This window comes from Thamnophis sirtalis, unplaced genomic scaffold (genome assembly GCF_051295495.1).
Source record: "Thamnophis sirtalis isolate CommonGarterSnake01/CBP01778 unplaced genomic scaffold, rThaSir2_p1.2 scaffold_7, whole genome shotgun sequence".
Taxonomy (NCBI): domain Eukaryota; kingdom Metazoa; phylum Chordata; class Lepidosauria; order Squamata; family Natricidae; genus Thamnophis; species Thamnophis sirtalis.
In genome coordinates, this window is record NW_028261387.1 from 95178453 (window position 1) to 95249713 (window position 71261).

The window sequence follows — 71261 nt, forward strand, 5'->3', positions numbered from 1 at the left end:
ATTTTAGACTGTGTTTGTTAAAAATCCATACCGGGTACGGGTTCTGGGAAGTCGGGGGGGGGGGAAGGAGGAGGGGGTTGGGGGGTGGAGGGAGGGAGGGGCATACAAAAAAATTGTACTTCGATGTTTTATTGATTGAGGAATGTTGAAATATGTGACCCGTCAAAACCGCGGAGGACAAAATCGCGCTCGACGAAAGCACGCATTTGACGTCATCACAGCGCGACGAAAAAAATTAAAAATTGAAATAAAATTAAAATTAAAGCAAGCCGATTCACATAAAGGTAAGGGTTAGGGTTAGGTTAAGGGTTAGGGTTAGGTTTAGCGCATTAGGGTTACGTTTAGCGTTAGGTTAAGGGTTAGCGTTAGGTTTAGCGTTAGGTTAAGGGTTACATTTAGGGTTAGATTTAGGGTTAGGTTAAGGGTTAGGTTTAGGGTTAGGTTTAGGGTTAGGTTTGGGGGGGTTAGGGTAAGGTTTTCGCTTTATTTTTACATTTTTCGATCACAGCGCAATGTTTTCGTCGCGCTGTGATGACGTCAAATGCGCGCTTTCGTTGAGCGCGATTTTGTCCTCCCCGGTTTTGTGGTGGAACCGTTGAAATATTTGTGTTTTAAAAGAAATAAAACTTTTCAAGGAAAGAGTAAAAAAAAAAAAGAGAATGTGGAAATGCTCAAGAAAAAAACAGTGAGCATATTATACTCTACTTCAGGATTGGCAATATAAAACATTTTTCACTAATCCCGCGAGCGAGGCCCTTGCAAGGCAATCTGACAACTCGCGAAGACCCCCTCGCCTGCTCACGAGTTGCCATAGGAAAGGAGGGGATGGGTGGGAAACCGGTGAAACGGCACGGCAGCAAACGACAGATGCACATCCCAGACTTCTCTCTTTCAAGGCTGTCTCCCAGGGTCGCTTACAACGGCTGGAGGGGAGTGATCTCCACAAACCCTGAAATTGCCCAGTTGGCGAATGTGATTGATGACACATCCTGGAGGGAGGGAGTAGGGGTGGGTTCTGGCTGCTGCTACTGCCGGTTCGCTTCACGCTCATGCGCAGAACTAAAAACAAGATGGCAGTGCCTACGGCGCCACCAAGAGAACTGGTTAGGGGGTGTGGCAGGCCGAGTTACTACCTACTTGGTTGAACCGGTCCGAACTGGTAGGAACCCACCTCTGGGAGGGTGGAAACAGGGTCCTGATTGGGGCCGTAAATTACGTGGGGTCAGAGCTGGCTTCACTGGGGAACTTGCCGACATGAAGCTCCTAATAAATAACTGGATTTCTTTTGAAGCTTGGCTCGAGGCTCATGATTTAATTAGGGCTTCCGTAGAAACCTTGACAAGAAGTCATAGGTGGAAACTAATCAAGGAGAGAAGCAACTTAGAAGTGAAGGGAAATTTCCTGACAGTGAGAACAATTAATCAGTGGAACAGAAGTTGCCTCCAGAAGTTGTGAATGCCCCAACACTGGAAGTCTTTAAGAAGATGTTGGATGGCCATTTGTCTGAAACGGTAGAGGGTTTCCTGCCTAGGCAGGGGGTTGGACTAGAAGACCTCCAAGGTCCCTTCCAACTCTGCTATTCTATTCTATTCTATTCTATTCTATTCCTTTATTATGATCACAAATAAGGTTTTATGGCCTGTCCATTAGAAAGATGGAATATAATCCTGAGTTGCATACACAGGTAGTCCTCGACTTACAACACTTCATTCAGTGACCATTCGAAGTTACAACAGCACTGTGAAAAAAAGTAACTTACTATGGTTTTTCACACTTACGACCGTTGCAGTATCCCCGTGGCCATGTGATTTACATTTGGATGTTTCACAACTGATTCACCTTGATGACGGTCACGGTGTCCTCTGTGTGTGTATGTGTGTGTGTGTGTGTGTGTGAGAGAGAGAGAGAGAGAGAGACAGACAGACAGACAGACAGACAGACAGACGTGTGGTCCTCTTTTGCGACCTTCTGACAAACAAAGTCAATGGGGAAGCTGGATTCACTTAACAACCTTGATGCTCACTTAACAACTGCGGTGAGAAAAGTCGCAAAATGGGGGAAAAATTCACTTCACAAACGTCTTGCTTAGCCACAGAAATTCTGGACTCAATTATGGTCGTAGGGCGAGGACTTACCAGCATTTTTGCCCTTCTTTCTTCCACTCCGTAAAATGTTAGTAGTTGTTAAATGTTACGTGTCAAATTAGATCAGTGTTTCTCAACCTTGGCAACTTGAAGATGTCCGGACTTCAATTCCCAGAATTCCCCAGCCAGCGAATGCTGGCTGGGGAATTCTGGGAATTGAAGTCCGGACATCTTCAAGTTGCCAAGGTTGAGAAACACTGAATTAGACGCATGTTATTGTATATGCATCCACTTTTGGTCCCCCGGATACCAAAAAGATGTGGAGACTCTGGAAAAGAGTGCAGAGAAGAGCAGCAAAGATGATTAAGGGGCTGGAGGCTGAAACATACAATGATTTGCAGGTGTATGGTCAGTTTAAGAAAAAGAAGGACTGTGGGGGGGGGACGACAGGATAGCAGCATTTCAATATTTGAGGGGTTTCCTCAAAGAAGAGGGAGTCAACTTATTTTCTGAGGCACCAGAAGGCAGGACAAGAATGGATGGAAAGCTTAGCAAGTGAGATCTAATCTAATCGATGTAGGAAGAAGGGGGAAAGCTGGGAAGAATTATGAAATCATCAGTTAGAAATGAGAAATATTTTTTTTAAAAAAATCTATCTAGTCTAAAGAAAAAGACAAACCTTGTTTGTGAAAACTTTTGATTTTATCAACACAAACTAATCTTGGATTCTGCCAGGCGTTCCCAGCTTGCATTTTCCTCCTAGTTTACTAGCTGAAAAAGCAGGGAACAGGCTTTAAGTGAAAAGGAAAACATCTTAACTCAAGAGCAACAGAGTTGGAAGGGACCTTGGAGGTCTTCTAGTCCAGCCCCATGCTCAGGCAGGAAACGACATACCATTTCGGACAAATGGTTGTCCAATCTCTTCTTGAAAACCTCCAGCGATGGGAGCGCCCACAACTTCTGGTGGCAAGCTGTTCCACTGGTGAATTGTCCTCGCTGTTAGGGAGTTTCTCCTTAATTCCAGGTGGCTTCTGTCCTAGATTAGCTTCCATCCGTTGCTTCGAGCTGAGGTGGCGCAGTGGTTAAATGCAGCACTGCAGGCTACTTCAGCGGACTGCAGTTCTGCAGTTCGGCTGTTCAAATCTCACCGGCTCAAGGTTGACTCAGCCTTCCATCCTTCCGAGGTGGGTAAAATGAGGACCCGGATTGTTGTTGGGGGCAATATGCTGACTCTGTAAACCACTTAGAGAGGGCTGAAAGCCCTATGAAGCGGTATATAAGTCTTAACTGCTATTGCTATCTATCTATCTATCTATCTATCTATCATCTATCTATCTATCTATCTATCTATCTATCTATCTATCTATCTAATCTTCTTATCCTATCTATCAGCCATCTGTCTTTCTCTGTCTCTCTACCTATCATCCATCATCTCTCTCTCTCTCTCTCTCTCTCTCTCTCTCTCTCTCTCTCTCTCTCTCTCTCTCTCTCTCTCTCTCTCTATCTATCTATCTATCTATCTATCTATCTATCTATCTATCTGGGTGAAATGAGGACCCAGACTGTGGGGGCGATATGCTGACTCTGTAAACCGCTTAGAGAGGGCTGAAAGCCCTATGAAGCGGTATATAAGTCTAACTGCTACTGCTACTGCTACTCTTCTTTTTCCTTTGGAGAATAGGTTAACTTCCTGTTCTTTGGGGCAGACCCTAAGATCAAAATGCAGGAATGGGCATCTGCTCCAGGAGAGAATGCAGGGGACAGTGTATGTAATTCAAGATGGGTTTTTTTCTGGATATCACGAACAGGATATCCCAAAGGTGCTTTTTCAGACAACTGGATTCCTTTGTTTTCCTTTTGGAAGAACGCTTCGCTTCTCATCCAAGGTGTAAGAGTAGGAATGGATTTCCAGAGGGGAATTTCTCATTTCTAACTGAAGAGCCAAGGTGGCGCAGTGGTTAAATGCAGCACTGCAGGCTACTGCTAGATCAGCAGGTCAGCGGTTCAAATCTCACCGGCTCAGGGTTGACTCAGCCTTCCATCCTTCCGAGGTGGGTAAAATGAGGACCCAGATTGTTGGGGGCAATATGCTGACTCTCTGTAAACCGCTTAGAGAGGGCTGAAAGGCCTATGAAGCGGTATATAAGTCTACTGCTATTGATGATTTCATAATTCTTCCCAGCTTTCCCCCTTCTTCCTACATCGATTAGATTAGATCTCCCTTGCTAAGTTTCCATCCATTCTTGTCCTGCCTTGGCTGTTCCGACAGGCCTGGGGCTAAAGAGCTGTTGCCCCCGTCTCGAATGGTATGACTGTTGTGAGTTTTAAATTATATATTGTTATGCTTTGTTTTTTTTTTAATTTTTTTGTCTGTATCCCCCTTCCCCGGTTCGAGTTGTGAGCCGCCCTGAGTCCCCTTCGGGGGGAAAAGGGCAGCATATAAATATAATAAACTGAACTAAACTGAACTGAAAAATGGCAGACGACAGGAACCATTTGCACCACTCGGGTGACCCTGAGGACGGAGATAAAACCTCTAAGGTGCCTCAACGACCCTCTAAAAGGGACGCAAACGTCCAGCTTTCTGCAAGGAGGGTCAATCCTTCCATTCCCCACTATATCCTGGCAGAGCTGAAGAAGCTTCTTGGATGGGAAGAGGAACGTCTCCAAAAAGAAAAACAAGGAAATCCAGTTGCCTCCCGAAAAAGCACTTTTGAGACAACTCTGATGACTGAGAATCTTTACAGACTTTTCAAAAACAGGACGGTCCATTTAATGGGGTTTTGCTACCCCCTGGAGGCTGAGCTACTTGCATGGACATTCGTTCCCTCCATGGGTCCCGCGCTCTTTTAAAAAAAAAAATATTTTATTTTATTTTATCAATTTCATATATACATTCACAATTATATGATCTCATAACTGTTAATAATATGTATTTATAACAATTTTCCCTACTGTTGACAATATACTTGAAGATTGCTTTTTTATCATTCCCATAGATCCATCTTATCTTACAACAGTCCTACTTCTTCTTCCCTCCCTCCCTCTTTCCTTCCCTCGTTTCTTCTCTCCTGCTCTCCTTCCTACCCTCCTTCCTTCCCTCCCTCCTTCCCCTTCCCTCCTTCCTTTTCTCCTTCTCTCCTTCCTTTCCCCCTTCCTTTCCTCCTTCCTTCCCCCTTCCTTCTCTCCTACATTCCCTCCCCCCTTCTCTCCTTCCCTCCCTCCTTTCTTTTCTCCTTCTCTCCTTCCTTTCCTCCTTCCTTCCCCCCTTCTCTCCTTCCCTCCTTCCTTCCCTCCTTTTCTCCTTCCTTTCCTCCTTCCTTCCCCCCTTCCTTCTCTCCTACATTCCCTCCTTCCTTCCCTCCTTCTCTCCTTCCTTCCCTCCTTGCTTCCCTCCCTCCTTCCTACCCCCTTTCTTCTTTCTTCTCTCCTTCCTTCCTTCCTCCTCTCCTTTCCCTTCTCTCCTTCCCCTTCCTCCCCTTTACCCTTCCCCTCTTCTTCCCGCGCTCTTGATGCATTCCTAATGTGGCTTGGTTTCCCGGTGGGATTGATTTCCTACAGTGGTTTCTTGGTAAGTCTACAGCCCAGCGTTCCCTGCCGTAATCTGGGTTCTTTGGTCCAGTTCTCACCAATCAAATATTCAACGTTTCCTCTTCGTCCAAAACAAGGGTCAGGCCCAAGAACTTGGCTTCTGCAGGCAGCTCACACCTTCACCCTGCTCTTCCGAGCTTTCCCTTCCTAGGGTGATTTTATGTGTAAATAAAATCTCCAAGAGAGATGGGTGGGTTTGTTAAGTTGAATAAATATATTTATTCAGGTTTATTTGGCAGCCCAATGGACTTCGGGGCGTTTCTGGCAGCAGTTCAGAGAAATAAAACCCCAAACGGAAACTCCAATGGGCCTCCGAGCTTCTGGTGACAATGATCAAACCAACCAGTTGATGGACTCCGTATCCCCCTGGGGGTCTCTCCAGGCCTGTTCACAAAACCAGGTCTTCAGGGACTTTTGAAAGAGTTATTAGGGTGTCTGTCTGCCTGTCTGTGTGTGATGTCTGTCTGTGTGTGAGTGTGTAAAAAGAAAGAAATACTTTTTCTCTATGGCTTCCCTTGCTTTTGGGGAACACATCACCACCTCCATCAATTGGTGAGACCAAGTTTGGTCTAACGGTTAAGACATCAGACTGGAAAGGAGGAGGACACGAATTCCAGTTGTAAGAAACTGATGGAGATAAGGTTGATTTTTGCAAAGAAAGCGATTTTTAGTCGTGGATCTAAAAGTTTAGTCGGACATTAAAGGTAAAAAATCAAAGACTGGGAAACGGGACGAAACTGTTATTCCGATGAGTGACTCAACTTTGCCAAGCACATTAGTTAATGGTTTTTAACCACACGGTCTATTGAATATAGCGGAGAAAGCAATTTACCGCTTGCCTCAATTTATTACGCTTATGCTACAGGGATTGTAAGGAAACAAGAAGTACAGGTTGAGAAATAAAAGAAGAGATAAACTGTGGACCTCACACATTTCCGAAGAGCTCCCTAAGGGAGCCTGCATAAGCGCACCAGCGTGCCTACCATCCCTGTCCTACTGTCCCCATTGATATATAGCAGGCCACTTCAGCTGACTGCTATCTGCAGTTCGGCGGTTCAAATCTCACCGGCTCAAGGTTGACTCAGCCTTCCATCCTTCCGAGGTGGGTAAAATGAGGACCCAGATTGTTGGGGGCGATATGCTGACTCTGTAAACCGCTTAGAGAGGGCTGAAAGCTCTATGAAGCGGTATATAAGTCTAACTGCTATTGCTATTGCTATATACTCATTTTTTGTCTTCATGGCCATGTTATACTTATTTATATCCATCTATTTATACCAATCTCATGCGATCATGTCCATGTCTATACTAATAGATGCTACCTTGTACATGTTGACAAAATAAAAAATGAATAAAATAAAAGATGGTATGGAAAAAGGGGAACTGGGCAAAAGATGGGGAAGGAAGCATGGAGGAAATTCATGGAGAAACAGGCGTTCCGGGAAGATTGCAACCTTGTGTTTTTTGTCAAAGGGGGCTGCAGGGAGGGATCTGTGGTTTGGTTGGAGGTGTTGAAAGAAACGTCCTTCTGGGTTCGGCTCCAAGTGGGGAAGAAGACACTGGAGACATGGAGGCTGCTTGGAAAGATGGTTTATTGTTGGACAGGACCACATGGCTTGAGCCCTGACCAGAAAAGGTGATCACATGTTTCAATGTTGATGGAGAAGAAGAGAAGGGCTGAAGGAGGGGCTTGCTAGGCTTTTTATACCCTGTTTAGTCCCACCTCTCTGTTTCCTGTTCCTGTGTAAGAAATGTATTCTGACTGGTTGTCAGACTCCCATGGAGCCATGCAGGGGGCTACTCTCTAGGCTGTGATGAGTTCTCAGTTGCCTTGTGGTCAGTTGAGTAATATCCCTTCCCCCTACAGCTGCAGTGAGGAGAAGTCTTTATTATGTAAAGTGGGCTGGCCTGGCCATCTTAATGGCCCATTAGTTGGGGATGGGCAGAAAGCTACAGGCATCTATTCTGTCTTTTGAAACATGTTTCTTTTCACATCCAGAGAAATATTCTGCCTTTTCAATATTTCCTAGGATATTTCATTTTTCTGGGAGAGGACTGGATGATAAACTTCCCACAGAGGGAAATAAAAAATTGGAGAAATGTATTCCTAGCTGCGCCTAGATAGCTGGCCACCGGTTCTTGCAAGAATGTTATTTTACACGTTATTTTAAACTGCTTGCTGCTTCGCTTCACGACTGTCAAATTTCTGAAGGATGAGTTTGTTTCTGACAGTCAATAATATGTAAATGAAGACTCAATCATCCAGGCCAAAAGTCTCTAAAATGGTTAAATCAAGGCAACTGGACCAATGATTATTTAAAGATTATTTTCCTTTTGATTGATGAAGTTACTTGGATGGGTAACGAAATGTCTCCGTTGAGTAAACTTTGGTCCAGTTGCCTTGATTTAACCTTTTTTAGATGAGTTCTAGTCCCATCTTATGCATGAAATCTGACTGGGTGACCTTGGGGGCCAATCCCCAGGCAAGGGTGAGTTCTAGTCCTGCCTTTGGCAAGAAAGCCGGGCAGGTAACTTTTCAATCATCAGGTGACTGGGAGTTCTAGTCCTGTCTTTGGCAAGAAAGCCAGCTGGGTGACCTTGGGCCAATCCCCAGGAGACAGTGAGTTCTAGTCCTGCCTTTGACAAGAAAGCTGGGCAGGTGACTTTTCAAACACCAGGTGACTGGGAGTTCTAGTCCTGCCTTTGGCAATAAAGCTGGGCAGGTGACTTTTCAAACACCAGGTGACTGGGAGTTCTAGTCCTGCCTTTGGCAATAAAGCTGGGCAGGTGACTTTTCAATCACCAGGTGACTGGGAGTTCTAGTCCTGCCTTTGGCAATAAAGCTGGGCAGGTGACTTTTCTATCACCAGGTGACTGGGAGTTCTAGTCCTGCTTTAAGCACAAAAGCCAGCTGGGTGCCGTTGGGCCAATCCCCAGAGGATAGCAATAATTGCAGCAATAATAGAAATAACTGCAACAATAGCAATAATAATCGCAGCAATAAAAATAATAACTGCACTAAAAGCAATAACAAAACGCAGCAGCCACCCCAATAATTGCAGCCATACGTGCCATCATAACCGCAGTTAACAGCAACAATAATCTCAGCAATTATAGAGATAGTAATTGCTGCCAAATAGCAGGAACGCAGCCATAAGCGCAACAAATATTCAGGGTCGTCTTCCCAGCATCAGCAGCTCCTGACACGTGTCTCGCCATCACGACGTGGGAATGCAGCGTCTGGGGGGAACGAGGGGTGGGGAGGAAGCGGGAGGAAAGGACCCCGTAGCTTCAGGTCCCGGCAGTCGAGGCCCGAGGTGTGGGTGGGGGGAGTCCCCCATTCTACTCCAGCCGAAGGCTCCCCATTTTACTCCCAAGTAGGCCCGGGCGGTGTCGGCTGCCTAGCAACGGGCCGGGCCGCCGTCGTTTCTAAGGGGCGTGCCGGAGCGGCGACGCCGGCGCATGCGTCGCGGCCCACTTCCGGCTGGCTAAGGGAACGTGTCCCTGGGCGCTTGCGGGGGCCGCCTCTGCCGGGTCGGAAGTGCGGGCTGCGAGATGGAGCAGGCCGAGGCGCACAACGGCAGCGGGGCGGCCGAAGCCCCCACGGCCGGCGCGCGGCCCCCGGCCACCCCGGAAGGCATGGCGCTGGCCTACGGCAGCCTGGTGGTCATGGCTCTGCTGCCCATCTTCTTCGGGGCGCTGCGCTCCGTCACCTGCGCCAAAGGGAAGGTAAGGAAGGGAGGAGGAGGGAGACGAGCCTCCGCAAGCAGAGGCAGTCTATCTCTGTGGGCATTTCAGTGGGGTTTTCCGCCTTAAAATCAAACTTGGCTCCTTTAAGAGGGGGGAGGACTTCAACTCCCAGAATTCCTCAGCCAGCTTTGCTGGCTGGGGAATTCTGGGAGTTGAAGTCCTCCCCCTCTTAAAGGGGCCACGTTTGATTTGCTAGCTGGGGATTTAATCCAATAATACAATAGCAGAGTTGGAAGGGACCTTGGAGGTCTTCTAGTCCAACCCCCTGCCTAGGCAGGAAACCCTACACCGTTTCAGACAAATGGCTATCCAACATCTTCTTAAAAACTTCCAGTGTTGGGGCATTCACAACTTCTGGAGGCAAGTAGTTCCACTGATTAATTGTTCTCACTGCCAGGAAATTTCTCCTCCGTTCTAAGTTGCTTCTCTCCTGGGTTGAAGTCCAACGTCCCTCTTAAAGGGGCCAAGTTTGAGAAACATCTCAACGCAGCTGATCCTCGACTTACAGCCATCCATTTAGTGACCGTTCGAAGTCTTCTTGAGAAAGGCACCCGGGATTGTTTTTCACACTTAACGACCGTCGCAGGCCCTCCCCGTGGTCATGTTGATCGGGCAAGTGACTCGTCTGTATGACGAGTCATGTGTCGGGGGAGTGGGGGGGGATGCGATCCCTCTTTTTGGCCACCTTTTTTAACCAGCGAAAGTCCATTGGGGGTGCGTGGGATATAGCCGGATTCACTTAGAGGCCGTAGCGACTCATTTAACGGCATACGGGATGGTTTTAAAACCGGGGGTGCGGGTTATGTATGATTCACACTTAAATGCCTCGCTTAGCAACAAGAATTGGGCTCCCTTGTCGTAAGTCGAGGACGGGCTATAACTTTGGAGGGTCACGAAGAGACCGGCTAGTCTAGGGAAGAAAAGGACCATAGCAGTGTTCCAATATTGGAGGGGCTGCCCCAGAGAGGAGGGGGTCAAGGTGTTTCCCAAAGCCCCCGAAGGCCAGAGAAGGATCAATGGATGGAAACTGACCAAGGAGAGATTCAACCTGGAAATAAGGAGGAATTTCCTGACGGTGAAAACAATCCACCCCATGGAACAGAAGTTGCCTTCGGAGGTTGTGGGAGCTTCATCCCTGGAGGCTTTCAAGAAGAGACTGGACTGCCATCTGTCAGAAAGGGTATAGAGAGTCTCCTGCTTGGCTGGGGGGTTGGGCTAGATGACCTATAAGGTCCCTTCCAACTCTGTTAATCTGAATCTATCTAAGATGATCAAAGGCCTGGATACTAAAACATACAATTAACGGTTGCAGGAACTGGGCCTGGCTAGTCTAGGGAAGAGAAGGACCAGGGGAGACAGGAGAGCATCTTCCAATATTGGAGGGGCTGCCACAGAGAGGAGGAGCGGGGGGTGGGGGGAACTATTCTCCAAAAAAGTCCAAGACAAGGAAGAATGGATGGAAACTGAACAAGGAGAGATTCAACCTAGAAACAAGGAGAAAGTCTCTGGCAGTGTGAACCATCAAACAATGGAGGTTTCCCCGAGAAGTTGTGGGAGCTTCATCGCTTGAGGTTTTCAACAAGAGACTGGACTGCCATCTGTCAGAAATGGTGTAGTAGGGTCTCCTGCTTGGGTGCGGGGGGGTTGGACTAGATGACCTACAAGGTCCCTTCCAACTCTGTTAATCTGTTAAAATCTCTCTATGTTCACATATTGGGGGGGGGCTTTCGTTTTCTCCCTCCTGGGCTCCAACCTTGGCTGGTTCTGACCGTCTATCACATCAGTCTTGACTGCTGCCTGGGATCCAATAAGGCGTGTGTGTGTGTGTGTGTGTGTGTGTGTGTTGAGCATATAGAGGGTCTCATGTACAGCAATGGGGTGTGTCCCTGTCTGCCCCCTCCCCAATCCTTTTTTGGCAGCTGGTCCCCTGGATTAATGCAAAGGATTAATGCCCAGAGGTGACTAAAGGAATGTGCCCCCTCCCCTCGCTTTGAATCCAATGATTGGGGACAATAACACATTTTTTTTTGCCTTTTTTTCTGTTTGTTTCTTGGCCTCTTCTTTATATTGTTCAAATAATATATTCAATTAAGGTTAAAATGTTAAAAGGATAGAATTTCAAATATAGTCTCTTCCCTACTCCAGAGTTTCCTATAAATATGATTCATGGTTTTGCTTCCTTCCCTCCTTCCTTCCTTCCCTCCCTCCCATTTCTCTGTCTTTCCATTCCTTCCTGTCTGTCTGTCCTTTGCCCTTCTTTCTTTCTGTCTTTCTATCTACCTTCTTTCTGTCTGTCTGTCTATCTTTCTAGCTATCTACCTTCGTTCTTTCTTTCTGTCTTTCTCTCTTCATTCCCTCTTTCTTTCTTTCTCTCCCTTCCTCCTTTCTCTTTCTTTGTCTTTCTTTTCTTTCTTTCTTTCTTTCTCTCCCTCCCTCTTTCTTTCTTTCTTCTCTTCTCTTTCTTTCTCTCCCTTCCTCCTTTCTCTTTCTTTGTCTTTCTTTTCTTTCTTTCTTTCTTTCTCTCCCTCCCTCTTTCTTTCTTTCTTCTCTTCTCTTTCTTTCTCTCCCTTCCTCCTTTCTCTTTCTTTCTTTCTGTCTGTCTGTCTTTCTTTTTTCTTTCTTTCTTTCTCTCCCTTCCTCCTTTTTCTTTCTTTCTTTCTTTCTTTCTGTCTGTCTGTCTGTCTGTCTTTTTTTCTTTCTTTCTTTCTTTCTCTCCCTCCTTCTTTCTTTCTTTCTTTCTTTCTTTCTTTCTTCTCTTTCTTCTCTTTCTTTTCTCCCTCCCTCCTGCCCTCCCTCTCCCCTTAAATAAGCCAAGACTTTTGATGGAAGGGTGGCTCTACTTCCCTTCCTCCCCCCACACCGTGTTTTTTTTTCCTTCCCCTTCCTGAATGTATATACCGTGTGAGACTTCACGGGTGTGAGCTAAAACAGGCAAAGAACTGACGTGTTAGTAGCCAGCCGAGAGGGCCTGATGACAAAGACGCCCCACCTCTTAACAGGCTTCGACTGCTTCCTTTGCTGGAAATTGTGGCTAAATGGGTGTGTGTGTGGGGGGGGGGATGCATTGACCCTCGACAAAGGTCGGGATTTGCATTGGGTGTATCCTGGATTCAATTGCTGCAGTTTCAGGCTTTAGAATTCTGTTATTTCTGCAGCATATTGAAAGTGTGGCTACCAGCAGCTGTTAGTGGCTGCTGGCGGGAGAGTCAGTCCGTGGTTTTAATCCAGTATGGTTAAAACTCTTTAAGAGGGGATCACACAGATTTGCAAATTACTTTGTAATCCGGCATCCGGTTCTGGTTGCCACGATACAAAAAAGATGTGGAGACTCTGGAAAGAGTGCAGAGAAGAGCAACAAAGAGGATTAGGGGACTGGAGGCTAAAACATAGGAAGAATGGTTGCAGGAACTGGGCATGGCTAGTTTAATGAAAAGAAGGATCAGGGGGGACAGGATAGCAGCCTTCCACTATCTCAGGGGTTGCCCCAAAGAAGAGAGAGTCAAGCTATTCTCTAAGGCACCTGAGGGCAGAACAAGAAGCAATGGGTGGAAACTAATCAAGGAGAGAAGCAACTTAGAAATTCCTGACAGTTAGAACAATTAACCAGTGGAACAGAAGTTGCCTCCAGAAGTTGTGAATGCCCCAACCCTGGAAGTCTTTAAGAAGATGTTGGACAGCCATTTGTCTGGAACGGTATAGGGTTTCCTGCCTAGGGTTGGACTAGAAGACCTCCAAGGTCCCTTCCAACTCTGCTATTGTATCGTATTGTATAAACTCTAGAAAGAGTGCAGAGAAGAGCAAGAAAGAGGATTAGAGGACTGGAGGCTAAAACATATGAGGAATGGTTGCAGGAACTGGGGATGTCTAGTTTAATGAAAAAAAGGACCAGGGGAGACATGATAGGAGTCTTCCAATATCTCAGGGGCTGCCACAAAGAAGAGGGAGTCAAACTATTCTCCAAGGCACCTGAGGGCAGAACAAGAAGCAATGGGTGGAAACTAAACAAGGAGAGAAGCAACTTAGAACTGAGGAGAAATTTCCTGACAGTTAAATAATCAGTGGAACAGAAGTTGCCTCCAGAAGTTGTAAATGCTCCAACACTGGAAGTTTTAAAGAAGAAATTGGATAGCCATTTGTCTGAAATGTAATAGGGTCTCCTGCCTAATCAGGGGGTTGGACTAGAAGACCTCCAAGGTCCCTTCCCAACTCTGTAACTCTGTTCTGTTAGTTTAATGAAGGAACTAGGGAGGAGCGTGATAACAGTATTCCAGTACTTGAGGGGCTGCCCCAAAGAAGAGGGGGGTCAAGCTATTCTCCAAAGCACCTGAGGGTAGAAGAAGAAGCAATGGGTGGAAACTAATCAAGGAGAGAAGCAACTTAGAACTAAGGAGGAATTTCCTGATAGTGAGAATAATCCACTAGAATCTTGGGTGAACAGGTTTCTGTTTAGGAATCCATCATTCCTCGACTTACAACCATTCGTTTCGTGACTGTTTGAAACCACAAAAGCCCTGAAAACAATGACTTATGACCATTTCCCACCTTTATGACCATTGCAGCACCCTATGCACAAAATGATCAAAATTCAGAGGCTTGGCAATCGACTCACACTTACGACAGCTGCAGTGTGTCCCCCCCGGGGTCACATCGATCCCCTTTTGCGACCTCCCGACAAAGCGAAGCCAACGGGCATCCCCCGATTCGCTTAACATCCATGCCACTCATTTAACAGCTGCAGGGATTCAATTAACAACCGTGGCAAGAAAGGTCATAAAACGGGACGAGAAAAGAATTGACGGCCTCCGTCGAGAGCTGCCTGCGTTTATTTTCTGAATCGCTGTTTCTCTTTCCTCATACAGGAAATTCTCCATTTTTTCCTTTCCCTAAGTTGCCAAACTGCATTTCTCAGCGAGGCTGAGGCCATGTTGTAATTCAGCAACATCTGGAGTCTATAAATTTCTCTCCCCCCCCCCCCCATCTCAATGCTCTCCTTGATTTTCGGAGCAAATGTCTCCTTCTTCGTCGGCTTACTTTCCAAATCTAATTTAAACCGAAGGACCAGCGTTTTTAAAGCCAGAGAATCTCTTCCAAAAACCCAGACATTCTCTGGATACAAAGAAGAGGGAGCCAAACTATTCTCCAGTTTGAGGGTAGAACAAGAAGCAATGGGTGGAAACTAACCAAGGAGAGAAGCAACTTAGAACCGCGGAGAAATTTCCTGACTGTAGGGTTTCCTGCCTAGGCAGTGGGTTGGACTAGAAGACCTCCAAGGTCCCTTCCAGCTCTGCTATTGTATTATTGGATTAAATCCCTAGCCAGCAAATCAAACTTGGCCCCTTTAAGAGGGGGGAGGAGGACTTCAACTCCCAGAATTCCCCAGCCAGCTAATTCTGGGAGTTGAAGTCCTCCCCCCTTTTAAAGGGGCCAAGTTTGATTTTAAAGAGGAAAACCCCAAATGGATAGCCATTTGTCTGGAACGGTATAGGGTTTCCTGCCTAGGCTGGGGGTTGGACTAGAAGACCTCCAAGATCTCTTCTAATTCTGTTATTCTATTCTATTCTTTTTAATTATTGAATCTTTTAATCTTTAAAAACAGTAAAGAAGACACAACAAGAAAAAAAAAAACAGAACATACCTAACAATATACAGTAATTTTACAGCTTTCTATATTGACTTTCCTGCTTAATAATTCTCCCTTCTGCATTGGCTTCCTATTGCTTTAACCTTGTCCTATAATGTAGCAAACGTAGTATTAACACTTATAATAATATTCAGTATTTGTCTCACCATATATTCATATTCCCTATTTTCTGTTTTGGCTTCTGATTTCTAGCCACATAAATTCTATTCCATATTTTATAGAAATCCGATTCTTCTCTTTTTTTTAGTTCTGTTGTCATTTTATCCATTTCTCCGCATTCGAGTATTTTCCTGATTATAGTTTCATCTGAGGGTGTATTGATTTTTCCCCAGTTTTGTGCAAGAGAAATCCTGTCTGCAGTGTGTATGTGTATGATTATGTATTGAGATTGTTCATCCATTTTTTGGCCTAGTAGTCCTAAATAAGAACCCTTCTGGTTTCAGTTCTATTTTTCGCTCAGTAATTTCTTCCAACCATTTCCGAATTTTGCACCACTATTTCCTTGTGATGGGGCATGTCCACCACATAGGATTGAATGTTCCAGGCTTGTGGCTGCATCTCCAACATTTGGGGGATAGAATAGAATAGAATAGAATTTTATTATTTGTATGCCGCCCTTCTCCGGGAGGACTCAGGGCGGCGAACAATTCAAACGGGGGGAAAGGGGAACATAAAAACGAAATACAAATAATAAAAATAGGCAACAGTCGCACAACCATACATGTCGAGAGGGGAGGGAACTCATCACCCCCAGGCCTGCCGGCAAAGCCAGGTTTTGACAGCTTTCCGGAAGGCCTGGAGAGAGGTGGGGGTCCGAATCCCTGCGGGGAGTTCGTTCCAGAGGGCCGGAGCTGACACAGAGAAGGCCCTCCCCCGGGTAATAGCCAGGTGGCATTGGCTGGTAGATGGCACCCGGAGGAGGCCAACCCTGTGAGATCTAATGGGTCTGTGGAAGGTAATTGGCAGCAGGCGGTCTCTCAAGTACCCAGATCCAATACCATGAAGGGCTTAAATTTGGGTACATTTTGGCCAATCTCGCTGGGGGCAAATGCCATCTATAAAACATTCTATTCTATTCTATTCTAATAAGGGATTCAGTTGATGTGGATGAGGTGGGCTAGCTTTGAGTGTAAGATCCTGGCTTCGGCCTGCTACACCTGGGGTCTCAATTCTGACCCGTTTCTCTCCTAGAATGCTTCAGATATGCCGGAGACCATCACCAGCCGAGATGCGGCCCGTTTTCCGATCGTTGCCAGCTGTACCCTCCTAGGCCTCTATCTCTTCTTCAAAGTAAGTGAAGCAACAGAGGTCCCCGAGTGGGGCAGATTTCTTCTCTGGGGTCCTTGGTGCTCTCTGAGCTTGGTTATTTTCTTCCAGGCGTTTCGTACCCTGACTAGGTAGCGTCATCAGTGCCAGAAGGGGAGTGGGGTTGAAGGGTGATGTCTGAGCTGGGTTGCTTTCTTGCAAACAGGTGAGGGCTTTGCGGAAGGAAGGGGAAGAGGAGGAGAAGGAGGACTGGGGGGGAGGGTCCTGGGGGCTCTCTGAGTTTGGTGGTTTTCTTGCAGATGTTTTATTACCCAACTGGGGAACGTCATCAGTGCTCGAAAGGTGTGGGCTTTGTGGAATGAAGTGGAAGAGGAGATGATTGTGCGGAGCTTGGTGCTCTCGGTGGTTTTCTTGCAGACGTTTCATAACCCAACTAAGGAACATCATCAGTGCCAGGAGGGTGGCAGAAAACTATGGGGTCCCTGCTCTCTGATCTTGGTTGCTTTCTTGCAGACGTTTCATGGCCCAACTAGGTAGCGTCATCAGTGCTAGAAAGGAGCAGGGTTCGTGGAGGAAGAGGAGATGATTGTGGAGTTCTTGGTGCTCTCTGGGTTCGGTGGTTTTCTTGCAGGCGTTCATTACCCAACTGGGTAACCTCATCAGTGCTAGAAGGGAATGGGGTTTATAGGAGGGGGAGAACTGCGGAGAACTTGGTGCTTTTTGAGATGGTTCGTTTGCTTGCATACTTTTCATTACTCAGCTGTTCTGACCCCCCCTCTTCCCACACCAACACACTCCGAGTCAAAGATACTTTCCGGAATTTATTAACAGACAGACAGGTCCTTGGCCGTGGCAGCAATCCAGCACAGATAAGCCGTGGCAGCAATCCAGCCTGCCAAGCTCACAATTCTATTCTCCAACATTCGTTCCTGCGTTGACTTCTGCAAGAGGGGCGTGTGCACAAGCAGTCCTTTTTATAGTCTGGAGAGGAGCCTAATGACCACCAGCTGAGTGCAATTACCTCCTGTAATTGCATAATTGTTCCTGACGTCTATTAGCTCTTCGATGGCGTGCATCCAGGAACAACTCCCTGCTGGCGTCCCGATCACTCTCCCTTGTCTCCTCCCCACTGGTCCAAGGCTCAGGCACCTCCTGGTGGCCAACCAGCCTCTCTGCGCCCTGCTCGGAGTCGGAACCCTGTCCAGGGTCCTCCAGAGCCGACTCATAGGGCCCCTTGCTGTCGGAGTCTGGTGGCAGCTCCAACGGCTCCTGCTGGGCCACAACACTCAGCTAGGTAACGTCGTCAGTGCTGGGAGGGAGTGTGGAATAAAGGAGGAGGAGGAGTGATGGAGAAGGGGAGAGGGGACGAAGAGGAGGAGCAGGAGGAGGGCTGTGGGCTCCCTGATGCTCTCTGAGCTTCGTTGCTTCCTTGCAGACGTTTCATGGCCCCACTAGGTAACGTCATCCGTGCTGGGAGGGAGGAGTGGGGCTCCCTCTCTTTATATTTCAGTTTTCTTCTGCTTTGAAGCTAATCCAATATTTTTTTTTTACCTTGTGACCAGGAAGGACTGAGGTCCCTCGTGGAGATGGAGGAAGCTTTTTTTTCCAGCCTAGAAATTAGTTCTTTAGTTCTGGAGGCTGAACCTCACGCTTGGTCTGGTTTGGTCTGCCATGGATTGGAGACAGTGGTTCCATTCAAGGGAAGGCAGCTATTTGGCTTCCTAAAGGTCAAAAAAGCAGTGGATAACGATAGATCAGCTACTCCAAGCTTTTATTTCTTTTTTTAAGTTTGTGCAGGGTTTTTGAGTGTGAGATATCGGCTATTGTGCAAGAAAAGCAAAGGGGGGGGGTTATTTTCAGTGAAACCAGAGCCAAGTGGATTGCACGCAAAGCAAACTTAAAACAAAATACAGATGTGAGTGAGTCTGTGTGTGTGTGTGTGTGTGTGTGTGTCTGTGTTCCAGCATAACAAATTTGAGCAATTACAACCAAGCTTGGTACACAGATGACTCGCTCTCTGGAAACAAGTACTGCGGGGGTAAGAAACCCCTAACGCTCCTCAGGGTGTGTGTGTGTTCTGTCAAGATACAGCCTGTTGTGCCTTAAAATGGCTTCTACTGTACTGCAGAATGGAGTTGCCATGGTAACGGCTTCACAGTACTCCACAAGGGGGCTCCCTCTGGTAAGGGGGAAAATCTTAACATTAGAAATTACGTTTGGTCCGGACATTTCCACCCCCACCCCCCCAAATAAATAAATAAATACCGGGTTATCGGTTTAGTTATAAAATAAATTAGCAGGTAGCACAGCAGGGAAAGACGCAGAAGTGATATCCTGGACTGACGCCACTGCGATTCGGTGCTTGCAGGAGTTCGGCTCCTCAAGGTATAATCCAGTATTCCAGAGCAGTTCTTCAGGCAGATCGGGGGAAAATGCCAAATTTAAAATATTTTATAATCCATAAGGTAAATATAGGGAGGTGGCCTCGTGGCTGTTCTCCAGGAAGGCATTTTGCATATCTTAGTCCTCCAATTTACTGTTAAAGAGGCAGGGATCCTCAACCGTGGCAGCTTGGAGATGGGGGGGGACTTCAACTCCCAGAATTCCCCAGTCAGGAACTAGCACTCCCACTGGTCTGGTGATTGGCCCAAAGTCACCCAGTTGGCTTTCATGCCTAAGGCGGGACTAGAACTCTCCGTCTCCTGGTGATTGGCCCAAAGTCACCCAGATGGCTTTCATGCCTAAGGCAGGACTAGAACTCACTGTCTCCTGGTGATTGGCCCAAAGTCTCCCAGATGGCTTTCATGCCTAAGGCAGGACTAGAACTCTCCGTCTCCTGGTGATTGGCCCAAAGTCACTGGGGATTGTGGAAATGAGAGGAGGAGGACTGTGGGTTTCTTGGTGCCCTCTGAGCTTAGTGGTTTTCTTGCAGACATTTCACAACCCAACTATGGAACATCATCAGTGCTAGAAGGAAATGGGGTTGGTGGAAAAGAAAGGAGGAGGAGGAGGGTGGGAGGAGGAGGAGGACGACGACTGTGGGGTCCTTGATGCCTTCTGAGCTTGGTGGTTTTCTTGCAGACATTTCACGACCCAACTAAGGAACATCATCAGTGCTAGGAGGAAGGAGGCAGAAGAAACTATGGGGTCCTTGATGCTCTCTGAGTTTAGTTGCTTTCTTGTAGACGTTTCATTATTCAACTAGGATACATCATAAGTGCTAGAAAGTTGTGTGGTTTGTGGAGTGGAGGAGGAGGGAGAAGAGGAGAAGAAGGGAGGAGAAGAAGAAGAGGAGGAGGAGGAGGAGGAGGACTGTGGGGTCCTTGAAGCTCTCTGAGCTTGGTGGTTTTCTTGCAGACGTTCCATAACCCAACTAGGGAACATCATCAGGGCTAGAAGGGAGGGGTTTTTTAGAGAGAAGGAAGAGGAGGAAGTAGAAGAGGAGGAGGAGGAAGAAGATAGGAGAGGAAAGGAAGGGGGAAGGAGGAGGACAACTGCGGGGTCCTTGAAGCTCTCTGAGTTTGGTGGTTTTCTTGCAGACGTTTAATGACCCAACTAGGGAACATCATCAGTGCTAGAAGGAAGGGAGGGTTTCAAGAGGAGGAGGGAGGAAGAGGAAGGAAGGGAGGGAAGAAGCCGAGGGAGGAAGAGGAGATGGTAGTGGACAACTGTGGGGTCCTTGATGCTCTCTGAGCTTGGTGGTTTTCTTGCAGACGTTTCATGGCCCAACTAGGGAACGTCATCAGTGCTAGAAGGGGGAGTCTGATGTTACCAAACTGCCTCATAAAAACATCTGCAAAAAAACCCGACCAAAGAGAGCACCAAGGACCCCACGGCCACCATTTTTGTTTCCCATAATTCCCCTACTGATGCATTGTGGGAACGAAAAAATAGCTGGGTGTTTTTCTGTATTTTAAGGACGCCTGGCTGCAAATGTTTGCCCCCGGAAGAAGCGCGAGCTTTCTCAAGGATCGTCTGGATACCCAAACGGGCTCCCCTTTTCAGAGGGAAACACGCGGAGCAAACATCTTCCCAGACCTTGTAAAACCAGGAGTTGCTAGTGGCTTAAATCTTGCTTATTATTATTATTTTTCCCCTAGATTATTATTATTATTATTATTTCTTGCTAGGGCCCCTAACCAGATTTAATGTACGGGGTCTGTGGGGTGGGAGTGTGGGAGTATAAACTGCAGAACAGGAAATTAAAAATGCGTTAATGCTCGGCTTGGGTGTTTGCCTGAGGCCAGGCGTGGCTTTGCATGCCTGTCAAAAGACAATGCGTGGCGTAAATCGGGCTTCGATCCTTTGCAATGGGATTTATTTGCCTTTGGCGTTTACGGCTGGCATTTGGGATATTGTAAACTGAGGCACCGATCCGCAAAGCAGCCTGGGATACCCACCAGAGTGGAGCTTCCTCATTGGCTCCCTTCCCTCTTAGCTGTATATTTATTTCACGTGATTTTTTTTTAATAAGTTTTTTTTTATTTTTAATTTTCAAAACAAACAGAGCACATAAAATCTTCCTTCTTTACATACCGTAGAAAGTGTTATCAGTGGGTTACAAAAAGGCTTTCGTGCATCTCTTCCACCGTCATCAAGCATAATTCATACTAACTCAAGCATTTTAACTCAGATATTTTATACATGTTACCCTTATGCCTCCATTTTTATTGCCTATAATTGTTTAAACGTCCTTCATTATAAAATATATCAAGATTTAATACCTAACCACATACTGGCCTTTCATTTACTATTTCTAAAATCCTCCAATGACACTAAAACCTTATGCAGCACTGCAGGCTACTGCTAGATCAGCAGGTCAGCGGTTCAAATCTCACCGGCTCAGGGTTGACTCAGCCTTCCATCCTTCCGAGGTGGGTAAAATGAGGACCCAGATTGTTGGGGGCGATATGCTGACTCTCTGTAAACCGCTTAGAGAGGCCTGAAAGGCCTATGAAGCGGTATATAAGTCTACTGCTATTGCTATATATGTCCTATTTTCTAGCTAAACCTCTATAATATTTAATAACAAAGTTTTCTATCCTTCTTTCCAAATCACTGTTTACAATTTACATCTCATTTCCTTATATAGTGTGTGTGTGTGTGTGTGTGTGCGCGCGCGCATTTAAAGTCACAACCCCTGGTATGCTCAAATATGGGAGGAGGCCTACTGCTTCCATTCTCTGTCTATCGGCTCGTCACAAGAGATCATCCAGACAGAAACCCAATATTTTTACTGTTGCCTTTGTTACATTTGTGTTGTATTTGTGCTGATAAATAAATAAAGGGAGACTAGTATAGATCTATTTCAAGCTATTTAGCTCTCATCAGCTAGCCATACCCTTACTGGGATTAGAACTTGTGCTGTATTACATCTTAGGCAGATGTGTTAACCATTAAGCCACAAGGTTCTTCTTCTTATCAGCTGAGCCAGGGAAATAATTTATTTATTTATCAGCACAAATACAACATATATATATATATATATATGTTGTATTTGTGCTGATTGACAGAACTATAGCTCTATATAGATCTATTTCAAGCTATTTAGCTCTCATCAGCTAGCCATACCCTTACTGGGAATTGAACCTGGGCTGTATTACATCTTAGGCAGTTATATTAGCCACTAAGCCACAGGCTCTCCTCCTTTATCAGCTAAGCCAGGGAAATAGGTATGTGACACAATACATACATACATACATACATACATACATACATACATACATACATACATACATAAATATAGAATACGAAACCGTTTTTGCAAAATAGACGGTTTTTAAAAAAACACTATAGTTATATAAGTGTTTAGTATAAATAAATAGATACATGCTGGCAAAACATTTGCATTAGGTAAGTATATATAGAATTGAAACTGATTATTGTTATAACTCTTTTTTCTTGCTTCCTCTGTATTCTTGTCACTTTTTAAGAAGAAGCTTTTATTTTTCCTTTGATAAGGAAATGCCTCTCTACCCTGATTATTATCTCTGCATTTTGTTACCTTTTTTCCCTGGTGATTATTTAAAGTCAATCAAAAGAAAAGAAATGTGGATTTCTTTCTTTCTTTCTTTCTTTCTTTCTTTCTTTCTTTCTTTCTTTCTTTCTTTCTTTCTTTCTTTCTTAAAGCTGTTACCAAATGGTCTCGTTCAATAGGAACTTCGCTTCTTTTGTTAGTTAGAATTTGTGGTTGGAGAAGTTTGTCTCTTTGAGTTATTTGTAAAATAGAAATAAAGCAGGGATAAAAAGAAAGAACTAATAAATAGGGCTGACACCGAAATACAATTTTATCCTACTGAGCTTGTCGATCAGAAAGGTTGGCAGTTCGGCGGTTTGAATCCCCAGCGCCGCATAACGGAGTGAGCTCCCGTGACTTGTCCCAGCATCTGCCAACCTAGCAGTTCGAAAGCACGTAAAAATGCAAGTAGAAAAATAGGAACCACCTTTGGTGGGATGGGAACAGCGTTCCGTGCGCCTTCGGCATTGAGTCATGCCAACCGCATGACCACGGAGACATCTTCGGACAGCGCTGGCTCTTCGGCTTTGAAACAGAGATGAGCAACGTCACCTAGAGTCGGGAACGACTGGCACAGATGTGGGAGGGGAACCTTTACCTTTTATATTAAATTATCATATTTTATTCCAATTTCATTTTTGAACTGTATTTTATTCCAATTCCATTTTAAATTGTTTTGTTGTTTTTTTAATCAGAGGGAATGTGCTTTTTACTATTTTGTTTGTGTCGTTGGGAAACCTGAAGTTTCACCTGGCCTGCTTTTTCTCTTGCCTCTTAGATCTTTTCCCAAGAATATATCAACCTCCTGCTCTCCATGTATTTCTTCGTCCTCGGGATCCTCGCCCTCTCCCACACCATCAGGTAAAAAGGCCAGGATGACACAATGTACTGTGAGTGCAAAACGTCTAAAAGGCTTGCCGTGCCAGGAAATTTATTTATTTATTTGTTAAATTGATACCCCGCCCGTCACGCTGTGTTCTCTGGCCAAGGCTTCCCGAGAGCACGAAACAAACTCCTGGTCCCGACAAAAAACTCCTTTTATTAATTGACTGTGAATTCTGCTCATTCACATCCAGCAAAGTCTTTCGAGGGAGTATTTACGGTCACAGACCTTATCTGGCTTGGAGAGCTGCCAGGCCGAGATCAGCAGAACTTGGCAAGGAGTCTCGGAGAGTCACGAACCAATGAAGTGAACTAATGGTCTCCTGCAAACTCCACTCCCCTTTCGCTCCTCTTTTATTCCCTCTGGGAGGGGCCATTCATCGTCCACCTGTGGCCTTACTCCCAAGTCGACCCCTGTTCTTTAGCTGTTCCCTTCGTCTGGTCACTCTGCGCATGCGCACACTGGGAACAGGCTCCAGCTGTTCTTCTGCCTCACTGATGTCTGACTCTGAAGGCAGCTGATAACTGTTGGACGCCCCTGACCCCCTCTCTGCCTCCGACACAGAGCCCTCATCCGAGCCTTCCCCAGACTCCAGGACTGGCCCATCTTCCTCCCCAACCTCCTCACTGTCCGAATCTGCTGCCAGCTCCGATGGCCACTGGTGGGCCACAACATTGTGTCGAGGACTACCTTTCCTAAGTAGCTTTCCTCATGCTCTCCTGTCCTTCTCTTCCCTAGACTAGCCAGGCCCAGTTCCTGCAACCGTTCATCATATGTTTGAGCCTCCAGTCCCCTCTTCATCCTGGTTGCTCTTCTCTGCACTCTTTCTAGAGTCTCCACATCTTTTTTATAGTGTGGTGACCAAAACTGGATGCAGTACTCTAGGTGTGGCCTTACTAAGGCTTTATAGAATGGTGTTAGTGCCTCCCTTGATCTTGATTGTATCCCTCGGTTAATGCAACTGAGGATTACATTGGCTTTTTCGGCTGCCGCTACACACGGCTGGCTCCTATTTAGCTGGTTGTCCACTAAGACTCCAAGATCCCTCGCACATTTCCTGCTATTAAGCCTGGTTTCACCCAGATCGATATGTGTATTTTTGATTTTTCTTGCCTAAGTGTTAAGATTTTACTTTTCCCTTTGTTTAATTTCATTTTGTTAGATTAGGTTTTTTTCCCCCCACTTCTCTATTAGCGCAGAAAATCAAGTCTTTGGGCTCAGTGAAAGCAAAAACACTTTCAGAGGCCCCATCGCCTGCAAATAAATGTCCTTGGTTGATTATTGCATATAAAGGAAAGGTTAAAATCCTGGCAGAGACTTTTACGTTTAATAGTTAACTGCTTTATCAGATGGGAAACGGGCACCCAGCTGGCTACCTCTCCGTCACCAGGAATGAGAATATTTACATGTGGGTGGAGAACATCTGCCATCTTTGGAGGCCAGCTCTCTTTTAAAAACTCTTTTTAAAAAAACTCTTTTAAAAGTGCCTTAACAACCCAAAAACGAAGGATTATCTTGCGTGGTTTTGCTGATAGGATTAATGAAAACTGTTGATTGGCAATCCTAGGGCAGAATTTGGGGGTGCACAGCCTTGCATCCCCTGGGGGAATCTCTCACCCAGCTGTGGGGGGGGGGGGCGAATAACACGGATTTTTCTGGGGAGTTTTAAATCAGAATATTGATTATAAATTAATAATTGAGAATAACAAGAGTTGAAAAGGACTTTGAAGGTCTTCTCATCCAGGGGTCACCAAATTCATAATTTTAAACCCCATGGACCACTAATACGATCTGCCTAACGACTGGCTGGGCGGGCGTGGCTAAGTGGTCATGTGACTGGGTGGGTGTGGCCAACTTGCTGTCACTCATGCTGCGTGGCGCCTTGCCAGCCCCTCCTTGCCTCCCCCCCCTCCCCGGGCTCCTTAGGGCCCCAACAGGAAGCCGTCGCAGGAGCTAAGCAGCCCCCAGGAGAAAGAGTTGGCAAAACAGCTCAGTTCAAATTGGATCTGGCCGAGAAGGAGGCTCAGCAGAAGCACCTCCCTGAGGACTAGGAGCACATGCTTTCCAAGCAGAGGGAAGACCTGTGGGAGTGCAAGGCCAGGTGCCGGCGCCTGGAGGCTCAGCGGACTGAGGTGGTCAGCCAGTTCGAAATCATGATGCAGTCCCACTGGAACGAGGCCCTCCAGCTCTTCTCCACCAGCGGTGCTTCCCTCCAGCCTTCGCCCAAAGCCCCCCACCAGGAGGCTGAAGCAGACCCCAAGTCGGAATTTCTGACCCCCACAAAAAGACCCCAAAGGGGAGACTCTCTGCAGCAACACAAGCATTCATTGCACGTATCCGTCCCAGGGGCCGTAGTTTGAGGACCCCTGATTTAGTGCAATACAAAAAAAAAATGCAAATAATTTTTATGCGAACCACCAAAATTTTATCGCCGACTACCAGTGGTCCACGGGTCAGAAACCCTATACCATTTCTGGCAGATGGCTGTCCAGTTTCTTCTTCAAATCCTCCAGGGATGGAACAGCCACAACCTCTGGTGGTGAGCAGTTCCACTGGCTAATTGTCCTCACTCTCAGGAAGTTTCTCCTCAATTCCAAGTTGCTTCTCTCCTTGATTAGTTCCCATCCATTGCTTCCTGTGCTGCCTTCAGGGCCTTCCAAATCCCTCCAGAAACAATTCCTATTCGGTGCTGATTTGTGTGTGTTTGTGTGTCTGTGTGTGTGTCCCCCAACTCCAGGTGCTAGTTGTCACCTTTAAATCCCTTATTATTTGAGGGTTATTTGAAGGACCATTTCCCCCCAGTTACAACCTGGTGCCTGGTTTGATTGTCATCATGGGTGTGGAAGGTTTTACTAGGGTAAAATTAAGATAAAAATTAAAATTAAAGATTTACCTTGAGTGAATTGGGCGACCATATCAATTCTCCTCTTAGGGATGCGGTGGCTTAGTGGCTAAGACGCTGAGCTTGCCTATCAGAAAGTTCGGCAGTTCGAATCCCAAGCGCCACGTAACGGAGTGAGCTCCCGTTGCTTGTCGAGAGAGCCGAGGTGGCGCAGTGGGTAGAGTGCAGTACTGCAGGCCACTTCAGCTGACTGCTAGTTCAGCAGTTCAGCGGTTCAAATCTCACCGGCTCAGGGTTGACTCAGCCTTCCATCCTTCCGAGGTGGGTGAAATGAGGACCCAGACTGTGGGGGCGATATGCTGACTCTGTAAACCGCTTAGAGAGGGCTGAAAGCCCTATGAAGCGGTATATAAGTCTAACTGCTACTACTACTACTATTGTCCCAGCTTCTGCCAACCTAGCAGTTCGAAAGCACATTAAAAAATGCAAGTAGAAAAATAGGAACCACCTTTGGTGGGAAGGGAACAGCCTTCCGTGCGCCTTCGGCGTTTAGTCACGCCAGCCACATGACCACGGAGACATCTTCGGACAGCGCAGGCTTAGAAACGGAGATGAGCACCGCCCCCTAGAGTCAGGAACGACTAGCACATATGAACGAGGGGAACCTTTACCTTATAAATTTTCTTAATTTATAATGGCTAAATTAACTCAGAGCTTATGGCGTCATTGCAAGGCTCCGGTTTTCCATGTTTATAATTCTCTTGAGTTTTACAACTTCAGCTATCTTAGTATAATGGCTGGGGAATTCTGGGAGTTGAAGTCCACTCAACTTAACACTTATTTGCATGCTGGCTGGGGAATTCTGGGAGTTGAAGTCCACTCAACTTAACACTTATTTGCATGCTGGCTGGGGAATTCTGGGAGTTGAAGTCCACCCAACTTAACATTTATTTGCATGCTGGCTAGGGAATTCTGGGAGTTGAAGTCCACCCAACTTAACACTTATTTGCATGCTGGCTGGGGAATTTTGGGAATTGAAGTCCACACACCTTAACACTTATTTGCATGCTGGCTGGGGAATTCTGGGAATTGAAGTCCACATACCTTAAAGTGCCTGAGGTTGAGAAACACTGCTCTAACTATTTGTTACTCCTTTAGTTAGCTTTATAAAGGCATTTTTGTGGGATTTTGATTTTCCTTCCATATAGCTGTCCTTCGCCTTTTAAAACGATGATTCCTTCCCTTTTTCACCATTCCTTCCTCTTCCTCCCATCTCATTTCAGCCCCGTGATGAATAAATTCTTCCCAACCAACTTTCCCAGCAAGCAGTATCAACTCCTTTTTACTCAAGGCTCCGGAGAAGCAAAAGAAGGTAAGTTTGATCCCTTCTACAGCCCAAAGCGTGGGGAATTTGTTTCCTCTGTGAATCTTGGTTTCCTGTTTCTTGTGTGTTCTGCTTGTGTGATGTTGTTTTATTTATTTTGCTTTTCTTTTTTCTTCTTTTGTTGTAAGACGCCCGGAATCCTCAGGGATTGGGAGGCCTATAAATTTAATAAATGAAATAAATGAAATGAAATGCTGTCAGCCTCTTTCTTGACTGTGTTGTTTTGCGGCCAATGAGTGAATTTAAAAGAACAGCAAAACTTTATCAGTTGCTATTTCTTTATCTATCTATCCATCAATCTAGCCATCGATCTATCTAATCGATATCTATTTATCTATCTACATCTGTCTGTAATGTCTGTCTGTCTATTCATCCATCCATCCACCACCCATCCATATCTATCTATCTATCTATCTATCTATCTATCTATCTATCTATCTATCTATCTATCTATCTATCTATCTATCTATCTATCATCTATCAATCATCTATCTATCATCTATCTATCTATCTATCATCTATCTATTTATCATCTATCTATCTATCATCTATCTATCTATCTATTTATCTATCTATCTATCTATCTATCTATCTATCATCTATCTATCTATCATCTATCATCTATCTATCTATCATCTATCTATCTATCTATCTATCTATCTATCATCTATCTATCTATCATCTATCATCTATCTATCTATCTATCTATCTATCTATCATCTATCTATCATCTATCTATTTATCATCTATCTATCTATCTATCTATCATCTATCTATCATCTATCTATCTATCTATCTATCTATCTATCTATCTATCTATCATCTATCTATCTATCATCTATCTATTTATCTATCTGTCTATCTATCATCTATCTATCTATCTATCATCTATCTATTTATCATCTATCTATCAATCTATCTATCATCTATCTATCAATCTATCTATCATCTATCTATCTATCTATCTATCTATCTATGATCTATTGTATCTGCTTACCTATCTACCTATTGTTTCCCTATCTACCTACTAATCTAAGCTATACTATATTGCCAAAAGTATTCACCCACCCATCCAAATAATCAGAATCAGGTGTTCCAATCACTTCAATACTTATAAATATATTTCAAATATAATAATGTCTTCCCCTCCCTCCCCCTCCTTTGTGGAAAAATCACCCCCTTCTTTTCAGATTGACGAGACCTGCAGCTCTCGCCTTGTTGATTGACACGTGTGGCAGCTGTTGGTGGGATTTGAGTAGGGGGCTCCCCTGGGCTGATGCCCAACTTCCTTTGACATCATTCGGCTGACATTTTCCCTTAGTTTCCTTAAGGATCCACTGGCTTCTGGTCTATCTCCCGAAGGGATCTTTGTAAATAAGATCCCTCATTTGTTTTGTCACCTTCCTTCGTCTTGAGGTAGGTCAGCTTCAGCATCGCCTCACGCCAGTGACCGTGAGCCGAGGTGGCGCAGTGGTTAGGGTGCAGCACTGCAGGCCACTTCAGCTGACTGCTATCTGCAGTTCAGCGGTTCAAATCTCACCGGCTCAAGGTTGACTCAGCCTTCCATCCTTCCGAGGTGGGTGAAATGAGGACCCAGACTGTGGGGGCGATATGCTGACTCTCTGTAAAACCGCTTAGAGAGGCCTGAAAGGCCTATGAAGCGGTATATAAGTCTACTGCTATTGCTATTGCTATTGACTCTGTAAACCGCTTAGAGAGGGCTGAAAGCCCTATGAAGAGGTATATGTCTAATTAATAAAATAGATAGATAGATAGATAGATAGATAGATAGATAGATAGATAGATAGATAGATGATAGATAGATAGATAGATAGATAGATAGATGATAGATAGATAGATAGATAGATAGATAGATAAATAAATAAATAAATAAATGGCATGTTTTATGGTCTCGTTGCAGAGATTGTGAACTACGAGTTTGACACCAAGGATCTCGTCTGCCTGGTCGTCAGCAGCGTGGTGGGAGTCTGGTACCTGTTGAGGAAGGTAGGCCAACCTGCGGGCGAGGCAGGTGGGATGTCTAGTGTTTAATTATCAGGCCTTGATCAGGCCACACTTGGAATCCTGCATCCAATTTGGGTTGCCACGATGTAAAAAAAGATGTTGATGCTCTAAAAAGAGTGCGGAGAAGCGCAACAAGCAGGATCAGGGGACTGGAGGCTCAAACATAAAAGTGTCAGGGTTCCAAATAGCATCCAGAATTAAATCAGAGTCCGAGGCAAAGGATTCCTCAAAAGTCCCAATTTATTAAGAGAGCCACGTTGGCACATCTGGGGAAACCCGAATCTGAAAGCTTCCCGGTTTTCCCCACCCAGTTGAAAGTTCAAGATCTCGCCCCCCACACCCACAAGTCCATCCCATGGTCCAATCTCCCACTGCCACGCTGGCAGCTTCCACCCATCCGGCTCCGGTCAGGTGCAGAGATGCAAAGACTAAGGATGATGACCTTGGCTTTCTAGAAAGAATGTTGTTATGGCTACATAGCATCTAACTCCATACAATCCCCACCTCCCAGTTTTCCACCATAGAAAATGCATAGTAGAAGAATAGAAAGTGTGGCAGGCCAGAGACCCAAAAGGAAAGATGGCTACAGGCCTGATATAAAGAACACTTGCAGGAATTAGGTATGTCTAGTTAGACCTACCTAAAATCCTGCAACTGTTCTTTCTGTTTTAGCCTCCAACCGTTCACCCTGACCAGGGTGACATGATAGCATCTTCCAGTATTTGAGGGGCTGCCCCCAAAGAAGAGGGAGTCAAGCTATTCTGCAAAGCACCTGAGGGCAGAACAAGAAGCAATGGGTGGAAACTAACCAAGGAGAGAAGCAACCTAGAACTAAGGAGAAACCTCTTGACAGTGAGAAAAAATAACGCATGGAGCAGTTTGCCACCAGAAATTGTGGGTTCTCCATCTCCGAAGGTTTTTAAGAAAAGGCTGGTCAGCCATTTATCTATAATGGCATACAGTCTCCTGCTTGAGCAGAGGGCTGGACTAGAAGACCTCCAAGGTCCCTTCCAATTCTGTTATTCTGTAATTGTGTAAGGGTCTCCTGCTTGAGCAGGGGGCTGGACTAGAAGACCTCCAAGGTCCCTTCCAACTCTGTTATTCTGTAATTCCGTAAGGGTCTCCTGCTTGAGCAGGGGGCTGGACTAGAAGACCTCCAAGGTCCCTTCCAACTCTTGTTATTCTGTAATTCCGTAAGGGTCTCCTGCTTGAGCAGGGGGCTGGACTAGATGACCTACAAGGTCCCTTCCAACTCTTGTTATTCTGTCATTCCGTAAGGGTCTCCTGCTTGAGCAGGGGACTGGACTAGATGACCTACAAGGTCCCTTCCAACTCTTGTTATTCTGTCATTCTGTAAGGGTCTCCTGCTTGAGCAGAGGGGTGGACTAGAAGACCTCCAAGGTCCCTTCCAACTCTGTTATTCTGTAATTCCGTAAGGGTATCCTGCTTGAGCAGAGGGCTGGACTAGAAGACCTCCAAGGTCCCTTCCAACTCTTGTTATTCTGTAATTCCGTAAGGGTCTCCTGCTTGAGCAGAGGGCTGGACTAGAAGACCTCCGAGGTCCCTTCCAACTCTTGTTATTCTGTCATTCTGTAAGGGTATCCTGCTTGAGCAGAGGGCTGGACTAGAAGACCTCCGAGGTCCCTTCCAACTCTTGTTATTCTGTAATTCTGTAAGGGTATCCTGCTTGAGCAGAGGGCTGGACTAGAAGACCTCCAAGGTCCCTTCCAACTCTTGTTATTCTGTAATTCCGTAAGGCTCTCCTGCTTGAGCAGGGGGTTGGACTAGATGACCTCCAAGGTCCCTTCCAACTCTTGTTATTCTGTCATTCTGTAAGGGTCTCCTGCTTGAGCAGAGGGGTGGACTAGAAGACCTCCAAGGTCCCTTCCAACTCTGTTATTCTGTCATTCTGTAAGGGTCTCCTGCTTGAGCAGAGGGCTGGACTAGAAGACCTCCGAGGTCCCTTCCAACTCTTGTTATTCTGTCATTCTGTAAGGGTATCCTGCTTGAGCAGAGGGCTGGACTAGAAGACCTCCGAGGTCCCTTCCAACTCTTGTTATTCTGTAATTCTGTAAGGGTATCCTGCTTGAGCAGAGGGCTGGACTAGAAGACCTCCAAGGTCCCTTCCAACTCTTGTTATTCTGTAATTCCGTAAGGCTCTCCTGCTTGAGCAGGGGGTTGGACTAGATGACCTCCAAGGTCCCTTCCAACTCTTGTTATTCTGTCATTCTGTAAGGGTCTCCTGCTTGAGCAGAGGGGTGGACTAGAAGACCTCCAAGGTCCCTTCCAACTCTGTTATTCTGTAATTCCGTAAGGGTATCCTGCTTGAGCAGAGGGCTGGACTAGAAGACCTCCAAGGTCCCTTCCAACTCTTGTTATTCTGTAATTCCGTAAGGGTCTCCTGCTTGAGCAGAGGGCTGGACTAGAAGACCTCCGAGGTCCCTTCCAACTCTTGTTATTCTGTCATTCTGTAAGGGTATCCTGCTTGAGCAGAGGGCTGGACTAGAAGACCTCCAAGGTCCCTTCCAACTCTTGTTATTCTGTCATTCTGTATGTTCTCCTGCTTGAGCAGAGGGCTGGACTAGAAGACCTCCAAGGTCCCTTCCAACTCTTGTTATTCTGTAATTCCGTAAGGGTCTCCTGCTTGAGCAGAGGGCTGGACTAGAAGACCTCCAGGTTCCCTTCCAACTGTTATTCCGTGGCTGGGCAGTTTGAGCAGGCCACAGACGGGAGGATCTGCAGAACCAAAGGGCCGAGGGGGGGGTGGGATGTGGGTTGAGGGAAGCCTGATTCATGGCAGTTTTTTCTCTTTTTCCCCAGCACTGGATTGCCAACAACCTCTTCGGCCTGGCCTTCTCCCTCAACGGGGTGGAGCTGCTGCACCTGAACAACGTCAGCACGGGCTGCATCCTCCTCGGAGGCCTCTTCATCTACGACGTCTTTTGGGTGAGCCCCTGGCCCTGCGGTTTCGTTCCCCAGGCCCAGGAGATCCTCCGGAACAACAGTCCTCCTTCTTGGTTTACGAGCTTTTCGTCCCCGCCTTTTAAAAATCGTTTTTATAAGTAACTCAAGGTGCGGGAATGAATTTTCCTCACAACGACAGCCCGGTGGGGTGGGCTGGGCTGGGAAAGAGGGGCTGGATCAAAGTCACAGAGCCAACTTCCGTGCCTAAGGCGGGACTAGAACTCTCCGTCTCCTGGCGATTGGCCCAAAGTCACCCGGATGGCTTTCGTGGCTAAAGCAGGACTCGAACTCACCGTCCCCTGGTGATTGGCCCAGAGTCACCCAGATGGCTTTTGTGCCTAAGGCAGGACTAGAATTCACCGTCTCCTAGTGATTGGCCCAGAGTCACCCAGATGGCTTTTGTGCCTAAGGCAGGACTAGAATTCACCGTCTCCTGGTGATCGGCCCAGAGTTACCACCCTGGCATTCATGCCTAAGGCAGGACTAGAACTCACCGTCCCCTGGTGATTGGCCCAAAGTCACCCAGATGGCTTTCGTGGCTAAAGCAGGACTAGAACTCACCGTCTCCTGGCGATTGGCCCAAAGTCACCCAGATGGCTTCCATGGCTAAGGCAGGATTAGAACTCCCCGTCTCCTGGTGATTGGCTCAGAGTCACTCAGTTGGCTTTTGTGCCTAAGGCAGGACTAGAACTCACCGTCTCCTGGTGATCGGCCCAGAGTCACCCAGATGGCTTTTGTGCCTAAGGCAGGACTAGAATTCACCGTCTCCTGGTGATCGGCCCAGAGTTACCACCCTGGCATTCATGCCTAAGGCAGGACTAGAACTCACCGTCCCCTGGTGATTGGCCCAGAGTCACCCAGATGGCTTTTGTGCCTAAGGCAGGACTAGAACTCACCGTCTCCTGGTGATTGGCCCAGAGTCACCCAGATGGCTTTTGTGCCTAAGGCAGGACTAGAATTCACCGTCTCCTGGTGATCGGCCCAGAGTTACCACCCTGGCATTCATGCCTAAGGCAGGACTAGAACTCACCGTCCCCTGGTGATTGGCCCAAAGTCACCCAGATGGCTTTCGTGGCTAAAGCAGGACTAGAACTCACCGTCTCCTGGCGATTGGCCCAAAGTCACCCAGATGGCTTCCATGGCTAAGGCAGGATTAGAACTCCCCGTCTCCTGGTGATTGGCTCAGAGTCACTCAGTTGGCTTTTGTGCCTAAGGCAGGACTAGAACTCACCGTCTCCTGGTGATCGGCCCAGAGTTACCACCCTGGCATTCATGCCTAAGGCAGGACTCGAACTCACCGTCTCCTGGTGATTGGCCCAGAGTCACCCAGATGGCTTTCATGCCTAAGGCAGGACTAGAATTCACCGTCCCCTGGTGATTGGCCCAAAGTCACCCAGATGGCTTTTGTGCCTAAGGCAGGACTAGAACTCACCGTCCCCTGGTGATTGGCCCAAAGTCACCCAGATGGCTTTCATGCCTAAGGCAGGACTAGAATTCACCGTCCCCTGGTGATTGGCCCAAAGTCACCCAGATGGCTTTTGTGCCTAAGGCAGGACTAGAACTCACCGTCTCCTGGTGATTGGCCCCAAATCACCCAGATGGCTTTCATGCCTAAGGCAGGACTAGAACTCACCGTCTCCTGGTGATTGGCCCAAAGTCACCCAGATGGCTTTTGTGCCTAAGGCAGGACTAGAACTCACCGTCTCCTGGTGATTGGCCCAGAGTCACCCAGATGGCTTTCCTGCCTAACTAGAACTTTCACACAGAACTAGAACTCTCTGTCGCCTGTACAGTTTGCAGTCTCCTTAACCCAGCTCTTTGTAGGGGGGCGGAAATCAACTTCTCTGGGAAAAGAGGGTGGTGGATCAGACATTTGATGGTGGCCAGGGAGGACGAGTGGAATGGGAATGTGGGAACCACGAAGGGCGGTCGGAGTGTGAGGACCTCCACCCTTGTAGATCGGCGTAGCTCAACATCCGGCCCATTCCTGGCTCTCCTCAACCTTCACGAGAAATCTGGACTCCAAAAAGCTCCCAAGTAGGGTAGAAACAGACTTCCCTGCAGTCATGCTGCACCTGATGGATGGCCGCCTGCCTCTCGCTTCTCTTCTTTAATCCTTTCATTTCCTCCCTCCCGAAGGTCTTCGGCACCAACGTGATGGTCACTGTGGCCAAATCATTTGAAGCCCCCATCAAACGTGAGTAGATACGGAGCCCCCCCACCCACCCACCAAACCTTTTACGGGTAGCTGACCCCGATTGAAGTTGGTAGCCCCTCCCCAATTGGGCGGGTCCCTTCAAGATAACGGGGGGAGTCCCCAGCATACAGCCACTCACTTAGTGACGGAAGTCACAATGGCACCGAAAATAGGGAAATTAAATTATCGTTTTTCACGCTTAACGACCGTTGCAGCATCCCCCGTCGAGTGAGTGAGTTAGTTAGTTAAATAAGTAATGAGGAGGATTGTTATAGTATCAAACATTTAAGGTGTTGGGAATTAAGATAAGAATAGATTAAATAATGAATAGGGTGGTAAATTTTAATTGTTGGCACGAAATGTTTGCACCCAGAAGACACACTGTTTAAGGGAGAATGGATTCCTTATATTAAAATAAAATAAATATTTATTTTTTTAAAAAAGATAACAGGAGGTCCTCGGCATACGACCACTCGCTTAGTAACCGGTCACAATGGCACTGAAAGGGATTTAAATGACCGTTTTTCACGCTTAGCGACCGTTGCAGCATCCCCGCGCAGTCACATGATCCGAATTTGGCCGCTTGCCAACTGGCTCGTATTTATGACGGTCTCTGCATCCCTGGGGTCAAGTGACCCCCTTTAACTAACTTTAGGGATGAGCAAAGTCAATGGGGGGGAGCTGGATTCACTTAATGACAGGGTGGTTGGCTCAACAGCTGCCGTGATTTACTTAACAGCTTCAAAACCAGGTCGTAAGATACATTTAGGGGTCTTGGCGGGAACGTCAAGGGGTCACTAAGGGACTGGTCGTAAGTCGAGGACTACCTGGTCCTATTCCCTGAGACTTTAGAGGAAGGGTGTCCAACCTTGGCCCCTTTAAGGCTGGTGGACTTCAACTCCCAGAATTCCCCAGGCAGGAATCTTGGTCCCTTTAACGCTGGTGGACTTCAACTCCCAGAATTCCCCAGGCAGGAATCTTGGTCCCTTTAAGGCTGGTGGACTTCAACTTCCAGAATTCTCCAGGCAGGAATCTTGGTCCCTTTAAGGCTGGTGGACTTCAACTCCCAGAATTCCCCAGGCAGGAATCTTGGCCCCTTAAAGGCTGGTGACTTCAACTCCCAGAATTCCTCAGCCAGCTTTGCTTGGTTGAGGAATTCTGGGAGTTGAAGTCCACCAGCCTTAAAGGGGCCAAGGTTGGTGACCCCTACTTTAGAGGCGAGGGGCTTTCACTTTTCTAAGGCTAAAAGACCCCTCCCAGCCCAGAACCAAATGTACTTTGATGTCTTTTGTGCCAAAGTGTTGTGGGGGCTCCTTCTCCGCCTGAGATGGGCCCATTGTTTGAGTTTTTCCATTTGTCTTCCTCACAACCAGCTTCTCTTTCTTTCTCTCTTTCTCTTTCTCTCTCCGGTTCTTCCCCTGCAGTGGTTTTCCCTCAAGATCTGCTGGAGAAGGGCCTGGAAGCCGACAATTTTGCCATGCTGGGCTTGGGAGACATTGTGATTCCGGGTAAGGCAAAATCTATCAGGGTTGCTATAAATTAATTTCTTTCTTTCTTTCTTTCTTTCTTTCTTTCTTTCTTTCTTTCTTTCTTTCTTTCTTTCTTTCTTTCTTTCTTTCTTTCTTTCTTTCTCTCTCCCTCCCTCCCTCTCCCTCCTTTCTTTCTTTCTTCCTTCCTTCCTTCCTTCCTTCTTTCCCACAACACTTCTTCTTTACTTCCACCTATTCCTTCTCTCCCACACTCACTCCTTCCTTCTTTCTCTCCCACATTTCCTTCCTTCCTTTCTTTCATCTCTCCTCCCTAACTCCTTCCCTCTTTCCTTTCTCTTTCTTTCTTTCTTTCATTTTTTCTTTCTCTTTCTTCTTTCCTTCCTTCTTTCTCTCCCACCACACTCCTTCCTTCCTTCCTTCCTTCTTCCATTCCTTCTCTCCCACACTCTCCTTCCTTCTTTCTCTCCTTCCTTCTTTCTCTCCCACCCTTCCTTCCTCTCTCCTTTCTTTCTTACCTTCTTCCTTCCTTTCTCTTTCTTTCATCTCTCCTTCCTCCTTTCTTTCTCTCTCTCTTCTTTCCTTCCTTCTTTCTCTGCCACCACAATTCTTCCTTCCTTCTTTCTCACCCAGCCTTCTTCCTTCTTCCTTTACTTCTCTCCCACACTCACTCCTTCCTTCTTTCTCTCCCACACTTTCTTTCTTTCTCTTTCTTCCCTCCCTCATTCTTTCCTTCCTTTCTCCTTCCCTCTCCTTCCCTCTTTTTCTATTCCTTCCTTCCTCCCTCCCTCCTTTCTTCCTTCCTTCCTTCCCTCCTCCTTTCTTCCCTCCCTCCCTTCCTTCCTTCCCTCCTTCCTTCCTTCTGCAACAGTGAGCAGCCAAGTCAATGAGCAAGCCAGATTCAATTAACAACCACATTATTAACTTAGCAACTGTAGCGATTCACTTAACGACTGCGGCAGGAATAGCCATAAATCGGGGCAAAACTCATTCGACTTATCTTGCTTCACTCCATGGCGTTTGTAAGTCCAGGAGTGTCCGCATTTATAGTCACAAGGGGGCGCTGTGGGGCCGGTTGCCACCATTGGATTGAGACTGTGCAGCTGACATCCTAAAACTGGACTGAAAAATGTTAAGATTCATGGTGACTTTATCCAACTTCCTCTCCCTCCAGGTATCTTCATCGCTCTCCTCTTGCGCTTTGATATTCAGGTAAATCCTTTGCCAATCGAAAACACACAAACACACACACACACACACACACACACACACACACACACACACACACACACACACACACACACACACACCCCTTTCCAGCATAAATAGGACAGAGAGCAGAAAAAGGTTGGGATGAGAGCAACTAGGAGGATGAGGGGACTGGAGGCTCAAAACCTACAATGACGGGTGCAGAACTGGGCCTGGCTGGTCTAGGGAAGAGAAGGAACCAGGGGAGGCAGGAGAGCATCTTCCAGAATTTGAGGGGCTGCCCCAGAGAGGAGGAAGGGGGTCAACCTATTCTCCAAGGCACCTAAAGGCCAGACAGGGAATAATGGATGGAAACTGAGCAAGGAGAGATTCAACCTGGAAATAAGGAGGAACTTCCTAACAGTGAGGACAATTAACCAGTGGAACTGCTTGCCACCAGAAGTTGTGGGTGCTTCATCACTGGAGGTTTTGACGAAGAGACTGGACAGCCATTTGTCAGAAATGGTACAGAACAGGGGTGTCAAACTCGCATTGTCATCGTGGCATCACGTGACGCAGTGGTTCCCAAACTTGGCAACTTTTAAGACTTGTGGACTTCAACTCCCAGAATTCTCCAGCCCAGCTCTGCTGGCTGGAGAATTCTGGGAGTTGAAGGTCCACAAGTCTTAAAGTTGCCAAGTTTGGGAACCACTGACGTGACGTATCACAACTTCCCCCCCCCCCCCTTTGCTAAACCAGCGTGGGCGTGCCAGCATGTGTGATGCATCTGGCCCGTCGGAGGCGAGTTTGACAGCCCTGGTGTAGGATCTCCTGCTTGGACAGGGATTGGACTAGATGACCTCCAAGGTCCCTTCCAACCTTGGTATTCTGTTAATCAATCAATCAATGAGTGGGATGGCTTAGCTCCAGAGGTTGTGCGTGCTTCATCACCGGTGGTTTTCTAAGAAGAGATTTGCCTGAAATGGGTATAGGGTCCCCTGCTCGGGCAGGGGGTTGGACTAGAGGACCTCCAAGGTCCCTTCTCACACTGTCGTTCTTGTTGTTCCCTGGCCACCTTTTGCCCTTTGGGTCCTCAACCTGTGGCTTTGTACTTGAGTTCTGGGCTGTCCTAACCCCCCCCCCACCCCCCCTTTTGATTTCCTTGACAGCCTGAAGAAAAACACCCACCACGTACTTCTACACCAGCTTCGTGGCCTACATTTTTGGACTCAGCGTGACCATCTTCATCATGCACGTCTTCAAACATGCTCAGGTGAGCTTCATGGACCGCTCCCACCCCCACCCCCCTCCCCCAGACCAGGCTGTAGAAGCTGCACAGGTTTTTCAGGAACGAAACCAACCTTGGAAAGGACCATGAGAAGACACAGATTTATTTATTTATTTATTTATTTATTAGACTTATATACCACTTCATAGGGCTTTCAGCCCTCTCTAAGCGGTTTACAGATTTTTTTTTAGCAAATTGAGTCAGCAACTTGCCCCCAACAGTCTGGGTCCTCATTTCACCCACCTCGGAAGGATGGGAGGCTGAGTCAACCCTGAGCCGGTGAGATTTGAACCGCCGAACTGCAGATCACAGTCAGCTGATGTGGCCTGCAGTACTGCACCCTAACCACTGCGCCACCTCGGCTCTATAATGCCATTAATGTGTCCCTTTAAAGGCCGCAGTGGGGTTGGGAATCCTGGGAGTTGAAGTCCACAAGTCCTAAAGAGAGTTACATCAGTAGACTAAAGAGAATTTGTTACGTAACTAATTAAGAAATAAAGAAGGCCACAGGTGGACGGTGAATGGCCCCTCCAGAGGAAATAACAGAGGAGCGAAAGGGGAGTGGAGTTTGCAGGAGACCATTAGTTCGCTTCATTGGTTCGGGACTCTCCGAGGCTCCTGGCCAAGTTTTGCAGAGATCGGCCTGGCAGCTCTCCAAGCCAGATAAGGTCTGTGACCGTAAATCCTCCCTTGAAATGTAGAAACAAATCGAAAGCAATGCTCTCTTATTTTTAAATTAAATTAGAGGGTGTGTGCTGTTTCATAGCAAAACATATCAATGGAGAAAATAAGAAAGGAAAATTTGGTGTAACTTTGAAGGGGCAACGGAAGATATCGTATATGTATTAAGAAAAAAAATAACTATAAAGATGGAAAATAGAGCCGAGGTGGCGCAGTGGTTAGGGTGCAGTACTGCAGGCCACTTCAGCTGACTGTTATCTGCAGTTCCGCTGTTCAAATCTCACCGGCTCAAGGTTGACTCAGCCTTCCATCCTTCCGAGGTGGGTAAAATGAGGACCCAGACTGTGGGGGCTGATATGCTGACTCTGTAAACCGCTTTACAGAACTGCAGTCAGCTGAAGTAGCCTGCAGTGCTGCATTTAACCGCTGCGCCACCTCGGCTGTTTTGTCGGGACCAGGAGTTTGCTTCGTGCTCTGGGGAAACCTCACTCAGAACAGGTGTATCTTGACAGGCTGGGCCTTGATTCCCTCTGCTCTGCCCTCCCGCTCTGAAGTTTCCTCTTGGCCTTCTTTCCCCAGCCAGCTCTCTTGTACCTGGTCCCGGCGTGCATCGGCTTCCCTCTTCTGGTTGCCTTGGTCAAAGGAGAAGTGACCGACTTGTTCAGGTGAGTCCAGTGTGTGTGGTGCAGGAAGTCCTCGACTTACGGAGGTAGCCATGTGACTGATGTGGTGATAAGGAAGCTTCTCCATTAATGGTTATAAGTTGGGGTGGGCCTAATCCACGAGGCTGACCTGTTTTTATGACTTTTAGGCGGGCGCTAAGGGAATGCAGTGTTTTGTGGGTGCTGAGATGAGGATCCCCCTCTCCGGTAGTCTGCAGAAGGGGGTGGGCCGTCTCCCCTAGAGAGTAGCCTCCTCTGTGAGCGAGGGTCCTCCCCCACAGGCTCAAAACCCAGATTACAGGTTAGTCCTCGCCTTACGACCAGAATGGAGCCCAAAATCACATGACCTCGGGAGACTGCAACCGTCGTAAATGTGAACCAGTTGTCGAGCATTGGGATTTTGATCACGTGACTATGGAGGAGGAAGACTGGTGGGGTCCCTGGTGCTCTCTGAGCTTGGTGGTTTTCTTGCAGACGTTTCATAACCCAACTAGGGAACATCATCAGTGCTAGGAGGAGGAGGAGGAGGAGGAGGAGGAGGAGGAAGACAGGAGAGGAAAGGGAGGGGGGAAGGAGGAGGAGGAGGACTGTGGGGTCCTTCGTGCTATCTGAGCTTGCAGGCAGGCATCTCATGGCCCATTTCTAAGAGTTATGGCACCTGTTGAGATACGTCCACCAGGAAGGTTCTTCAGGACATTTCTGGACGTTCTTCGACGCTTGGTTTTTGGGAGTGGAGTAGTAAGTGGGAGACATTAGTCCCACAGGTGGAGCTTTCAGCCTTACCCTGAAATTCTCCACCTTCTGCTCCCTCCGGTCTCCTTTCTCCTGGGGGATTCTGGGAGTTTGAAGTCCACCTCTCTTAAAAGTCTCCAAGATTGAGAAGCTCTTGAGCTAATAGAACCGGCCCAATAGGAGGACCATCTTCAACCAGGGGACACCTCCTAGAAACCATATGGAGATGTCCACCTCTCTTAAAAGTCTCCAAGATTGAGAAGCTCTTTGAGCTAATAGAACCGGCCCAATAGGAGGACCACCTTCAACCAGGGGACACCTCCTGGAAACCATATGGAGATGTCCACCTCTCTTAAAAGTCTCCAAGATTGAGAAGCTCTTGAGCTAATAGAACCAGCCCAATAGGAGGGCCACCTTCAACCAGGGGACACCTCCTAGAAACCATATGGAGATGTCCACCTCTCTTAAAAGTCTCCAAGATCGAGAAGCTCTCGAGCTAATAGAACCAGCCCAATAGGAGGACCACCTTCAACCAGGGGACACCTCCTAGAAACCATATGGAGATGTCCACCTCTCTTAAAAGTCTCCAAGATTGAGAAGCTCTTGAGCTAATAGAACCGGCCCAATAGGGGGGCCACCTTCAACCAGGGGACACCTCCTAGAAACCATATGGAGATGTCCACCTCTTTTAAAAAGTCTCCAAGATCGAGAAGCTCTTGAGCTAATAGAACCAGCCCAATAGGAGGACCACCTTCAACCAGGGGACACCTCCTGGAAACCCATATGGAGATGTCCACCTCTCTTAAAAGTCTCCAAGATCGAGAAGCTCTTGAGCTAATAGAACCAGCCCAATAGGAGGACCACCTTCAACCAGGGGACACCTCCTGGAAACCATATGGAGATGTCCACCTCGTCGTCTTTAAACGTTATGGGTTTGGCTTGCCCATCAACTTCCTGTTGACGGTGGCCTTTTATCTCCCCATCTACTCTGCACCATGGGATTTGTGGTGGCCTTCCATTCCAGGGCTCATCCTCCCAACTCTGCTTAGCTCTTCTTGTCCCGTCTTCTTCAAGCTTCTTCTGTGATTCTCTTCCCATGAGGGAAACCTGGGAGGGTCACCAAGAGGGGCTTAAGATGGGATGGGGATCTGGCCCTGGGTTAGTCTGATAAGCTGCGTGGGGCCTTCAAGATATCTCAGTTTCCCTTCCTAGTGTGGGAGACAGAAGTTGGTCTTCTGACTTGGCTCCAGGAGTTGTGGGTGGCTCCATCCCTGGAGGGTTTTAAGAAGAGATTGGACAGCCATTTGTCCAGAATGAGATGGGAGGTCTCCTGGATGAGCAGCAGGAGGATGGACTAGAAGACCTCCGAGGTCCCTTCCAACTCTGTTCTGGTCTCCAAACAATGGATGGGAACTAATCAAGGAGAGAAGCAAGCTGGCGTTAAGGAGATACCTCCTAACAGTGAGGACAATTAAGCAGTGGAACGGCTTGCCACCAGAAGTTGCGGGGACTCTATCACTGGAGGTTTTTAAGACAAGGCTGGACAGTCACTTGTCTGAAAGGGTCTCCTGTTTGAGCAGGGGGCTGGGCTAGAAGACCTCCAAGACCCATTCCATTCCATTCCATATGTCCCGTTCCATATTTTATTTTATTTTCCATTTTATTTTATTCTATGTTCTATTCCATTCCTTTCCATACGTTCCGTTCCATATTTTGTATTCCATTCCATATGTTCCATTCCGTATTTTATTTTATTATTCTATATTCTATTCCATTCCTTTCCATATGTTCCATTCCGTATTTTGTATTCTATTCTATTTCATTCCTTTCCATATGTTCCATCCCATATTTTGTATTTCATTCCATTCTATTCTATTCCATATGTTCCTTTCCGGATTTAATTTTATTCTATATTCTATTCTATTCCATTCCTTCCCATATGTTCCATTCCGTATTTTGGATTCCATTCCATATGTTCTGTTCCGTGTTTTATTTTCTATTCTATTCCATTCTTTTCCATATGTTCCATTCCGTATTTGTATTCTATTCTATTCCACATAAACCACATATTCTATTCCATTCCTTTCCATATGTTCCACCCCGTATTTTGTATTCTATTCCATTCTATTCCATTCCATATGTTCCATTCTGTATGTTATTTTATTCTATATTCCATTCCATTCCTTTCCATATGTTCCATCCCATATTTTGTATTCCATTCCATTCCATATGTTCCGTTCTGTGTTTTATTTTATTTTCTATTCTATTCCATTCTTTTCCATATGTTCCATCCCATATTTTGTATTCCGTTCCATTCTATTCTATTCCATATGTTCCGTTCCGTATTTTATTTTATTCTCTATTCTATTCTAGTCCATTCCTTTCCATATGTTCCATTCCATATTTTGTATTCCAGTCCATTCCATATGTTCCGTTCTGTGTTTTATTTTATTTTCTGTTCTATTCCATTCCTTTCCATATGTTCCATTCTGTATTTTCTATTTTATTCCATTCCATATGTTCCTTTCTGTATTTTTTTTATTCTATGTTCTATTCTATTTTATCCTATATTCTATTCTATTTTATTTTATTCTTCTATATTCCATTCCTTTCCATATGTTCCATTCCGTATTTTCTATTCTATTTTATTCTATTCTAAGCAATCAAGGAGAGAATCAACCTGGAATTAAGGAGAAACTTCCTAACAGTGAGGACAATTAACCAGTGGAACTGCTGGCCACTAGAAGTTGTGGTTGCTCCATCACTGGAGGTTTTTAAGAAGAGACTGGACAGTCTGTGGGTCTCCTGCTTGAGCAGAGGGTCAGACTAGAGCACCTCCAGAATTAGGCATGCCCAAACCTGGTGCCTTTACCTGTGGGACTTCCAACTCCCGCAAGTGGACTGGGGGAATTCTGGGAATTGAAGTCCACAAGTCTTTTTAATAGCAGCCCAGGTTAAACCTCTCCAATAACAGGGTCTCCCGCTTGAGCAAGGGGGTTGGACTAGAAGACCTCCAAAGTCCCTTCCAACTCTTGTAATTCTGTCATCAAGTCGCCCCGTGGGACCACCCCAATTTTCACACACACATAAACACACAAACACACACACACAAACACTCTCCGTGGGTAATCCAGTTAGAAGGGGAATGCAGGCAGCTTTGCCAGCTGGATCTATTGCCAGTGTTTCTCAACCTTGGAGACTTTTAAGTCCTGTGGACTTCAACTCCCAGAATCCCCCAGCCAGCAGAGCTGGCTGGGGGATTCTGGAGTTGAAGTCCACAGGACTTAAAGTCACCAAGGTTGAGAAACACTGGTCTATGCCAACTCGCCAACTCTTCCTAAGCTTCTCTTTCTCTTTTGCCCCCCTCCCCACTTTGCCTATGTCTCTCCCACCCACCCCTTCCTACCTGCCCCCTTTGTCTCTCTCTCTTTCCCTCCCTCCCTCCCTACCTCTCTCTCGCTCTCTCTCTTTCCTGCAGCTATGAGTCCTCCGCCGAGATCTTGCCCCACACCCCACGGCTCACCCATTTCCCTAACGTCTCAGGGTCTCCGTCCAGCTTGGCCGATTCCATGCAGCAGAGCCCGACGAGTTCTCACAGACGCCGCCAGCAGAGTCCCCAGCGTCATGTAGACCCCTCCCCCTTCTCCTGCCCCCCCCAAGGCAAGACCCCCGCCCGCCTGTGAGACTCTGGCCAGGTAGGGGGGCGGGGAGCGGAGGGCCCCGCGGAGGGGGAGGGTCTGGAAAGTTGGGTGGGTGGGTGGCACGGTGTGAGCCACTCATCCATAAGAGGTTATTTTAATTCTCCTTTTAATAACGGGGAAACTGCAGGGAAGTCCTCGTTTTACGACCACAATGCAGCGTGAAATTTTCACTGCTTTGTCCCGTTTTACGACCTTTCTTGTGCCCGTTGTTAAGCGAATGGCGGCAGTTGTTCGTCTTGCGTATTACAGGCCGTCTTGGAGTTGCGACCACCGTGGGGGCCCGAAATGTATGTGGTTATCTGTGAAATTGAGGTGCGCTTGCCCGTTTTACGACTTTGGTTGCCTTTTTAAGCGAAACAACAGCAGTTCTTAAATTAGTGACGCGGACGTTAAGTGAATCCGGCCTTTTTCCCCCGTCGACTTTGCTGGTCGCAAAAGGGGGATGACGTGACCACCGGGACACTGCGGCCGTCGTAAATACCAGTTCAGTGGTCGAGCATCCGAATGTAAATGGCGTGACCACGGGGATGCTGCAACGGTCGTTAAGTGTGAAAAGCGGTCATAACTCACTTTTTTCAGTGCCGTTGGAACTTTGAACTGTCACTAAATGAACCGTTGTAAGTTGAGGATTGTCTGTAGGAGATTCTCTGTAATTCTTATGGAAAGTTTGTGAGCTGATCTGGACCAACAATTATGAAAAAATCCAAAGTTGTGATGTATAGTGAGCTGTTTTCTAGCAACTTGAAGCACATGGTGCTTCATTCAGTGACCATCCGAAGTTACGACGGTGCTGAAAAAGACTTACGACCGTTTTTCACACTTACGGCCGTTTCTCACACTTACTGCCGTTTTTCACACTTACTGCCGTTTTTCACACTTACTGCCGTTTTTCACACTTACAACCGTTGCAGCATCCCCGTGGTCATGGGATCAAAGTTCAGACGCTTGGCAACTGACTCTTCCTTACGATGGTCACGCAGTCCCCTTTTTTTAACCAGCCAAGTAAACGGGGAAAGCCCGATTCACTTAACAACCGTGTGACTCATTTAAAAATGGCAGCGATTCGCTTTACAACCGCGACAAGAAAATTCGCAAAATGGGGCAAAGAAATTCGCTTAATGAATTTCTCACTTAGCCAAATAAATGTTGGGGGGGGGGGGTCCGTTGCGGTTGTTAAGTCGAGGACTTATTACCTAAGTGGCTCTCAAGTTACGACTGGCCGCTTAACCCAGTGTTTCTCAACCTTGGTCACTTGAAGATATCCGGACTTCAACTCCCAGAATTCCCCAGCCAGCGTTCGCTGGCTGGGGAATTCTGGGAGTTGAAGTCCGGATATCTTCAAGTGGCCAAGGTTGAGAAACACTGGCTTAACCAACCATTTCAAGATATATCCAAGCCTCCCGAAAGGTATTTGGAAATCCAGATTCACAATTGGAACTTTGGGGGGTCCTTCCTGCTTCTACACAATCACATTTTGTGTGTTTAGCAATAGGCTTATATTTGCTTATTTCTACTGATCTAGTGGAAATGTTAATTTATAGGGCTGTTCCATCATGATACGCCATACGCTAAGTAAATAACTTTTTTGATCCTGATTTATGATGGGGTGTTTTTTTTGCCAAAAACGGGGTTTTTACTTCCTCTTCCTGGCCCACCCCCACCCCGGTCCATTATGGACAAGGCCGTTCGCTGAATGACCGCAGTGTTCATTTTACGACCTCTGGGTTCGTTTTTTTTTTTTTTTAATTTTATTTTATCAATTTCATATATACCTTCACAATTATATGATCTCATAACTGTTATTAATAATATGTATTTATAACAATTTTTCCCTACAGTTGACAATATACTTGAAAATTGCTTTTTTAACATCCCATAGATCCATCTTATCTTACAACGGTCCTACTTCTTCTTCCCTCCCTCCCTCTTTCCTTCCCTCGTTTCTTCTCTCCTACTCCCCTTCCTTCCCTCCTTCCTTCCCCTTCCCTCCTTCCCCTTCCCTCCTTCTCTCCTTCCCTCCTTCCTTCCCTCTTTCCTTTCCCCCTTCCTTTCCTCCTTCCTTCCCCCCTTCCTTCTCTCCTACATTCCCTCCTTCCTTCCCTCCTTTCTTCTCTCCTTCTCTCCTTCCTTCCCTCCTTCCTTCCCTCCTTGCTTCCCTCCCTCCTTCCCTCCTTCCTACCCCCTTTTCTTCTCTTTCTTCTCTCCTTCCTTCCTTCCTCCTCTCCTTTCCCTTCTCTCCTTCCCCTTCCTCCCCTTTACCCTTCCCCTCTTCTTCCCATTCCTCCCCTCTTTCCTACTCTTACATTCCCTCCCATTCTTCCTCTGCCTTTCCCTTTCCCCTATTCCTCTCCTTTCTCCTCTCCTTCCTATCTTTCCTTCTACTCCTCTCTGGGTTCGTTTAACCACCCAAAAAATGGGTTGTAAAATCAGATCAATCAAGCGAGCACCTCGCCTTACGACCGTCAGGCTCCATTACAGTTTTAAGTCAAGGACTACCTGTAACCAGTTCTGTTTCAAAGCTGAAGTGACATTCGTGAGCCGCAGAAAAATCTTTGCATCTTTGTCCCTTGCTTGTCCCTTTTCACAAACTTGGTTAGTCGGAAAAGAGGGGAACAGACTACACAGGGAGTCCTCGGTTTACAGCGGTTCACTTAGTGACCGTTCAAAGTTGCAACGGCAGTGGCTGGGGACCATCCAGACAGGAAGCCCAATATTTTACTGTTGCCTTTGTTACATTTGTGTTGCATTTGTGCTGACAAATAAATAAAGGGAGACTAGTATAGATCTATTTCAAGCTATTTAGCTCTCATCAGCTAGCCATACCCAGGTTCGAATTCCAGTAAGGGTATGGCTAGCTGATGAGAGCTAAATAGCTTGAAATAGATCTATACTAGTCTCCCTTTATTTATTTATCAGCACAAATGCAACACAAATGTAACAAAGGCAACAGTAAAAATATTGGCTTTCTGTCTGGATGGTGTCTTGTGAATATATCTGTGAATAAAGGTGTGTAAATATAGAAGCGAAATGTTATATACATGTACAGGTATGGTGACGTAACAACGTTGATGTAATGACTGTAAGGTGTTGTAGAAGGGAATAAATAATTTTTAAAAAATCTGCTAGAAAACAAAGGATGCCCTAAATGGAGATTATTTGGGGGGGGGGGGTGTTTGCTATAACTTGACCCCTCCTGGCCAGGAGTCGGCCTCACCCTCCTTTCCCCTCTTGTTCCCCCAGCTACGAGGAAAACTCTACCCCAAAGGATGCGAAGGAAGAGGCTACAGGAGACGCGACAGAGACAAACGTTGAAAAGAAAGAGAAATAACTCCGAGCGACTGGCCAGGCTGGGCTTTCTCTCCCCCCCCACCTGACCCCCCCCCCAAACCCCCTTCCCCATCGCAAATGGTTTTCGTTTTTCTTTCCCAAGCCAACTGGATGGCATCACGGCCGCATGTCGGGGTGCGCTTGTCTCTCTGTGCGTCCGTCTGTCTGTCTGTCTCTCTCTCGGACTTGATGCAGCTCCAAATCTGCTTTCCTGGACCTGGAAACCCCCTCCTCCTCCCCCCCCCCCCACCGAGGAGGAAGCAGGCGGGTGGCGTATGTGTGTGTGTGTGGTGTGGAGTTAACGGTTCTCCCCCACCCCACCTCCCCTCCACCCACCCCCACCACCCCCCAAAAAAGCTTTTGACACCGGTTCCCCTTCTCTCCTCCTCCTCCTCCTTCTTCTTCGTTGCCTTGGGAGGGGGTGGGGGAGGCAGAGGGGGGCGTGAGGGGGGGGGGGTCCTGGGTGCTGATTTTTAAATTTTGTATTGTGGATTTGCTTCTTCTCATATTAAAAGGAGGAAAAACAAAATGGAAACCAGAAGAAAAAACGGGCCGGATAATTCTTGGGACTCAATTATAGCAGTTAGCAATAGCAGTTAGATTTATATACCGCTTCATAGGGCTGTCAGCCCTCTCTAATCGGTTTACAGAGTCAGCATATTGCCCCCACAGTCTGGGTCCTCATTTCACTCACCTCGGAAGGATGGAAGGCTGAGTCAACCCTGAGCCGGTGAGATTTGAACCGCCAAATTGTGGGCAGCTGGCAGTCAGCAGAATAGCAATAGCAGTTAGACTTATATACCGCTTCATACGGCTTTCAGCCCTCTCTAAGGGGTTTACAGAGTCAGCATATCGCCCCCACAGTCTGGGTCCTCGTTTTACCCACCTCGGAAGGATGGAAGGCTGAGTCAACCCTGAGCCGGTGAGATTTGAACAGCCGAACTGCAGAACTGCAGTCAGCTGAAGTAGCCTGCAGTGCTGCATTTTATCACTGCGCCACCTTGGCTCATTATCTCTCCTGGGAGGTATTTGAAAGGGGTGGGGGCGGCTGGATTTGCGGGGGTGGGTGGGGGGGTGTCTCGTGGCCTTCAGAGGCAGCAACAGGACAAGCCGACGTTCACCAAATAAATTTGATAAAAGAATAAAACTTGCAGAAAGGCAATCCAAAGGCCTGCAAATAGAAAGAGAACGACTGAAAGCAACACTAGGAACCGAGAGTAATTAAAAAAACGGTTGCAGGAACTGGGAATGTCTGGTTTAATGAAGAGAAGGACCAGGGGAGACATGATAGGAGTCTTCCAATATCTCAGGGGTTGCCACAAAGAAGAGGGAGTCAAACTATTCTCCAAAGCATCTGAGGGCAGGACAAGAGGCAATGGGTGGAAACTAATCAAGGAGAGAAGCAACTTAGAACTCAGGAGAAACTTCCTGACAGTTAGAACAATTAACCAGTGGAACAGAAGTTGCCTCCAGAAGTTGTGAATGCCCCAACACTGGAAGTCTTTAAGAAGATGTTGGATAACCAACCATTTGTCTGGCATGGGATAGGGTTTCTTCCCTAAGCAGGGGGTTTGGCTAGAAGACCTCTAAGGTCCCTTCCAACACCGAAGAGTCCTGCATCCAGTTTTGGTCACCACGCTATAAAAAAGATGTCGAGACTGTAGAAAAAGTGCAGAGAAGAGCAACAAAGACAATTAGGGGACTGGAGGTTCAAACCTACGATGGAAGGTTGCAGGAACTGGGCCTGGCTAGTCTAGGGAAGAGAAGGACCAGGGGAGACAGGAGAGCATCTTCCAATATTTGAGGGGCTGCCCAAGAGAGGAGGAAGGGGGAAAACCTATTCTCCAAGGCACCTGAAGGCCAGACAAGGAACAATGGATGGAAACTGAACCAGGAGAGGTTCAACCTGGAAATAAGGAGGAAATTTCTGACAGTGAGAACCATCAACCCATGGAAGAGAAGTTCCCTTCGGAAGTTGTGGGAGCTTCATCCCTGGAGGCTTTCAAGAAGAGACTGGAATGGTGTCAGAAATGGTATAGGGTCTCCTGCTTGGGGGGGGGGGGGGGTTGGACTAGATGACCTCCAAGATCCCTTCCCACACTGTTAATCCAGCCACCCATTCCATGTTATATTGGAGGGGCTGCCCCAGAGAGGAGGAAGGGGGGGCAACCTATCCTCCAAAACATCCAAAGGTCCAGACAAGGAATAATAATAATAATGGATGGAAACTGATCAAGGAGAGATTCAGCTTGTAAACAAGGAGGAATTTCCCAACAGTGAGAACAATCAACCCATGGAACAGAAGTTCCCTTCGGAAGTTGTGGGAGCTTCATCCCTGGAGACTGGAGAGCTACCTGTCCGAAATGGTGTAGGGTCTTCTGCTAGAGTAGGTGTGTGTGTGGGGGGGGTTGGACTAGATGACCTACAAGGTCCCTTCCAACTCTGTCATTCTGCTATAGATGGTTAAGTGAGTCACCCTTAAGTGAAGGTTGCTAAGTAAATCCGCGGCTTCCCCGTGGACTCAGCTAACGTCAGAAGGTCGCAAAAGGGAATCGCGAAACCCCAGGGCACTCCAGAGGTCACAAAGACGAGTCCATTGCCAAGCGTCGAAGCTTTGAACCCCGTGGCCAATGAGGATGCTGCAAACGGTCGTGAGAAGCACAGTCGTGTCACTTTGTTTTCAGTGCCAGTCGCTAAATGAACGGTCGTAAGTCGAGGACTACCTGCTATCGACGTCTTCTGCACTACCCCCTCCTCTTTAAATTCAGTTAATGGCGGGTGGAGTTTTTCAGCGCCTGCAGTTTTAGTGGTTGAGTAAAGCTTGGCTTTAGGGCCGTGGCTTGGGGAAGAGTGGCAGGTAAGTAGCTGGTGGGCACCCAGTGGGGAAGCCAAACAGGTGTGTCACCTGCTCGAAGGCCTTGGATACCTTTTTGCCCAGGTGTGTTTCCTGAATCGAGTTGTTTTAATCCGTACAGATCGTTTCTCAATCTGGACAGCAGAGGGCAGCATATGACTGGCCTCATAAGCAGGAACCACACTAATGGCTCTTGCCGCTTTTTGATGTGTGGACTTCAACTCCCAGAATTCCCCAGCCAGCAACACTGCCTGGGGAATTCTGGGAGCTGAAGTCCAGCCATCATCAAAGGATGTTGGCTAGGCAGTTCTGATGTTGGAAGTCCCCCCAGCTTAAAGCATGCGCCCTGGAGAATTCTGGGAGTTGAAGCACCCATCGTAAAGCACGCTGCCTGGGGAATTGTGGGAGTTGAAGTCCACCCATCTTAAAAGCACGCTGGCTGGGGAATTCTGGGAGTTGAAGTCCACCTATTTTAAAAATGCCCGGTTAAGAAACACCGCTCTGCAAGAATTGTGTGGGGCAGACAAAAGCATGGAGAGATCAATGCTGAAAGACCCAAACTGCCTGTCTGTGGGGGCTACAATTTAAACAGTGTCCCTTATCTGGGGTTGGACTAGAAGACCTCCAAGGTCCCTTCCAGGACTAGGATTGCACGATCATTTTAACAGCTTTAGACTTGGCTATGGGGTGAGACTGGTTTAGAGTCCTCCGGGCAGAAAGGTGAGGTTCGTTTAAAGAAATAAAGTGTGTGTGTGTGTGTGTGTATTGATCAATCTGTTTAGGCCATTTGCACTAGTCAAAACTATCAGCAGTGTAACCAGCTGGGAGGCTGGAGCCAATCCTGGCTGTAGATCAAGACCATATGGCAGCCAAGAAAGATTTTTGGCTTGAAACGCAATTTGCATTTGACAGCCCAGCCTCTCAAGAGTTCTGGAACACCCAGGAGTTTGTATACATTCACACAACACGCTGACCTCAGTCAGTTAAAAGGCCTCCTTTCTGCATCTTTGCTACGCAATAGGCTGGTTTTATCTCTCCTTTAATAGCCTCATCTCAGTGAATCCAGCTGTTCTTGGTGTGGAATTTACACCAGAAAATGAGTTGCCTCTGATTCTGTCAAACCAGAACGGAATAGGAAAGAATAGAATAGAATATTAGAATAGAATAGAGATTAGAATAGAATATTAGAATAGAATATTAGAATAGAATAGAGATTAGAATTAGAATAGAATATTAGATTAGAATAGAATAGAGATTAGAATAGAATATTAGAATAGAATAGAGATTAGAATAGAATATTAGAATAGAATAGAGATTAGAATAGAATATTAGAATAGAATAGAGATTAGAATAGAATATTAGAATAGAATAGAGATTAGAATAGAATATTAGAATAGAATAGAGATTAGAATAGAATTAGAATTGAATAGTGAGTTTAGAATAGAATAGAGATTAGAATAGAATTAGAATTGAATAGTGAGTTTAGAATAGAATAGAGATTAGAATATAATTAGAATAGAATATTAGAATAGAATAGAGATTAGAATTAGAATAGAATATTAGATTAGAATAGAATTAGAATAGAATATTAAAATAGAATAGAGATTAGAATATAATTAGAATAGAATATTAGAATAGAATAGAGATGAATAGAATTAGAATAGAATAATAGAATAGAATTAGAATAGAATATTAGAATAGAATAGAGATTAGAATTAGAATAGAATATTAGAATAGAATAGAGATTAGAATAGAATATTAGAATAAAGATTAGAATTAGAAAAAAATTAGAATATTAGACTAGAGATTAGAATTAGAATAGAATATTAGATTACAATAGAATAGAGATTAGAATAGAATTAGAATAGAATATTAGAATAGGATAGAGATTAGAATAGAATAGAATATTAGAATAGAATAGAAATTAGAATAGAATTAGAATGGAATAGTGAATATAGAATAGAATTAGAATAGAATATTAGAATAAAATAGAGATTAGAATAGAATAGAAAACAACAGAATAGAATGAAACAATAGAAATAGAGAACAGAACAAAATATAGAGTTGAGTCAAATACAGAACAGAATATATAAAAAAATATAGACTGGAATAGAAAACAGAATAGAGAACAGAACAAAATAGAGTAGAATTCAGAACAGAATAGAATTAACTATTGTCACTTTAAATGTACCCTAATCAGCATTTATTAAAACCAAATTTCGTTGCAGAGAGCTCTCAAGAGCCCACCACCTCCAATATACCCTACATAAACAGGACACAATCAATCAGTACAAAATTGTGCATATGCCCTCGTGCATCAGATGACACAGAGAAGCAATGCGTAGACATCCATGGTGAGAAGAACGAATCTTGGGAGTTTACCAAGCGAAATGGCATGGGGGCTTGATTTCAGCTTTGGCACCATTTCCTCCTTCCGCAAAGGAATCCTCGTCCCAGGATGAATTGCAAACCACTCCGGCTTAGAATCTGAAGGGCTGGAAGGGACCTGGGAGGTCTTCTAGTCCAACCCCCACTGACCAAATCGTTATTCCGTCCCAGATAAAGAACATGGTCTTAAATGATAGCCCCCCACCCCCCCAAAAAAACCGGGTGATTTGTTCTTTCACATTTTAAAGATCCAAGTGCACCACAACCAAGGCCCAGATTTCCGTTTCAAAACGAGGCAATTGTTAAGTGGGTTTTGACCCATTTTTACGCCCTTCCACGCCGCGGTTGTTAAGCGAATCCCTTCACGCGTTAAATGCGTCACGCGGTCGTTAAAAGTGAATCTGGCTTCCCCATTTGACTTTCCCCTGGCAGAAGGACACAGGAGGGGATCAGTGTGTCCCCCACGAACCGCAACGGACGTAAATACGAGTCAAGCATCTGAATTTTGATACCGGGGGGAGGGGGGGCTGCCGGGATCGCAAGCGTAAAACGGTTGCAAGTCCCTTTTTTTCAGGGCTGCTGTAGCTCCGAACGGTCGCTAAGTGAATCATTTTAAGTCGAGGACAGTCTGTAACGGCCAACTCCAATGGCTGGACCAGATGAGTGGAAGACCCAGAATCTGAAGCTGGGGAGGATGACCGCTGCTGTTCTCACATCTGGAGTGGTGACCCGTGGGGGTGGGGGTGTTTCCCCCCTCCTCTCCGGCCGGCCTTTCTCCTCTCTCTTCACACTGACCCTTCTGTTTAGATGCAGGTGGGCCTTTCCTGGACGCTTCCCTCCCCCTCGGACTCTCTTGTTTTGAGGAGGGGGTCCCGGAGCTCAGCCAGATCAATGCAAGCCTCTGTTGCTGGGCTGTTTCCAAGGGGCCGTCCAGCTGGTGGCCCGAGGGGGGGGGGAAGCTTTGCATCCATCCTGCAAGGCTGGACGTTGGTGGCCAGCTCCGATGAGGACAACCCACGTCCTGGAGCCACAAATGCACAGATTAGGCCTCCTCCAGATTCCATCTGCCAGCCAATGTCGGCTGGCGATCCCCCCGGGGAAGGGCCTTCTCTGTTGCTACTCCGGCCTTATGGAACGATCTCCCCTGTGGAGATCCGGACCCTTACTACCCTCCCAGCCTTCCGCAAAGCAATTAAGACCTGGCTCTTCCAGCAGGCCTGGGGCTGTTGAGTTATCCAGCCCCCCATTTTATGTTATGTGATTTTAATGTTTATACTTTTTAAATTTTTATATGTTCCCTTCCCTGCCTTTTCTGTAAGCCGCCCCCCGAGTCTTTCGAGAGTGGGTGGCATACAAGTCCTAATAAACTCAACTCAATAGCAATTAATAGCAATTAAGACATATACCGCTTCATAGGGCTTTCAGCCCTCTCTAAGCGGTTTACAGAGTCAGCATATCGCCCCCACAGTCTGGATCCTCATTTCACCCACCTTGGAAGGATGGAAGGCTGAGTCAACCTTGAGCCGGTGAGATTAGAACCGCTGAACTGCAGATAGCAGTCAGCTGAAGTGGCCTGCAGTACTGCACCCTAACCACTGTGCCACCTCGGCTCTCAAACTCAAATGGGGAGGGGGCAACCTTTAGGTCAGGGCTGGCTAACCCTTTTGCCCACCCCTGCTGAAAACATTTAGGAGTGCGACATTGTGCACACACATGCGCCCGTGCCCATAAGACACTGAGTGCCACACTCCCCGTGCGTGCCCCACCCCCTTGAGCATGTACGTGTGGCTCCCCCCGCATGTGCACCCATGTGCATACGTGTGCCCCGTCCCCCACAGCCCGTTTTGGGCCTCCCTGAAGCCTCCTGCGACCCAAAACGGGGTGTGGGGAGTCGTGCCGCACTCCTCCCCACGTATGCGCATGCAACCCCCCCTCCCATGCATGCGTGTGTGTCTCCCACATACGCAGTAGAGACCCGACAATCAGCTGGCCAGCAGAATAGCAATAGCAATAGCAGTTAGACTTATATACCGCTTCATAGGGCTTTCAGTCCTCTCTAAGCGGTTTACAGAGTCAGCATATCGCCCCCAACAATCCGGGTCCTCATTTTACCCACCTCGGAAGGATGGAAGGCTGAGTCAACCAGGAACGAACTCCTGGCAGTGAGCAGAGTTAACCTGCAATATTGCAGATAGATAGATAGATAGATAGATAGATAGATAGATAGATAGATAGATAGATAGATAGATAGATAGATAGATAGATAGATAGATAGATAGATGATAGATAGATTAGCATAGCATAGCATAGCATAGCAATAGCAGCTAGCAATAGCAGTTAGACTTATATACCGCTTCCTAGGGCTTTCAGCCCTCTCTAAGCGGTTTACAGAGTCAGCGTATTGCCCCCAACAACAATCTGGGTCCTCATTTCACCCACCTCAGAAGGATGGAAGGCTGAGTCAACTCTGAGCCGGTGAGATTTGAACAGCCGAACTGCAGATAACAGTCAGCTGAAGTGGCCTGCAGTACTGCACCCTAACCACTGCGCCACCTCGGCGTGTGGGCATGTGCAATGGAGCTGGGGGGGGGGACAGTTGGCGTGCCCGCAGAGAGGGCTCCGGGGGACACAGGTTCCGCCCTCGCGGCTCTAGTTGGAAAACCAGGTTGCCAATCTCACCAGGGAGTCCTTGGCTTAATAAGAGGCCCCCCCCGCATCCCTCCTCCAGTCAGAGCGGAGGAAACTTCTTGAATGAGAGGTAAAACATCTTCAAAGGAAAATCAGAAAGTCCATTTGGGGGGAAAAAAGGCACTTTTGGGAAAAAACTCTTTCCTTGGATGGCCAAGAAACTCCGTAGACAACAACAATAGTTTGTTTAGTGGCCATTTGAAGTTACAACAGTCCTGGGAAAAAAGTGACTTGTGGCTGTTTCACACTTACGGCCGTTGCGGGCATTCCCGCGATCAAGATTCAGCCGCTTGACTCGTATTTATGACGGTTCCAGTGTCCCGGGGCATGTCACCCCCTTTGGCGACCTCCCGACAAAAATAGGCCAATGGGGAAGCCAGGTTCACTTAGCAACCGTCTCACTACAGGTAGTCCTCAATTTACGACGATTTGAGCTCGACATTTGTGTTGTTAAGTGAGATGTGTAAAGTTGCATGCATGTGCGTCTGCCAGAGAACCAGAAACTCGAAAACCAGCTGGCCCGCAGGCGCATGGCTGGTTTTTGACTCTTTCTTAGGCCATTTTTGGGCAGTTTTTAAGCTGGTTTTTTTGGCCATTTTCTGGGCTGTTTTCAACCTGAAAATCTGCCTGGGAAACGGCCTGAAAAAAGTTCTGGTTTTGGGGCATTTTCAAGCCGTTTTCCACCACTCTGGCACCCACAAAGTCCAGCTTGTGTGCTTGCCGAAACCAGAACAGCAGCTGGTGATGGCGCATGTGCCCACAGAGGGCTCTGTGTGTCCCCTCTGGCACGCGTGCCACAGGTTCACCATCACAGGTATAGGTGGTACCTTGCTCAACAGTAGTAACTGTGAAAGGGATCTTGGAGTCCTAGTGGAGAACCATTTAAATAGGAACCAGCCGTGTGCAGCAGCTGCCAAAAAAGCAGTTCTAGGCTGCATCAACAGAGGGAGAGAATCAAGATCAGGTGAAGGGTTAATACCTCTTTATAAGGCCTTGGGAAGGCCACACTTGGAATTCTGCATTCAGTTTTGGTCACCATGATGTAGAAAAGATGCGGAGACTCTAGAAAGAGTGCAGAGAAGAGCAGCAAAGAGGATGAGGGGACTGGAGGCTAAAACATACGAAGAACGGTTGCAGGAACTGGGTATGTCTAGTTTAATGAAAAGAAGGACCAGGGGAGACATGATAGCAGTCTTCCAATATCTCAGGGGTTGCCACAAAGAAGATTTGGGGGTCAAGCTCTTCTCCAAGGCTCCTGAGGGCAGAACAAGAAGCAATGGGTGGAAACTAATCAAGGAGAGAAGCAACTTAGAACTGAGGATAAATTTCCTGACAGTGAGAACAATGAACCAGTGGAACAGAATGCCTCAACACTGGAAGTCTTTAAGAAGATGCTGGATAGCCATTTGTCTGGAACGGTATATAAGGTTTCCTGCCTAGGCAGGGGATTGGACTAGATGACCAAGGTCCCTTCCAACTCTGTTATTCTGTTACTGGGCCTGTCTAGTTTAATGAAAAGAAGGACTAGAGGAGACACGATAGCAGTCTTCCAATATTTGAGGGGCTGCCCCCCCAAAAAAGAGGGGCAAAGCACCCGAAGGCAGGAGAAGCAAAAGCAGATGGAAACTAACCAAGGAGAAAAGCCGCTTAGAACTAGGAAGAAATTTCCCGACAGGGAGAAAAATTAAATCAGCGGAACTGCTTGCCACCAGAAGTTGTGAATGCTCCAACACTGGAGGTTTTTTAAGAAGAGATTTGTCTGAAACGGTATGTAAGGTTTCCTGCCTGAGCAGGGGGTTGGACTAGAAGACCTCCAAGGTCCCTTCCAACTCTTGTTATTTATTTATTTATTTTTGTCCTTGAACTAAAACCCTTCCTCCAATGTGTAAATTCTCCCCTGGCGATCAACAGGCTGAGCTTCCCAGTCCTGTGTTTGGATGGTAGAGAATGAGAATTAGGGGACATGGGGGGGCAGGGAGACACACACAGATGACGCCTTTAAGCCCCCCCCCAATAATATAATTCAGCCCCTTCCAGGGGTCTGTTGCGGTTGCCCTCCAACCAAAATCTACCATTTTTAGTTCTATTTGTTTGCCGGTCGGGTTAGCTGAGCCTCTGCTGGATGGCTCTGCGGCTGTCTTGCTGGCAGGGATCCGGCCCGGCTGGGGGAATCTGCCAGCTGCCAGAGTCAACAACTGGTGTTTGCTGGCCGGCTTCTGCATCCACAAAAACAGCATTGAAACCTCACCGTCATCCGGCTGCGAGGAGCCTCGATGCCGGCGCCTCGCACCCCTGCCATGGGGGTGACCCTTTTCCTGCCTCCCGCAGATGTTACGCCAAGCCTTGTGGCTCCTTCCCTGCAGCCGCCTGGGCCCACCGCTGGAGCGGCCGGTTAAATACCTCCAGCTAAGCAAACACGGCTCAGCCGGAGACGGGGCACTGCTGCCCCCCGCGCAAGGCCGGCCCTCCGAGTCACCAAGTCTAGACTCCAGATGTGGTTTCGCCAGCTACCAATGGCCGCCTTCTCGGCTGCAAAGGACGGGCGCCTGACCCTGGGCCGGAGAAGAGATATGGGAGAATTGGAAGGAAAGGAAGGGAGGGAGAGAGAGAGAGGAAAGAAAGATGGAAAGAGAGAAAAGAGAAAGAAAAAGAAAAGAAAGAAATATGGAAAGAAAGGAAAGGAAGAAAGAAAAAATAGAGGAAGAAAGACAAGGAAAGGAAGGAAGAAAACGATAGAGAGGGGTGGAAAGAAAGAAAAAATAGAGGAAGAAAGAAAGAAAGACAAGGAAAGGAAGGAAGGAAGAAAAAAAGAAAGGGAAAAAGAAAAAGAAAAAATAGAGGAAGGAAGAGAGAAAGAAAAACAAGGAAAGGAAGGAAGAAAAAGATAAAAGAGAGGGGTGGAAAGAAAGAAAGAAAAAATAGAGGAAGAAAGAAAAAGACAAGGAAAGGAAGGAAGAAAAAGAAAAAAGGGAAAAAGAAAAAAAGAAAAAATAGAGGAAGGAAGAAAGAAAGACAAGGAAAGGAAGGAAGAAAAAGATAAAAGAGAGGGGTGGAAAGAAAGAAAAAATAGAGGAAGGAAGAAAGAAAGACAAGGAAAGGAAGGAAGAAAAAGAAAAAAGAAAGATGGGATAAAGAAAGAAAAAATAGAGGAAGGAAGAAAGAAAGACGAAAGGAAGGAAGGAAGAAAAAGAAAAAAGAAAGGGGGGAAAAAGAGAAAGAAAGAAAAAGAACAAGAGGGAGAGAGAAATAAAAAGAATGAAAGGGGGAGAGAGAAAGGAAAAAGAGAGAAAGGAAGGAAGGAAAGAAAGAAAGAAAAAAGAAGGAAAAAGAGACACCCCTGGATAAGTTTTCCTGCCCTCTGCCCTGTTCAGCCAGTCCATACTAGTCTGAGTGCCTGGCTTGTATAACACTTCCCATCATCCCCTGCCAGGATGGCTTTGGATCCCGGCTGCCCACCTCACGCCCAATTGGACTGGAAGACCTGCAAAGGTCCCTTCCAACTATGTACAGGTAATCCTCGACTTACGACCACGCCGGAGCCCAAAATTTATGTTGCTAAGCGAGACGGTCGTTAAGTGCACTTGGCCTCATTTCCCCACCTGTCTCCCCGTAGTGCTTTAGTAAATCCCCACGGACTTGGCGGGTCCGAAGATCCCGTGAAACCCCCTCCGCAGGACACCGCCACCGTCCTAACTACGAACCGGTTGCCAATGTTGATCGTGGGCTGATGTTGCGACGGTCATAAGTGTGAAAAAATGGTAGTTAAGTCACCTTTTTGAGGGCCCTGGTAACGTTGATCTCTAAATGAATGGCTGTAAGATGAGGACTACCTCGGGGGAGGAATGGGTCTGGGGGGGACATCCACGAGACTGCAGAGAAGCCCCCATTTTATTCCTCTGCCCCTCGCTCCTGCCTCGGTTGCCCCAAACACCTGGACCAGGGCAATCACAACCCTCCCTTCCTGGCTGCCCCCTCCCTCCCTCCCTCCCTCCCCACTAAGCCTGGCTCCAGCCTGTCTGGCCAGCTGTTCAGGCCACCTTCCTGCTCGCGGTGGGGGTCTCCCCAGATGGGGAAAAGCTCGGTCGGCCCCTCCCACGGAGGAAATGCCGGCCAGCCAGGAAATCTTCCCCCCCGTTTGGCTTTCCTAAAAGTCCAGGAATGGGATGGCCGCATTGGGACAGCTGGCCAGGAGGTGGACGCTCTCTGGATCACTTCCCGTCAAACCCAGGATGCTCCCCCCCTCCCCACTCCTGGTGATCCCTGCTCATCCCGACAACTTTCCCCAAAACTGAGCCAGGAGGAGGAGAAAGACTCCCAGCTGTAGTATTCACGCGCCTTTGCTTGCCAGATGTGGTCGCCTCTGGACAACGAGATGTGGGCTCTGTCCTCGAAGGGGCCGCTCCCGTGGGGTCCTTTGGGGGGGGGGTTTCTCTGAGCTTGGCTTTCTTGCAGATGTTTCACCGGTTTAATGAAAAGAGGCCGTCGGAAGCAGCTGGCGAGGGAAGGAGAGCGAAGGAACCAGCATTGAGATAAGCAGGGATTGACACCAGACAAAGTGATTAAGCAGGTAGGGACAACACTCATTGAGGAGCCATCAAGGAGAAACCCACACTGACAAGGCAAGTCCCTTGTATATATATAGAGAGAGTGCAAACCCAACACCCTTTGAGCACTGATGAAGTTACCTAGTTGGGCAGCTAAATGTCTGTGAGAAAACAATGACCCTTAGAGAGCATCAAGGACCCCACAGTCCTCCTCTTCCTCCTCCCTCCATATCTCTTCTAGTATTGATGATGTTCCCTAGCTGGGTCATGAAACGTCTGCAAGGAAGCCACCAAGCTCAGAGAGCTGCAAGGACCCCCTTCTCATCTTGCTCCTCCGTGCCTTCTCCTTCTCCTCCTCTCTACAAACCCTCCTCCCTTTTAGCACTGATGATGTTCCCTAGTTGGGTCATGAAACGCCTGCAAGGAAACCACCAACCTCAGAGAGCATCCCGGACCCCACAGTCCTCCTCCTCCTCCTCCTCCTCTCCGCAAACCCATCACCTTCTAACTCTGTTATCCTCATCTGTTCTTCCTCTTCTCTTCTGCTCTCTCCACAATCCATACATATTGTCCGGTTAGATCCCGGAGCGTTGAGTGTGTGGCAGGTGCCCTCCCTGTTTGAATTCTAAAGTCCCAGAGCTCTTTTAAGTTCAAGGCTGCCCCAAAGAAGAGGAGGGGATCAACCTCTTCTCCAAAAACCCTTAAAATCAGGACAAGAAGCAACGGATGGAAACCCAATCGAGGAGAGAAGCAAACTAGAAATACCCTAAGGAGAAAATTTTGTAACAAGGAGAACAATCAACCATTGGAACAATCTGCCTCCAGAAGTTGTACTAGGTGCTTCATCCCTGGAGGATTTTTAAGAAGAGAATGGGCTGCCTTTTGTCCAGGGCTTCCTGCCTGAGCGGTGGGGGGGGGGGGTTGGACTAGATGACCTCTAAGGTCCCTCCCAAATCTTTTTATTATTCTGTAATCTGATGGCCCCATGGATCCTGGGCCTTTTTGCATGGCCTTGAGTTTTCCAGTCTGGCAGAGGACGGAGAACATGGTGAAGGCGGAAACAGACGTGAGGAGGGGCAGGAAATGGGACACAATCCCAGCCCCACACTCTGGTTCCAGCTGGTCTGGTCTGATGGCGGTGGGGGTGGGGGGCAGTGGGGGAGAGAAGGAGGCGAGAAGAATCTGCTGGAATTCAGAGTTACTTTTTTTTTGCTACCTTCCTGGTCAAAAGGATATTCCCAGAACTTTTCGGAGCCGAAGATGTACAGGATATTACGCAGCTGGTCAGGCATTCCGTTAGCTGCATTCATACAAGCCCCCCATAACCTGGCTGGATATGTACCCAGGACTTATGACGGGTTCCTTAACACTAGATCGGACAACTATGGTCCTTTTAGGACCTGTGGACTTCAACTCCCAGAATTCCCGAGCCAGCATGCTGGGAATTGAAGTCCACCCGTCTTCAATTGGCCAAGATTGACGCACAGGGTTCTAGATCGGGGGTCCTCAACCGCAGACGCTTGAAGATGGGTGGACTTCAACCCCCAGAATTCATCAGCCAACATGCTGGGGAGTGAAGTCTTCAATTGGCCAAGATTGACAAATAGGGTTCTAGATCGGTGGTCCTCAACCGCAGACGCTTGAAGATGGGTGGATTTCAACTCCCAGGATTCCAGAGCCAGCATGCTGGGGAGTGAAGTCTTCCATTGGCCAAGATTGACAAATAGGGTTCTAGATTGGTGGTCCTCAACCTTGGGTGCTTGAAGATGGGTGGACTTCAACTCCCAGAATTCCCCAGCCAACATTCTGGGGAGTGAGGTCCACCCATTTTCAACTGGCCAAGATTGACACACAGGGTTCTAGATCGGTGGTCCTCAACCTCGGGGGCTTGAAGAACAGTGGACTTCAATCCCCAGAATTCCAGAGGCAGCATGCTGGGGAGTGAAGTCTTCAATTGGCCAAGATTGACACACAGGGTTCTAGATCGGTGGTCCTCAACCTCACGCTTGAAGATGGGGGGACTTCAACTCCCAGAATTCCAGAGCAAGCATGCTGGGGAGTGAAGTCTTCAATTGGCCAAGATTGACAAATAGAGTTCTAGATCGGTGGTCCTCAACCTTGGTCGCTTGAAGATGGGTGGACTTCAACCCCCAGAATTCCAGAGCCAGCATGCTGGGGAGTGAAGTCTTCAATTGGCCAAGATTGACAAATAGGGTTCTAGATCAGTGGTCCTCAACCTCAGACGCTTGAAGATGAGTGGACTTCAACCCCCAGAATTCCAGAGCCAGCATGCTAGGGAGTGACTTCAATTGGCCAAGATTGACACACAGGGTTCTAGATCAGTGGTCCTCAACCTCGGGCGCTTGAAGATGGGTGAACTTCAACCCCCAGAATTCCAGAGCCAGCATGCTAGGGAATGAAGTCTTCAATTGGCCAAGATTGACAAATAGGGTTCTAGATCGGTGGTCCTCAACCTCGGGCGCTTGAAGATGGGTGGACTTCAACCCCCAGAATTCCAGAGCCATCATGCTGGGGAGTGAAGTCTTCAATTGGCCAAGATTGACAAATAGGGTTCTAGATCGGTGGTCCTCAACCTCGGGCGCTTGAAGATGGGTGGACTTCAACCCCCAGAATTCCAGAGCCAGCATGCTGGGGAGTGAAGTCTTCAATTGGCCAAGATTGACAAATAGGGTTCTAGATCAATGGTCCTCAACCTCAGGCGCTTGAAGATGGGTGGATTTCAACCCCCAGAATTCCTCAGCCAACATGCTGGGAATTGAAGTCCACCCGTCTTCAACTGGCCAAGATTGACACACAGGGTTCTAGATCGGTGGTCCTCAACCTCAGATGCTTGAAGAACGGTGGACTTCAACCTCCAGAATTCCAGAGGCAGCATGCTGGGGAGTGAAGTCTTCCATTGGCCAAGATTGACAAATAGGGTTCTAGATCGGTGGTCCTCAACCTTGGAGGCTTGAAGATGGGTGGACTTCAACTCCCAGAATTCCAGAGCCAGCATGCTGGGAATGGAAGGCCACCCATCTACAGTGAGAAAGACTGGTCCAGACTCTGCATCTGCAACAGCTGGATTTGTTGGTGATAAATTCACCCACTTCCACATGTGTGGGGTGTACTTGGAGATCTATCTGCAGCCTGGGGAATTCTGGGAGTTGAAGTCCACTCATCTTCAAGTTGCCAAAGCTGAGAAAAACTGGGTCTGTCGTTAAAATAGGCTAACAATGCCGGTAGTCCTCAGCGTACGAGCACAGCTTTCTGTTGCTAAGCGAGGCAGCTGTTGAGGGAGTTTTGCCCCATTTTACGACCTTTCTTGCCACTGTTGTTGAGTGAATCACGGCCGTGGTTGAGTGAGTCACCCAGTCGTGAAGTGAATCTGGCTTTCCCCGTGGATTTTGCTTCTTCAGAAGGTCGCAAACGGAGAACACACGACCCCGGGACAGTGCAACCGTCGTAAGCTTGAACCAGTTGCCAAGGGTCCAAATTTTGATCACGTGGCCATCGTGGGGGTGCTGAAAAGGTCATAACTGTGAAAAACTGTCGTTAAGTCACACTTTTCAATTCCCTTGTAACTTTAAAACGGTCATTGAATGAATAGTTGTAAGTTGCGGCAAGGCCTACCTGGAATTAAGGAGAAACTTCCTAACAGTAAGGAGAATTAACCAGTGGGACAGCTTGCCACCAGAAATCGTGGGTGTTCCAGCACTGGAGGTTTTAAGAAGAGACTGGACTGTCATCTGTCAGGAGAGGAGAGGAGAGGATGGTGTTGAAAGAAATGTCCTGGGTTCGGATCCAAGTGGGGGAAAAGACACTGGAGACACGGAGGCTGCTTGGAAAGATGGTTTAATGGTGGACAGGACCACGTGGCTTGAGCTCCTGAGCAGAGAAGGTGGATCACATGCTTCAATGTTGGTGGAGAAGAAGAGAAGGGCTGAAGGAGGGGCTTGCTAGGCTTTTTATACCCTGTTCAGTCCCACCTCTCTGTTTCCTGTTCCTGTGTAAGAAATGTATTCTGATTGGTTGTCAGGCTCCCATAGGGCCATGCAGGGGGCTACTCTCTAGGCTGTGTTTTTGAATCCATGTATGAGTTCTCAGATGCCATGTGGAGAGTTGAGTAATATCCCTTCCCCCTACAGTTGCAGTGGGGAAGTCTTTATTATGTAAAGTGGGCTAGCCTGGCCTTCTCAATGGCCTATTGACAAAGTGGGGACGGGCAGGAAGCTACAGGGAGCTATTCTGTCTTTTAAAGCATGTTTCTTCCTTTTTCACATCCAGAGAAATATTCTGCCTTTTCAATATTTCCTAGGATATTTCATTTTTCTGGGAGAGGGCTGGGTGATAACTTCCCACAATGGGATGGGATGGGATGCTGTGAGGTCTCCTACTTGAGTAGGGGGTTGGACTAGATGACCTGCAAGGTCTCTTCTATTATTCTATTCTATTCTATTCTATTCTATTCTATTCTAGATATTTCATCTGAACTAGTCTAGGCCCACGAGGACAAACCTGTGGCATGATCCCCCTCTGTGAGCACATGCGCTGTCACCACCTGCTCTTCTGCTCGATGGCCTTCACATGTTCACTGGTCAGCTGGTCTTTGCCAGCACTAGAAAACGGCCTGAACATGTCTGAAAAAAGGGCTGAAAAACATGCCATTCTTCAGGCTGTTTTTTGGCCATTTTGGAGCAATTTCAGGCTGTTTTCAAGCTTGGGTTAAAAAAGGCCAGAAAAACCAACTAAAATGGCCCGAAAAATACTCCAAAACGGACGAAAAACAGCCTGAAAAATGCCCTCAAACAGCCAAGCACAGATGTGCGTGTACCAACTGGTCCACAGGTTTCTGGACCTCCGGCACACGCATAGACACACATTCCCATTTTGGGCACTCTGGTGCTGAAAAGATTCGCTGGTATAGGTTCTCCTGCTTGAGCAGGGGGCTGGACTAGAAGACCTCCAAGGCCCCCTCTGTTCTATTCTCAACATTCTGCCTTTGGAAAGAATCAAGTCAAAATGCTAAAATTGATCAAAAAAGATTTGCCAAATTTGGGGCACACACCGCAAAGAGCCTATTTCGGTGCAACCTCTTTCCACCCCCACCCCCCCAAAGGGGTCAGATCTGTGGGTTTCATTTCACCGCCCCCTCCCCCCCCTCAATCCCACCCCAGAGCACCTCAACTCTTCCACAGCTGGGCCTGGAGTCCCCCTTTGTTATGCTAAGAGCCCCCCCCCCCACCAATTCTCTTTATCTGCATTTGAAGAGCCAGCCACAGCCCAACCAAAGGGGCACCATCTGGAGCAAAGCTGGCCGGCCATTCATTCTTCGCCCCCCCACCCACCCACCCACCTCAGAATTCCCCCCTCCCCCTCCTCCTCTCCCAGCAATTCTCAGAAAGGGTGCCTGAATAGAAGTAGGGATTTGAGGAAGGGGGCGGAAAGAGGGAGCCGGTGGTGGGATTTTGGAGGGAAAACGGGACATATTTCTCCTGGCCATTCAGCTCTTTGGAGTGAAGCAGCTGTGACCCCCTCTCCCCTCTCCCGCCCCGAGCAGCGGACAAATGCAAAAACAGGAGGCATCCCCCCACCCCACTCATTCACATATATATTTATACACACATACATACATACATACATACATCTATATCTATATATAATAGATAGATAGACAGACAGACAGACAGACAGATGATAGATAGATAGATACCAGCAGATGATAAATTAGATATGATAGATAGAGATGATAGATAGATAGATAGATAGATAGATAGATAGATAGATAGATAGATAGATAGATAGATAGATAGATAGATAGATAGATAGATAGATAGATAGATAGATAGATAGATAGATAGATACTGGCAGATGATAAATCAGATATGATATAGATAGATAGATAGACAGACAGACAGACAGACAGACAGACAGATGTTAGATAGATAGATACCGGCAGATGATAAATTAGATATGAGAGAGAGAGAGGGAGAGAGAGAGATGATAGATAGATAAATGATAGACATAGATAGATAGATAGATAGATAGATAGATAGATAGATAGATAGATAGATAGATAGATAGATAGATAGATAGATAGATAGGGATAGATAGATGATAGATAGATAGATAGATAGATAGATAGATAGATAGATAGATAGATAGATAGATAGATAGATAGATAGATGATAGATAGATAGGGATAGATAGATGATAGATAGATAGATAGATAGATAGATAGATAGATAGATAGATAGATAGATACTAGCAGATGATAAATCAGATATGATAGATAGAGATAGATAGACAGACAGACAGACAGACAGATGATAGATAGATAGATAGACAGATACACAGACAGACAGATACTTTTTTCTTTAATGTACATAAGTGCTTAGTGAACAGTGTATTGCCTCGGTCAATTTACACACATAATAATAATAAAAATATTATTTACATACACATAGTAATCCTTCAACTTCTTCTCAGGGGTTGCCCCAAAGAAGAGGGAGTCAAGCTATTCTCCAAGGCACCTGAGGGTAGAACAAGAAGCAATGGGTGGAAACTAATCAAGGAGAGAAGCCACTTAGAACTGAGGAGGAATTTCATGACAGTTAGAACAATGAATCCGTGGAACAGAAGTTGCCTCCAGAAGTTGTGAATGCCCCATCACTGGAAGTCTTTAAGAAGATGTTGGACAACCATTTGTCTGAAATGGTTGAGGGTTTCCTGCCTAGGCAGGGGGTTGGACTAGAAGACCTCCAAGGTCCTTTCCAACTCTGCTATTGTATTGTATTTATCAACTATCTCTATCCATCTAGAGATGGATATTAAAAGAAGGACCAGGGGAGACATGATAGCAGTCTTCCAATATTTAAGGGGCTGCCCCAAAGAAGAGGGAGTCAAGCTATTCTCCAAGGCACCTGAGGGCAGAACAAGAAGCAATGGGTGGAAACTAATCAAGGAGAGAAGCAACTTAGAAGAAATTTCCTGACAGAACAATTAACCAGTGGAACAACTTGCCTCCAGAAGTTGTGAATGCCCCAACACCAGAAGTCTTTAAGAAGATGCTGGATAACCATTTGTCTGAAACGGTATAGGGTTCCCTGTCTAGGCAGGGGGTTGGACTAGAAGACCTCCAAGGTCCCTTCCAGCTTTGCCATCCAGGCATCATCAGGAAGCCTTTGACCCAAGGGCCTGGGATGGGAGCTAACGTGTCCAGCCACCTCTGTCCCATCCCCCCCCCAGCAGGCCTGTCTGCTGAGAACAGCGAGACCCCCAGAAGGGGCTGCCTTGGCCTTGTGTGGTCTTCTCACATCCTTCTAGATGTCGGTCACTTTTATCTCGGCGGCTGCTGGGCAACCTTTGCGAAGCCCGGGATGCTGGCAGTGATTCCCAGCTTAGCTGAGGACAGGCGCCATATGGCCAGGAGGCTGGTCCGGGAGGGCCCCCCCCCCTCCCAGCTCTTTCCCAGAATTCAAATGGTAATGAAGTGGCAGGGGAACATGGGCCAAGAGGCAACAGGCGTTCAATGGCCTGGGAAACACCTGTTTAATTTTCCCACAGGAGGGGGGAGGGAAGGAGGGGGGGGCTCCGTGAGATTAACCCCCCCCTCCTGCGGATGGAGGATTGAATTCCTCTCCTCTTCCAGAGATGGTCTGGGCTGCAACATCTGCCCCACAAGACAACGCAATCATCCCGTTGGAAACCACAACCGCAACACAACACAATCCCGTTGGAAACCACAACCGCAGCTGAGCTGGTCCTTTGCCCAAGAATGCTGACCTACAGTTGGGGTACGCCAGGTGACCATCGAGAGGGCCAGGGCAGGAAAGCTTCCACCAAGGGTATCCCCCACTCCTCTGAAATGGGAATGGAGTGGGGCTGTTTCATACTGTGGGGGAGCTGGACACCCAAAGAGAGAGAGAAAGAGAGAGGGAGGGATGGAGATAAATGTAGTCCTATGGAGAGAGGGAGGGAGGGAGGGAGGGACAGACACAGACAAGATGCGTGGTTGGCGGGTGGATGAATGAATGGGTGGATGGATAGATAGAATATGTTATTAGATAGACTGAGATAGCTAGAGAGAGATCGTCAGACATAAAGATAGAGCTAAAGATACATAGCTAGAGAGAGAGAAATAATGACAGAAAGGTAGGGAGGTAGATGATAGATAGAATATGAAATAAGACATTGATAGACATATAGGTGTGTATAGAGACAGATGATGGAAGATAGAAGGATGGATGGATGGACGGACAGAATATGTGATTGGATAGAGATAGACATATATATGTCTACAGAGATAGATAGATGATAGATAGATAGATAGATAGATAGATAGATAGATAGATAGATAGATAGATAGATATAGATAGATAGATAGAGATAGATAGATAGGGATAGATAGATAGATAGATAGAGAGAGAGAGAGAGAGAGAGATAGATAGGGATAGATAGATAGATAGATAGATAGATAGATAGATAGGGATAAGAGATAGATAGATAGATAGATAGATAGATAGATAGATAGATAGATAGATAGATAGATAGATAGATAGATAGATAGATATAGAGATAGATTGATATGATATGATAGACAGACAGACAGAGATAGATAGGGATAGATAGATGATAGATAGGGATAGATAGATAAGATAGATAGATAGGGATAAGAGATAGATAGATAGATAGATAGATAGATAGATATGATATGATATGATATGATAGACAGACAGACAGAGATAGCTAGGGATAGATAGATGATAGATAGGGATAGATAAGATAGATAGATAGATAGATAGATAGATAGATAGATAGATAGATAGATAGATAGGGATAGACAGACAGACAGCTAGCTAGCTACATAGATGAGAAAGAGGGAGAGAGAGGTAGGTAGGTAGGACGGACGGACCTGATGGACAGACAGACAGACAGAGACAGATGATAGAGGCAGATAAACCTTTAACCTGCTGACAAGGCCGGCATATCTCAAAGTACTGAAGTGAAGGGCACCAGGCGACTCAACGGATTCCCTTGGCAAATTTGAACCCAGATCTCGACGCCTCCCCCAGCCTCAACCCTGAAGGGACGCCCCACCCACCCCCAACCATCCTGTTCTTCTGATGACCTGAACCCTCGGCACATGCTCAGGAGCTCTGCCTTGCTCTACTCCCCTACTCCACAAGGCGGGCCCCTTCCTAGTGGCGCCAGGTGAGCTGGGCCCCTCCATCCTGGGCTGCAAGGGGCAGCAATGGTCCCCCTGACCTCTGACCTCGGGGCCAAGCGTTGACACAGGGCTAATGGGTGCAGAAGGCCCAGATGCAAATGGAGGGAGGGGGCTACGGGGGCCCCCCTCCCAATTGTTCTCCTGCCCAGAGATTCCTGCAGACAAAGGAAAGCCGAAAAGAGACTCAAAGACCCCAATGGTGGGGAGGGGGATGCCTGGAAGCAGATGGGAACTAATTAGCTGCTTTGAGAGCCCCTGCGGGAACACTGCAGACCCCTCCCCAATCTCCCCTCCCCAGAGAGGTGGGCGGCATTCAGTGAATGGGGAAGCCACCAGCCTGGGAAAAAAAACCTGAATGGACTCAAAACGCAGCCAGAAGCCACCAATCTTTTCCCCCCTTTTTTTGGGGGGGGGGCATGCTTCGACTCCCATCGTTCCCGGCCTGAACGATGGGAATTGTAGTCTAGCACCCTGGCTTCAACACAACTGGAGGGTGAAACATTCCCCCCCCCCACCAGGTGGTCAGCCCAGACCAGTCTCCTCACTTTCAGAGCTGCAGTAGAGGCGTTTGAGCTGCAGGTCCCATCGTCCCCACCCCGAACAATGGGTGTTGTAGTCTAAGCACCTGGCCTTTGTAGGGATTGGTGTTGAGGAAGAAGGAGGAAGATTCAAGGCAGTCAGCCAAGCATTCTCCCCCCTTGGTGGGGCAGGGGAGAAGATTTACTCTGCAGCTGCCATCATTCCCAGCCTGAACGATGGGCACTGTAGTCTTAATAGCCCAGATCCAGCACGATTGGTGTTAAGTGAAGGAGGAAAACGCCAAGGCCACAAGCCCAGCCAATTTTTCCCCTTTTGGGGGTTCTGAGTGGGGTGATTAAGCTGCAGCTCCCATACCTCCCAGCCCGGATGATGGGAGTTGTAGTCTAGCATCCCAGCTTCGGTACCACTGGTGAAGCTCCACTCGACAGGAAATTTTGCAGGGTGAATTTCTGTCTGCCCTTTTGGGGGGGGAACCTGTTGCATCTTGGGGGCTTCCAGGAGGAGGGTCCTTTCTGCTGTGGTGACCCCCCCCTCTTTGCAATGCCCCCCCTGGTCTAAGATTGGCCCCCGCACAGCTGGCCAATTACCTCCACTAGACCGATTAGATCCCACAGATTAGGCCTCCTCCAAATTCCATCCGCCGGCCAGTGTCGACTGGCGACCACCCGGAGGAGGGCCTTCTCTGTGGCTGCTCCGACCCTCTGGAACGAGCTCCCCGTGGAGATTCGCACCCTCACCACCCTGCAGGCCTTCCGCAAAGCCCTTAAAACCTGGCTGTTCCGACAGGCCTGGGGCTAAAGAACTGTTGCCCCCGTCTCGAATGGTATGACTGTTGTGTGTTTTAAGTTATGCATTGTTATGTTTCGTCTTTAATTTTTGTCTGTATCCCCCTTCCCTGGTTTGAGTTGTGAGCCACCCTGAGTCCCCTTCGGGGGGAAAGGGCAGCATATAAATATAATAAACAAACAAACAAACAAACAAACAAGCCTTCCGCGAGATGGTTATGCCACGGTGAAGCATTTTCACCAGAACTGCATGCAGTGCGATGGAAGGATAGATTTTGCTGCAGATCCCTTATTTTGCTTTTCACGTGGTGATTGACAGCTTGACATCTCGTCTATCTGTTTTATTTCCCCTTTTCCCCCCTTGGATTAGTGTTTTTAAGTGCTGCCAGCCCCCTCGCATCCCTCAGGTGGAATGGGCGGCCATGTGGGTAATTCTTGACTTATGACCATGATTTTCTATCTATCTTATCTATCTTATCCCTCCATCTATCCATCCATCGATCCACCCACCTCTCTCTCTCTCT

The 71261-nt window shown here is 47.2% G+C and overlaps 1 protein-coding gene across 2 annotated transcripts; it reads left to right on the plus strand.

Annotated features, from left to right (window-relative positions):
• Positions 1-9212: 9212 nt before the first annotated feature.
• HM13 (histocompatibility minor 13) lies at positions 9213-48048 on the plus strand. Of its 2 annotated transcripts, none has more exons than XM_087720662.1 (12): positions 9213-9404; positions 16258-16356; positions 23127-23209; positions 27357-27445; positions 29379-29464; positions 32303-32428; positions 34586-34643; positions 36068-36151; positions 37305-37338; positions 38485-38591; positions 39867-39952; positions 44160-44273. In XM_087720662.1, exons 1-12 carry the CDS (start codon positions 9231-9233, stop codon positions 44163-44165), a joined length of 1032 nt encoding a protein of 343 aa, XP_087576788.1. In that variant the 5' UTR covers positions 9213-9230; the 3' UTR covers positions 44166-44273. The 2 variants fall into 2 exon arrangements, with proteins under 2 accessions (XP_087576788.1, XP_087576787.1); XM_087720661.1 differs by lacking the exon at positions 44160-44273 and adding an exon at positions 47623-48048 and having other exon boundaries at positions 9214-9404.
• The last annotated feature ends 23213 nt before the right edge of the window (positions 48049-71261 follow it).

Bases quoted from the DNA above. Each gene is read 5' to 3' on its own strand.
- HM13 (XM_087720661.1), top strand. From the start codon at position 9,231: ATGGAGCAGGCCGAGGCGCACAACGGCAGCGGGGCGGCCGAAGCCCCC. The intron at 16,357-23,126 runs GTAAGTGAAGCA...CTTGCCTCTTAG, and splicing joins GCCTCTATCTCTTCTTCAAA to ATCTTTTCCCAAGAATATAT. The intron at 23,210-27,356 runs GTAAAAAGGCCA...ATCTCATTTCAG, and splicing joins GCCCTCTCCCACACCATCAG to CCCCGTGATGAATAAATTCT.